Source organism: Crocodylus siamensis, chromosome 7, assembly GCF_052110815.1.
Source record: "Crocodylus siamensis isolate JL-2025a chromosome 7, ASM5211081v1, whole genome shotgun sequence".
NCBI classification, from domain to species: domain Eukaryota; kingdom Metazoa; phylum Chordata; order Crocodylia; family Crocodylidae; genus Crocodylus; species Crocodylus siamensis.
The window spans coordinates 37,304,671-37,376,759 of NC_143401.1; positions in this window are offsets into that span (position 1 = coordinate 37,304,671).

Below are 72,089 nucleotides of genomic sequence, written 5' to 3' on the forward strand. Positions count from 1 at the left end.
CCTCTTCACAGAATGGGACCTTGTAGTAGTAGAGGAGCTTGTGTGTCCCAGTGACCCTTAGAGCTATGTCTTACGCTCCTGGCAGGGTCACCCAGGACAAACAGGCAAAAACATCATAAGATGACAATGATTTTTGCAACATGGAACATTTGCATCTTGATGGATAACCAAGGTGATGAATGACCTGACATTCATCACCTTGATGAAAGAACTGCTATGGCCTCAAGGGAACTAACGAGATACAACACAGGCATTGCAGCTCTGAGTGAGATAAGATGACTAGATGAGGATCAGATGAGGGGAAAGGGTGGAGGCTGCACCTTCTTCTGGAAAGGGAAACTGGTCCAGAACACATGCAATCCCTAAAAAATCATCTCATAATTCAACTTAAAGAGCTTCTTTTGGCATTAACAAGTATCTTATGGTCTTTCATCTTATGCTTTGGAAGAGCCAATACATATATGCCCCAAAGCTTGATACTGGGGATGATGTCAATGAATAGTTCTACTTCTACCTTGACCTCATTCTGACTAATACTCACAAGGAAGACAAGAACCCTCTTTGTGACTTCAACATCAGTCAGACATGACTTTAGAACTCTGGAGTGGCATCATGGAAAAGGAAGGAGTAGGGAAAGCCAACTCCAGAAACATACTTCTCTTGAGCAAATGCATGGAACACAGTCTTGTCATCATGAAAGCCATCTTCAAACAGTGACAAATACAAAAATACATGGTGACACCCTCACTCTAAGCATTGGCACTTCCTTGACTATGTTATTGTTTGTTAGAGCCCATGATCGAATGGATGTCTGTATTACATGAGCCATGCAAGGAACCAATGACTGCTGGGCAGATCACTATCTTGTCACATCCATTATGGACATCTGGCTTGCTCCAAAACACTGAAAACAGCCAAGAGTAACATGAAGGACTCTCAAAATGAAATCTCTTCAAGACACAAAGGTCTGTAAGAATCTCCAACAGTCTCCACGGAAAGGTCTCTGCCCTGTCCACAAATGAAGGCAACATTGAAGAACTCTGGAAAGGGTTTAAAACCACCATTTATATGGCCTGTGCTGAATCCATTAGCTATACTCCCATTAACAACACAACTGGCTCAATGAGTGTGAAACAAAGATCTAAGCCCTCCTCAACTGGAAGAGAAGGGGTCATTCTGTTTGGCAAGATGACACCTCATCTCAGCAAAAGATGTATTAGATCCTTAAACTGAAACCCAAAAGGAAGATATGAGAAGTCAAAAATCACTGGTGGCAAGATAAAACCAAAAATATCCAGCTCTCTGCTGACAAATATGACATGCATGACTTCACTCCTAACTCATGAATTGGCTGTGGTGGATACCACCATTGAAACTATCATCCAACACCCTGAAAGGCAATCCCTCACAAATGCTCATATCTTAGAAGAATTTGGCATAACATCAAGGAAACCAAGAGCACTGAGGCTGCTAGGCCAATGGCATACCTGCTGAAATCTACAAGGTTGGCAGTGAGGACCTGATACTGAGACCACACAAATTTATTCTTCACATTTGGAACAATGAAGAGACCCGTAGAGATCTGAGGAATGCCAACATAATGACTATCTTCAACAAAGGAAATAAGTCTGTGTGTAGGAACTATTGAAGTATGCCCTCCTTTCCATAGCAGGAGAAATCCTTGCCTGCATACTCCTGAGCTGTCTTACACCTCTCAGTGAGGAAGTCCTGCTGGAATTTCAGTGTGGTTTCAGATCATCCCATGGGGCAACTGACATGATCTTTTTGGCCCTCCAGGTTCAAGAAAAGTGTCAGGAACAACATCAGGACCTGTATGTGGCCTTCACTGAGTTCAATAAGGCCTTTGATTCCATCAGTCAGGAAGCCTTGTGGTAAATACTGGCCAGATATGGATGTCCTGAAAAATACATCAAAGACCTAAAGCTTCTTAATGACCAGATGACTGTGAAAATCCTATGTAACAGATCAGAGAAAGGTCCATTTGTCATCTGAACTGGGATCAAACAAGGTTAAGCAAGATTGCCCCAACTCTGTTCTCCATTTTTTGACACTCATCTTGGTTCTCATTAAGGATGGCCTTTCTTCTCAAACTGATATAGAAGAGCCCTCCATCCATTTAGTATTCTATCTGGGAAGTGGCGATGTGCCCAGGGGTGCACATGCTGGTACACCCCCTCACAGGCTGTGCTCCCCACTTAGGCAATGGGCAGGGGGGGCCAACAGGAGCCCTGGTGCCCCCCTATGAGCAGTGTTTAAAGGGAGTAGGAGTACTGCAGCCACTTCCAGAAGTGCTGTGGCCATTTCCAGAAGCACCATGCCACTTCTAGAAGCCGAAGAGTGAGATTGGCCATGGGGGAGGACTCTCCCCCCTGGTTGGCGAGATCAGCCACGGGGCATCCCCCCACCAGTCACTGACTGGTTCTTGGGGGGACATGTGCCCATGCTGAGTAAGGTGGTGCCCATGTATCTGGGACATTTTCAGTCAAAGACAAAAGTATTCAAAGCAGCCATCTTTGATTTTCAATACACTGACAGTTGTGCCATCCTTGTGCACAATAAGAAAAACCTCCAGACTACACTTGATTTTTTCAGAGAATCCTTCCAAACTTAAGGCCTCTCTCAAAATGGAGAGGATGAAAGTTCTCCATCAGCTTGCTCCAGGCCATGAATGTGACCCCCCCTCCCCTCCTTCCAGAATTACCATTGAGAGAGAGTGTGGAAGTAGTCAAGCACTTTGCCCTACCTCAGTAGCTACCTTTCTCAGAAAGTGAACAGTGATGAGGAGATCCAGCACAGGATCCAGTGCACAAGTGCCTCCTTTGAGAAAATGCTCCAGCATGCCTTTATTCATCCTGATCATTGGAAAGATACCAAGATCCATGTCTATAATTCAGCCATAATTCCCACTCTTGTCTATGGATGTGAAACATGGGTAACTTACCATCATCATCTCAAAAGTTCATGCAGGTATTTCCAACAATGCCTCTGGAATATTTTCCACAAAAATGGGAAGTTGACTACACAAATACCAGCACCCTTGCTGAAGCCAATGTTGCTGGCATTGAGTCGGTGATCCTCAAAGACCTTCTTCACTAGATGGAAAATTGTATGTGGATGCTCATCTCCCAAAATAAGTGTTCTAGTCTCATCTTAGTAATAGCCTGAGATCTCATGGTGGCCAGAGGAAATGCTCTGGGGACACATTGGAGGCATACCTCAAGAAAACAAATGACGGCATCAAGAACTGTGAGGAGCTAGTCTTTGACTCCAATGGTACTGCAACCTCAACCCAGTGGCAGCCTGTTTTGAGGTAAAGCTTCTTGCCCTTGAAGCAGAGAAGAGAGAACAGAGGAAGGAAAAGGAAACAAATACTGTGGCCTACTCTCTCCTATGGAAAGACCTGCAACTTCCATTGATGGGTCTGTGGCTCAAAGATTGGACTCTTAAGTCACCTCAAGACCCATCAATCCTTGATTCAAGGGATTACTGATAATGAAAGCAAAGGTAGAAACTACTGCACTCATCTTTAATAGCATGATGTTCATGCAAAATCTCCCTTGCTGATTTTTTTGAAAGCTGTGCATCTTCTTCTGGCAGAAATAAAGTAGCTTTACCTGGTGTTATTAGATCTAATGTGAGAGGGAAGGCAAATAAGAAATGATGATATGGATTTTCCCAATGTGCTACTATTAGATTCCCAGAGAAACTGACCATCTTAGGCAAAATGGTAGATTTGTTGTTTAAAGGAAGTAGTAAAATGAATGTATATGCTATCATAAGAAAATCAATAGTAATTATATAACACTATTGGCATTGAGTGAAACACTGAGGCTTTGTCTTTCTGGAAAGATGTTTTAAACTTGTGTGATTTCCAATGATGAAATTCCCCCAGACATTACTACAGGAATAGAAAGACCCACTCTCTTTTTCTGGTACCCCTTTTTGTTAAAATCATTCAATACTATGTTAGAGAAAGATCTGTCTCTCTCCTCCTTGGTGCTTAGCAAGAATATCTTGACTAGGTACTGTGGATTTCTCTCCCAGTCTACTTTAATAAAGCTGAGGTGCTGGAAGGGACCAACTTATAACTAAAGAATGAAGTCAGCACTGTGGTGTTATCCTCAGCATTTCAACAGGGTGCTAAGACAGGAAGAACCAAGTAATAACAGATTCACCATCACTTCATGCCCAACTTCCTCTAAAGGATATACTCAAACTGAGTGTGCTCTTTGTGTAATTAAGGGTGTCTACCCTTTTAGAAGCTCTCCCTCCTACATTAGACAAGGATACCTCACTGATGCTACTAAATGGGCACCCTACAAACCTCAATGAAGAAAGAGCAGGATTTTGTTCCTTTAGTGTGAACCTGTCTAAGGTGCTGCTCTTGGTTTTCCAAGTGTGATAAATGACTGTATGAAGAAAGAAGATTGTTATGTTTTCTATTGCTAATAAACTGCAAGTAATTTTCTCTTCATCTGTCAAGGTATATACAGGTAGAAGCCAATATAAATGACTATGTTGATGCATGTTATAATTTATGAAACTAATTAAATGTACTTTTATGGCATGTGTTTAGTGCCATCTTGGTGTTGTAAAATCTGGACACGCATGCAAAAGTAACATCCCTGTCACAGGGCACTAAGGTGTCTGCTCCTTTAAGGGCAGAAACTGCCTAGGGAGAGAGCCCTAGCAGTCAGTCAGGAACCCCTCAGCTGCAAGTTACCATGGCAGCAGGAATGAGGGAATTAGCCCACACCTGCAGTGGTCAGATGACCGGAAGAGGCAGGGTCTGGGGCCTATATAAAGCCCAGGGCTCTCCTAGATGAAACTAAGTGAAGAGGCTTGACTGCCCATCTGGCTTCTGGTAAGGTTAAGGGGCTTCAGGAGCTGACCAGATACCCAGGCCTACAAAGCCTGTAGTGCTGGGGGGAAGGGTGATTCTTTTAAAGGGACAGAGCACATCCTGAGTGGCTTGCATTATGTTATAGCCCAAGGGTTCATATGTTGATTTCTGTCTGTATACTGGAGGATTGGGCTGAGGCTGTTGGGGGAAAAAAGAGGCCTCTTTGGGGGCCCACTGCAGCGTGGGGACACCAGCACCAGTATGGGCACGGTGACAAAGGGGGTGAGCAGACCCCAGTGCCAAGGGCTGCAGAGAGAGAGAGATGGAGCTGTGGAGAGCCCAGCGATGACTGGAGGCCAAGTTAAACTAAGGGCTCAGAGGGACACTGTGTGAATAGCATCTACAAGGCTTGAGGCATAGTAAAGGGGTGGTTTGGAGCCACACATCTAGCCCATAAGGCTGAGGGTATCCCGAGAAACATCCATTTTGGAGTGGAACCCAAAAGGGGTCCAAGAACCCACAGGGTTCAGTGGGGTCCATAAGGACCATACGCAAAAATACGAACTTGAGGACAGCCTCCCTATCTATTACGGTGACAGCAAGATGTGGCAGGTGAGAAAGAGGGTGCCTATTGGGTAGGATTGGCACAGTCAAGGAGCCTTAGGGGTATCATGGCCATCCTTGGGGACCCCATCATGTGGCAACCCCTCATTTTCCTTTTTTAGTCTGTAGCCTTGGTGGTACATGGCTCTAACCCTGTCTTCAGTTGAAGGGAGGTTAGTGGATATGGGTGTGCTGTGGAAGTATGACTGCTTCACTTAAGCCATCTCACCTCCCTCCCCTAAATAATAGAGCAGAAACCATGGGCACCCAGTAAGGTTTAATTATTTACAGATTTAATTTACACTGCAGTGTCAATAAAGCTTATTGAACACATACATAGATATCTAGGAACTATTTAAAGATTTCTATTTACAGAGACAGTGATTCTTATTAAAACATAAACATAAGCAATAACAACTGGGTATGGAAGATGAAGGTTCTTTATCAGCATAGGCCTTGATCCTCAGCAGTCTTCTGGTTAGAGTAGAGCCCCTACCCACAGCAGGTCTTCCAGGCAGTAGGCAAGGGAACATGCAACAGCAAAACACTGGTTAAACAACATGTCAGCAGATGAAACCTGATAGGCATAAACAAATAGTCTGAGCATACATAAATGAGATTACATCAATAAAATTTAACACATAAAGATAACAAACACATGAAAGTAAAATACTGAATAAGAGGATGAGAGCAGACCCTTAAGCAATTGAACCAGTCAAAACAAGGCAGTTCATGGGTGTTTCATTACAGAACATTAAAGTATACAAGTTTAGAGCAAAAGACACAATTTACAGGCTACTCCACAGTATAAGGAATGAGGACAATCTTAAACAGTTATTTAATGAAACACAGTGGTACAGCAATTGTGCCAAAAAGGGAGGGAATACTACAAGGAAACAAAACAGGTTACCATAAAGAAACACCATCACCACAACTAGTCCACCTAACTAGAATGACTCAGTAACCACAAAGCTGAGAACCCTCCTCACCTATGGAAATTCTCATTTCTTCCCCTTCCTGGGACTGCAATATCTCTCTTTCTCTCTCTCGGGGGTTGGCTGCCAGGATTTCCCCCCTCGCTGGAATGGCCACTCTGTCCTGTTGCTGCTTCCTGCAGGAAGGCCCAAACTGTCTCATACAGCTACCTGCCAGGCCCTCTTGGGCCCTGTCTACCACTCTGTGGACCATAGTGGCATTTCTGCCTCTCACAGGGATGGGGACTAGGACTGTGTGAAGCTTCAGTCACTAATTCAATTTGGAGAAGATTCAGCCCAATTCAGTGGCCAAATCTCCAAATCCAAATCAAATCAGGAGACCTATTAATCTCTCTGAATCAAAAGCCTCTGATTCTATTTGGAGAGATCCAATGATTTGGCCATAGACACAGCTTTATATGTTTTTTCTGCATACCTCAAGGTACCAGGTGCGGCTCATGAATGGTGAGATGGCGGGGTGGATGGATTGTCCCATGGGAACATGGGGAGGGGTCCCCTGTGCACTTGGCCGCTGAGCATGCAGCCCCCCACCACCTGCCCTGCACTCCTGTAACATGCTCACCATTTCAGCATTCATGAGCTGCACCTGATACCTCGAGGTATATAGAAAAAACCTATAAAGCTGTGCCTATGACCAAATCACTGATTCTCCAAATCAGAATCGAATCTTCAGATCAAATTAAGACAGTGATCCAAATCACTGAATCAAATCACTGTCCCCCAAATTGAGCTGAATCTAAATCGAATACAGTCTGCTTTGCACACCCCTAATGGGGACCTGCACTGCCTTGTGGAGCCATAGGGTCCCTTCAGCTCCTTCCAGACCCTGTGCACTGCTCCATGCATCACAGGGGCTTCTGCCTTTCACAGGGATGGGAGCCTGCACTGCCTCATGCAGCCATAGGGTCCCCTCAGCTCTTTCCACCAGGCCCTGTGTATCACTCTGTGCACTGTGGGGCTCCTGCTTCTTGCAGAGATGGGGACCCATGCTGTCTCGTGAAGCTGTGGGGTCCCTTCAGCTCCCTCCATGGCGGGTCTGAGATGCAGCCACTCACTGCTTCCTGCTCAGTATAGGAGTACTTAAGGGCACTTCTGGGGCAACTGCTCCACCCAGCTGGTTAGTTCCACCAGCCTTTCTGCAGCCCTTCTTTGTTGTCCCTCATCAAAGTTGCCCATATGCTGGGCATATGAGATTTTATCCCTTCTGGAGGCTCTGCCCCCAGACTGAAAATTGACCAATGGGGAAACATGAGGGGTTAGTTCCCCCTCAGGTCCTCTTCTTCACCTCACCTTTGTGTCCGGGCAGGACAAACCTGCCTTCTGCCTTCTCCTGTTTGATGGGGAAGGGAACCTACCAGTCACCTTGCCACAAGTCTTGTTTCTTTCATTGTAAAGTGGTAATCCTGTGGTGTAATTTTCATGTTCTGGTGTGTTATAAAAGTTAAACACTGTCACTGGTACGTATTGTAGGGCCTGAGTCCCCACTTGACTGGCATCCTACCTCCTTGAGACATCAGTGTAGGATGCTAAGTAGTACCCCCTGCAGGTTCTAGTCACTGTTCCTGCTCACCTGCCATGACTTGATGTTCTTCTTGGGAAACAGTTCCAGCAGGTGGCTTATGAGATCTCACACCTTTGGTTTCTTTGTGGGGCTCCAACCTCCCCTTTACCTCACCCTTACTGCATGCAGTGCCAGAATAGACATTGTTGTCTTGAGGCTCCAATTCCAGTGATCACTTCTCACCTGAATGTCTCACCACTGAGGAATGAAAGACCTCCTGGCCATGGGCTCTTCTTAAGCCATCCTTGGGCTATGGGCTGATGTCACTGTAACTGAGCTTGCCACAGCCTTGCAGTAATAATGTTCTTATAAAGGAAACCCAGGAAAAACCAACAAAATCTAAAAAGCTCAGCTTCCACTGAGATGTATGTGGGATGGTGCTTCCTCACTATTAGCTGTGTTCTGTGGGCTTAACAGCTTCCTGCTGTGCCCTCACAGCTTTAAAGGAGACCCTCTACTGGGTCCCCACCCCTTTGGTCATGGCTCTAGGACTCTGTGCCACCAGTTTTCTGTGGCCCAGCTTGGCCCTAAAACTTCCACCCTTCTGCAGAGGTCTTTCGGCAGTGGGGTTTCCCAGTGTCCCACAGCCTGCCTCTCTCAGCTGCAGGGCTTTGTGTTTTTTTACCACCCGGCTCAGTGGTGCTCCATGGCTCCCTTCCTGTGCTTCCCTGGAGAGTACCTATGCCACCTGATGCAGCCCACTCCAACCATGCTCAGCACTCCACTTTATTTCCCCGCTAGGCTCAGCAGCCCCTCCTGGACTCTTTCCTGGGGTTGTTTTGGTGTGCCTCTGCAGGAGCACACACCCAGCTCCTCCTCATGAGCAAGCCATGAGCAGCTTCCTGGCTTCTCCCCCCGTGGCATCTTCTAGCTGCCCAACGCTCTCTCTCCCCTCTCCTCCCTGGCCGCTTGTTTTTCAACCTGCTTCACTCCCAGGCCCCACCCCTCTCCTCCTCTTCTCTGCAGGCTCAGGCTGCTTTGGAACTGATGCACCTGTGCCTGCCATCCCTGCATTTCCCTGCCTTGTCCTGGGTGATGGGGAAAGCCTCCATTGGCTCTCTCTTCCCCTTTCACAGACAGGAATACTAATTCTGACCTATTTATTGTACTTTATATTTAGTCTTTTAATTTGTTATCATTGTAGTCGGGGGGGGTGGATATTTATTGACAACCTTTTGGATACTAAACATCGAAGGACCAATTTCTCTTCTGATGTCAGATTACATGAAGAGAGCACTTGCTCAATCATTTCAATTTTGCAAACAGGAGTTGGACAGCCAGACTTTAATTATATTGATTTGGTGTTTTGGCTAAGTTAAGTCTCCTGCTTAGATGTTGCAGTGAAAGTGAAAACAAAAAGAATTGTTCTGATCAATCCTTTCCTAGGTAGAAATTCTCAAAAACTATTAAACCCAAAATATTTTGTTTTTGTTTGATACCAACAGGGACAGGGATTTTCTTCATTGATAATTTAGATTTTCCACTAGATGTTTTGAAAGTATTTTGGGTGCAACATCTTTTATGTGTTAGTCTCTTTCCTCATTGCATTATACTGCATTGTGCTGACACAAGTACATTGAATCAAGTGTGCCAGATAATCAGTGTTCCATTAACTTCAATTTGCCCTACTTTAGAATCTGGACCAAGAGAGTTAAGCTGCCTAATGTGTAAAACAGTGGAATATCAGACCCTTAGGTGTTCTACCATTTACTACAAAGGGCCTGAATTTCATCCCTATCTCCATTAGGCATACTTATTTTTTCCCCACTTTTATTATTTTACTTGTTATATTGTATAGATAGAAAAAGATTAATGAGGCAGTGGGGGAGGGAGGCAGGAAGATAACACTTGCATTAAAAATCACTGAGTCTCCCTAATGTATCCAAGTCTACACAGACCTACTGGGGGGGGTCGTTGTTTTTGCAAAGCATGTGTGGCAGTGCACTTGTAGTACCTGCTACTTTAAGGGCTGAGTCAGACAGCCATCAGGTACCTGACTGCAGCAGCCATTTTAAAACACAGGCCAGCTACATAAACACAGCAGTTTGCTGCTGGCAGCCAGGCAGAGACATTGCTTGGCTGAACTGCTGCATGAAACATCTGGCAAGTAAGATCAGGGGGCTCTTGGTCCTGGGAATGACCTAAAACTGCATCCTGCTGGGGTAGGGAGGCCTGGTGGGACTTCCAGTGGTGTGGCAGCCGCACTTAAATACCAGGACCACTCACCTCCCTGGTGAAAGGTGGGTCAGGGTTCTTCAATAACCCCTGGCCCCCAGAACACTGTGGGTATAAGGGGGCCGGGCACAGCTATGGCCACCTGAGCCAAGGGGGTGTAAGACCCCAGGTGGAGCCAGGCATGGCTGCAACTACTTGAGCACACACAGGGGAATGAGACCCAAGAGGCCCCATGGAGGCCCCAGAGAGGCAGTGGCAGTGAGGGCCCTGATGAGGGTTGAGTAGGGCTGGGGGTCAGCCCTACAAAGGTAGCACAAGGGGTTGTGCTGAGTAGGGCTGTGGGACAGCCTGAAGGGCAGCATATGGCCCAACCCCCTGAAGAGCAAGTTGTTGGATATGAGAAGTCCAGTGAGGGGCTAGGGAGGAGTTATCCCTCTGTGTGGTGAATCAGCTGACCACTAACCAGGTGAGGGTTGTGGGAGATGCCCAACAGACTGCACGTCACTACCCAAGTCATGATCTGGATAAAGCCCCAAGGCCTATGGGAATTGCTTCAAGAGGGAGCAGGGCGGAACAAGTTATTGATGCAAGAAAGAGACCCTTTGAGAGGGGGTGCGAGAGGCTCTAATAAGAGGAGGGTGGTGTGAATGTGGGTGTGGAAGGGGCCTGACAAAGTGAGGTAAAAAAAACTCTCTCTCGGTTCGTTTTCTTTGGAGGCTCATTGAATAACAAATCCTTAGGCACACATTGTTGGTGATACAAAAGGGTATATATTTGCAAATAGGGTCAGAGAGAGAAGACAAAAGATCAAAACCCTCTGCCCCCAAGCACAATCATTAGCAGGCTTTTATCCCCTCTCTTCTGGCACGTGTACAGAAACAGGAACTCTTACAACTCATTTCCGGTTCATACAAACATGCATGAGAATACGTCAGATCATGCATCCCATGTGTATTATAATTAACTACTTAAGTATGCGGGGCGGATAGGCTTAATATGTATTAGGTTATTACGCGTGCTCAAAAGGGACTCAAGGTTACTCAAGGTTCAACCTGAAGGCTAAAATGGCAATTACTCTTATCTTAGCCTAAGAACCGTAGGAGCCATGAAAGAAAGTGTGATTTAGTGTAACAAAGAGATAGTAAATTTGCAGAACAAAGAGAGCTCTTGGAGTTTTTCCTTCAGTTTCCAACCCCCCCCTTCCCTCTCTCATTAAGGAGACAAGGAGGGCTGGCAGCCGTGCTTATTCAGAGGACAACACTATTGATGGGAGCTAACAGCTATTGATAATGCATTTTTAATAATATTTCTAACAAAAGGACTAAGTTGGCCCAGCTTTAGGCCAGGAGCATAATGTCATCCTAGATGCCATTTCTGAGGCACGGGCCACCATGTAACAGAGGTTTGGAGCAGTGGATAGCACCCCCTGGCATCGGGGCACGTAATGGGTAGTCTCCCACATTTACCACCAGTTATGGGAACAGCAAAGTCATGGCAGGTGAGACTGGGTGGATTGCCCCGTAGACAGGTGGGCAGGGCGACTCGAGCCTCAGCCCCAAGCTTGTCCCCTGTCACAGCATGTTTTGCCCTTTAGGCTTCCCCTAACTATAATATTCCTTACATAAATGCAACATTAGAGATTGAACAGGAGATGGGTTCTATTGTCTTTGGTGACAATGGCTCTTTAGTTTTTCACACTTCCAGTTACTGATTCGATGTTTCACTGGAAATGGAGAACACTTCCTAGCTTTAAGTGCATCTAATTCAGTGTTACCTAATATTTATAATATTAGCAGTAAGTTTTCACTTTTTTCTACAAAATGTTTAAATGACTGTCTTGAAATGTAATGTTTTGGTCTTAATCCTATTTAGCTTCATATAGAAATCTTTATATTTGTGTGTATGCAAATAATTACTCCTAAAATGCATTGAAGAGGCTTCATTTTAAATAAAATCTGTATTGACTGTTGGGTTGGTTTTATATTTCCTGTCTTTTTGTCTTCTTGTATTGAAGCAGTGTTGCAATGTTGTTGTTTTTTTCTTTCAATGATTTAGAAATTGTATTTGGGATAATTAAAATAATCAAAGATAATTAGTGTGTTTTTTATTCACAACACTAACCTGTACATTTTGAAATAAAATAAGAAGTTCTAAATCCATACAGTTATTCTCTCTTCCCCAGGATATTAGTTTTCTAAAACATAAAATGCCACCTTTAAAGTGAGAGAAAGCACTTTGCTACACAAATAGTCCCATCAGGAATCAATGGGAAAGTAGACTCACAATGGGAGTAAAAATTGTTCAACTGTTCAAGCCCCCAAGGAGTAATTGGATGATCTCTTAAAAGCTATAGCTATGGCAAATGCATCAGCTTCCAAAATAGGGTGTGATCTGAAATGATTACTGAGTATTTTAATTTATTAATCACTAGGCCTCTGTGAAGCTGCTAGTATCCACTTTGGATTCAGATTTGGCCAATTAAGGGGACAGTGATTAGATTTGGTGATTTGAATCACTGTCCCAAATTGATTTGGCCAAATCAAACAGGCCCCACCCAGCCCCAGAATCCTGGCTCTTTTAAGGCCCACACTCACCAGCTGCTGCCAGGTTGGTGGGGGGAGGTGAGCGAACGATTCTCACTGTACCCCACTGTCCTGTGCTGCATGGGGGACCCTGCCATGAGCCCCCAGAAGCCTCAATGGCTGCTGCAGCAGTTGTGGAGTGTGGGGTTTGTTTTCTGGTTTCTTGTCTTTAAAGAGCCAGGATGCTGGGGCCAGGCATGGCAGCCATTGACAGGGCTGAGAGAGTGGGCGGGGGTTGGGAGGCATTCAGGGGGGCTGGCAGAGCAGACAGGAGTTGGGGCCTGGCGGGATGTTCACATCCTGTTCGTATCACTGACCAGCAGATAGTGCTTAGGGATCATTATAGCACAATTAATTCTTAAATGGAAAATGAATTATGAACACAGACAACTCAAGTGTCCTAAAATCAGTCTAACTTTATTAGTACAACAAGTATTATCTTAGCAGTTTCTATTTTCAGAGAAAGAAAAACACTTAATACAATGATCTCACCCAATCCCAGATGTTACTTTGCTTCACAGAAAAGGTGGCCACTCAGTTCCTGAAGCAAAGGTTGTGTAGTTGGCTGGGATGATCCAGACAAGTGTTGAAAGCTGGATCCATGATGAAAATGATGATGATGACAGCGATACTTAATTTGCTTGTTCTTCCCATTTTATGCTTTTCTTTAATTTGACTCCTTGCTTTTCGAGTGTTCTCTCTGCAGTCAGCATATTGCCCATATTTTATCCTGTCAGCATATTCCTTTCTTCAACAGACCCATTACGATCACACCTCTTAACTTGGCCTTTTTCCAGTGTCTTACTTTAAGCATTGTCCATTGGTCTCCTTTATCACCTTTCATTAACATATCCAATCATTTCATCCCTCTGATTCAACTGGTTAGTGCCAAGTTCAGTTAATTTAAGCTAGTAACAAAACTATCACTATATTGTTTTAGAAAAACTTCTCACAGTGATAGAAAAAGGAAACAAACATCATGCGAGCAAACTCAAGGCCATAAGCTGCTTTCAAGAAACAAGGCCAGCTGATATTGCAAACACCAGCAAAATGAAAAGTTCAGATAACAGTAAAGCTATGCAGAACTTTAGGCTGAATATAAAAGAAAACTTTGAACAATACTATAATTCACCAGTCTGTAAACAGGTGCAACTTTAAAGCATAAAATATGACAAGCTACACTAGCAGGGGGTCTCCCCATGGTCCCTCTCCTTCAGCTCCCACTCTGCCCTACTCATCAGCACAGCGGCACAGAGCCTGGATCCAGCTCCCTGCAGCAACAAGTGGGGACTGCCCAAATTTCTGAATCTCTGATTTTTTCAGAGGCTTTGAATAAATTCGGATCTTTTTATTGGTCTCCCGATTCGATTAGGAGACTTGACTGCCGTACCAAGCCAAATCTCCTCCAAATCAAATCAGCACCCAAAGCTTCACACAGCTCTATTAATCATCTTATCTTCTGTTTCTAAGTAACCCACAAACTTAGCAAACTGTAATGTGTTGTGTACTGGTAGACAAAATACACTAGTCAGAACATCACAGCTACCACTCCTACTCTAAGAAAAATGCCTTGGAATTATTATGGGCAGAATTGGTAGCACCATCTGTTAAGTCTGCCTGATAAGTCCCATCATAAGGCCTATTTTCATGTCTTTATGCCTTTAATCACTTGAGCTGAAATTTCCTTGATGGGTGCCTACTTTTTGTGGAAGGGTTCTTGTGTATAGAACATTTCAATCAACTCCTCAAACATTTATAAAAAAAACAAATATAAGGAAAACTACATTCCTTTGCCTATGTTGACACATTGAGATTTTATTATTATTATTATGTTTTGAAAAGCTCTAGTGATTTGTAGCAGCGTCTTGAAATTAGGAGGCAGTAAGTCTTTGAAAACCTGTAGTTTACACAAAGTCAGTGGAACCTACTGCAATTTTAACAGTTAACAGCTCTGCAGATTCCATCTATCATTAACTTTGCCTTATGATTACCTCTCCTAACTATCCTAGGCTAGCTCTCTTAGACCAGGAGGCTGGGTGCTGAAACTAAGAGGGGGGAACCTATCTCCCCTACAATCTCAATGTCCCCATGTGGAGGAGGACATCATCTAATCTGAATGAAGAGAAGCTGAGAAACTAAAAACCAGAGAGAAGTAAATACATTGGGCTAAAGAGTCTCAAGCAATGATAGGAGGAAGAAGGAGAAATTGTGGCTAGATACTGAAGAAGGGGAAACTAGAGAGACATGAGGGCTTTCTAAGAAATGTGGGACCTGATGGAAAGGTTGGCTGGGAAAAGGAGATCAAGAAGCATTGGAGAGGTGAGAGACTGGTATTGAATATATGCCTGAACATGAAGTGATATATAATGTTAAATACTTGAAAAAAATAAAAATATTGTCCTCAGTATCTCAAAGGTGGTGCTCACAGTTAAGTGACTACTTTTTTCTGTTTCAATTACTGATATGTCAAATGGGAGTAAAACCATCCCTTAATCTTGCATAAGTTCTGTAAAGAAAAAAATCTTTAATATTCAAAGCGCTCAAATACGATATAAACACAATAGAAAATTCCATGAGGAAATTAATAAACTTGACTGCATAGCAGGGTTTCATTACTGAACTGTGAAGGGGGGGGGGCTTAAAGCCACATGTTTAAAAATGAGGGTGAAACAAAAAATTCAATAGGTGGTGATTAACTGAACACTGCCCAGTCTATGTACTAAATGAAGCAGGGATCCGAAGAAAAAATAGCATGTGATCATGTAATTAGATTGTAATTAGAACCTCACACTGCATACACAAAAGGAAACCTGGTATTTTAAAATTACAGCATTTCCTAGCTTCTGAGTACTTGATTTTGCAATGCTTATGTTCCTTTAACATATCATGTGTATAACTAATATTTACACTGGCAAGTCCTATATTTTATATCCCATCTAGAAGACAGCAATTTCAGCAGCACTGTGCTGTGGCATTGATTCATTTCTGAGTCAGAGTGCTACCTCCTAAAACAATAAGAGCATTTCCTGTACTACTGAAGTGTTCTGTACTTGAGCTGAACAGAGAAAGCAATTATGCATTATGAGAGATTTTGACATTGAACCCAAACCCTAACGTTTCAACATCCTTTGTGAAGTAAATAATACCCCAGATTCTGGGTTCTCAGTTCTGTCAGCTGCCAAGCAGGCTGCCCAGATGCCTGGAAACCTAAGATACCTAGCAGCCCATCATAAGGGCTGCCAAGGATCCAAGTGAACAAGATGGCAGGAAACCAGGATCCCATGAAAACCTCATCAGAAAAAACCATCTCCATAGAGTGTTTTGATTTTGTTTTAATCAGCAGCTTCCAGAAAATTCAGGGTATTTTTGACTAGCTTTTGTATTTTTCCAATATACCAATTGACTCTGCCCACCATGTGTAAGCTGAGAGACTCACAAGCTTGGGAAATGAAGGTTTAAAGGTTTATGTTTTGTGTGTGTTTGTTTTAGCACAAAGAAGAAAAATGTTTCAGATTTCTTGTAACCAAGATAATGGAAAAATCTGGTCACACCCTCCTCAAAAAAGGAGCACTACACTATGACTATGAATCCAGTGTCAAAGGGTATTCTAGTTAGTACTACTCAGATATAAAGGATTAGTCTTTTATTTTCCAGGAAGAATTTGGACAGCTCTGTACCAATGAAGAAAAATGAGGAAGTGAGTAAAGAGTCTTCAGAAATGTGCTCTGTATCCTTTACCCAAAAGTATAGATAAACAGACCTTAGAACAATGACAGTTTTCACATGGATCTGACAGCATTGGACTAAGAGCTACTTGATATGTGGTATGTGAGGTAAGGTAAATGAAGGAAAATACATTGTGAAGCAGTGCCATATCTTATTATGTTCTCACTTGGATAAGTGAAATTACATATCATCTGCAGTTAGATATAGTTAAGTCAGTGAATATCCGTCATCCACAGATAGACGTGAAGATAAGAGTTGAGCTCACTATGCTCAGAGAAAGGGAAGGAAGATTCAGCAAAGTGACAAAACTCAGTAAGTAGGAGCAATTATATCCAAAACATTTTGAGAAAAAAGGTTCTAAGAAGTTTTCATCACTGGTCAACATGAGGTACTCTTTCATTTCTTCTCTATCACAGTCAAAACTAGTTCTCAAAGCCAAATTCAGCCCTGAAGTAAAAGAAAGATCTGTGTTTGAGAAGTGGGAACTCAAGCTGCTTATGTCATGGCTAAATTTCATCCCCAGTACATTTAATCTAAAGATTCTGTATATCACTGGAACTTTCCAAGGGCATAAAATACCCAGATCTTATAATGGAAATTGGATGCAGGTCTTTCTTTAGGTACCCTTGAAAATATTAGTTTAATTAAGCAGGATGTTAAACACGTGTTATTTATGGGATTCTATCCTGTACTCAGGACTGAAGTTCACAACATGAGGACACAACTTAATCTACACTGCAGTCACTGCAACTGTTGTAGGTGTACCTGAACCAGGTTTATGTTAGCTGACTTGTGTACTGATGGATCTACAACCATGGTAGTACAGAGCTCAGAATAGACAGCACTAACCACCCCTAGCACTAACCACCTGACTACTGATCCAAATTTTTACACAGGCTTTGCAGCTAACAATGCATCTGCAGTACCTAAACTAACTATCTTGGACTGGAGGTGCCTTCCAACCCTATTTCTCTATGATTGATTCTATGATACTGGTAATGTAATGATACTCAGGTATGTCATCCTAAGCCCTGAGGATTTTACAAGCTAGCTAGTCAGAAAATATAGGTTGAAAGAGTTACCTATCAATTCCTCTATAATATTAAGACATGGTTTAAGTATTAATTCATGATGGGATAACAGTATATGCAGTACTGCGGGAGGTCCAGTCACTGAAATCTTCATTAGCTGGACTCAAAAACTACTTAGGCCAGTGTAATTATCTTGGAATCTCACATCCTGGCACAATTTAGTGTACTTGAAAGATAGAAATAAACAGGAAGTGCATGCACAAAGTCTGCTTGCATATTCGGTAATATTAAACATATTAGGCCCTTGTTTTCATTAATCACAAATTTAAATACTTATAAATTATTTGCATCAGCACTTGAACTAGTATTAAAATTTGCATCTCAGCTAGGCTCTTCTTATGGAAGTCAGTGGCTCAGCATGTTTAAATGCACAAGGGGAATGTATTCCATGGGCATGGAAATTACTATGTTTTATCTATATTGTTTCTTCAAATATTCCAGGAGTTTCTAATTCTGACTGAACAGCACACGTGTTACATAAGTGGCCTGTAACAATAGGACAGATAAATTTTCCTCACACTAGGAATTTCAGATATCACTTTGGAGGTTGATGTCATAAGTAGGGTTTGGGAGGGTAGGAACAACACAACCCTGGGGATGGGTTTGGTGGCTGGGCTTTCCCAATCCTGAGGCTGTGCTGTGAATTCATATAAGCATTCATGAAATCTCGTTAACCCGTATAGATTGCGAACTCTTTTTATCCATCTAAAGTTAGTTCACCATATGGTGAAACTTAGGTTGGGCACACTATTTTTTGGGTGTTTTAAACCCATGAATGCCTGCATGACTGGGCAACTAGATTGACTCAACCTTGTTTAGGTCCATCTAAATGTAATCTTTTTACATACCCAGAGGTATCAGATTGGAAATATGAATATACAATTACATTAATTTATCTAATCATTCTTAACATAGCTGTTTCTTGAAGAGTCTCCTTATTATCTGCTACCCATTAAAACTACAGAGCTCAGAATAGAGCCCAAATAATTTAAACCTCAATATTACATTTTAGATTTTACACAAATATCCAGGTCAATTTTAAGCTCTGATAACTAGATACTATGATGATCTTATATGAAATACATAAAATATATCAGTAGGCAATTTGGGCCAGATTCCTACGTGGTATAAATCTGAATATCTCCCTTGAAGGCAAGAGCACCATGTTAAGAATCCGGTTCTGTACATTTTATTCTAGTTATTTCACATTTTTACAGAAAAATATTTTTCATACTATAAACTTAATGTGAAAATTGACATTCATTTACAGAACTAACCAGTAATGAGCATTCTGTAGGTTGCATGATGTGGATCTAAAAATATAATACTTTACAATAAAACCATATTCATTTGAGTCTGTTACTAATTTAGTCTGTAGAACAATAAGCCTTCTGGAAAGCTATCATCATGTGGTCACCCTTCTAAATAGTAGTATCTGTATGTTTTTTGTTTTATTCTTGTCTCTGGTACAGAAATGTTCTATAGCATTTTATGTCCCTGAAATTCTGATTCTAGGGCCCTCTTTACATATTACAGGTAACTGGTTAATTGCATTATTACCTTGACTTTGTCTACACCTGCAAAGTAGTTCCCATGCCATAAAAAGCTTCAACCAGCTGTACAGTTAAATATCAAAAATGTGTACTGATTTTATAGCTGATTGCTATTGAGCTTTAATTTGCATATGTAGCAAAGTCCCCCTTGCAGCCTGGAGACTTATTGGCTGACCGGGCTCCTAGCTGCAGGGCTGCACCATGCCCAGCCAAGGCTATGACTGCTGCAACTGAGATGACTTCCAGCCCCAGCAGCTACTGACTCCATCTCAGCAGCACATGGACTCAGAGTCCCACAGTTACAGACACTGGGTGCCAGGACCCAGCTGGATTCCAGCAGCTGGTGGGGGGGGGTCTGCCCTGGGGGTGCATGAAATTCTCAGGGATGGGTGGGGGTGTCAAAGGTCCAGGGCCGGAGGATCATGGCAGCTGTGTTTCTCCAGTCTTAGGGGTGCATGGAGTGCCCCCACAACTGGAAGCCCCCTCAACGTCTTCTTGCTGGTGCATGGGGAGCCTGGAATTGGCTTCCCCTGCAGTGGCAATAAAGTCTGATGGGCTATAATGCATGATCCCCCAATGGCCTCCTGTCATGCACATGAGACATGGCAGGAGGCACAATTATGTGATCGTGCATTACATTGCATCATGCCTGTCACTGTGCTGGGTGACAAGGCTCCCAGGGATCCCAGAAGCAGAGGGGTTTTCTCCCCAACAAACCCCAACTGAAGGGGGAGAAAAGCTGAGCATAGGCTAAAAGGCCACTTACCTCTCCTGCGGCAGCCCAAGCTGGAGATGCTGAGATGCAATTTGTTTGCATATGCCCCTGCATATGGGACGGCACACTGTCTGTGATGTCATAAAAAGGCAACCAGGGAACTGGACACCAGCACAAGAGCAAAGGAGCCTCCCTGCAGACCTGGCAGAGCTCATAGCAGATGCCAGGGGAGCCTAAACAAACTGGGATGGGAGGAAACCAGGAGCAACTCAACCCTTAAGCACCAGCAGCAAAACCCTTGGAGGCAATTGGTGGGACCCAACCTAGGAATAAGCCCCAAAGCTGGACTTCAGACATGTGAGTCCCAGGCTTTAAGTGTCACTATGCCAGAGGCCAGGGTATATTTTGAGTTTCAGTCTTCTTTTATTTTGGAAATGTCATTGTACATGGAAATAGGATCAACATGCGAAGGAGTACCGCAGCACGACCCAAAGAAACCCAGCAAGAAAAGCCAGTAGTAACAAACCTTCCTCTTAAAGGGGGCCACTTACCCTGGATGTTGACTAAGGGAGGAGGGAGAGTTAATCCAAGCCCTATAAGGGTGCAACAGACCAAACTGAAACCATGTGGGGCACATCCAGACAAGCTTGCATGTGCCTCTTGCCCTGTCTCAAACCCCTTTGAGATGAGACAAGAAGCACGGGCGAGAACAAAAAAATGTTCTCCCCATTGCAAGTTTGCAGTGTGAGGAGAAAATTAGACCCCTGTATATCCAGGGGTCTAAAAAAACAGAGTTTAAAAAACTGGGGCAGGGCACATTCTGGGACTGTACCCTTAGGCAACCAGGACCTGGATCCTCCACGGAGATGCTCTGGCTGCCAGAGCATCTCCGTGGTTGGCCCCTCACCCTGGTGCCATAAGTAAGGGGCCAGGGGGGCTGGAGGAGGAGGCAGGGGACTATGGGGGAGCAGCTTTTTTGAACTTCTGGAGCCAAGACAGGGCAGCTTTTTATACTGCTGGGAACAGCACAGGTACTGGGCCCGGGCTCTAGCTCCCCTGCCTGCAGATCTGGGAGGAGCCAGGCAGGGTTATTTTGCCCCAAGTGGCACAATTTGCTCCACAACAAACACCAAGGCAAAAAGGCCCGGCTCAAATTTGCACCACTTCTATTTGAGCTGCTGCAAGCACACATGCCTGTGGTGTCCAATTTTTGGTCTATGCTGTGGCTTTTTCTCAGTTGGCATGTGGATGAGATGTAGGGGAGGTGGAGCCCCAAGTCACTCGCTATCTAACCTAGCTAGCCTGAGAGTGGAAGGACATTCTATCTCTTGAGGAACCTCCCATTCTTTTCTTAAAAATGTCAAGTTGTGACAGGTTAGTAAGGACATCCTAAGGCATTGAGGCTACAAGTGCCCAGTAGACCTTACCCGGGCACAGTGCCTTTACCTGCATGTTTACAGGGGACACTTTTCCCTCTTACTCCTTACTGGGTTCCACCCAGTTTCAGTAAAGCCTGCCTACTGTATATTAGTCTCTGATGCAGAGGTCAGGCTTAGAAGCAAACTGACCTCAAACTCAATACATTTTTTAATACAACAGGATCCATGTGTTCAGAAAGGTTTTCATTCTGGTTCTTATTTCTCAGTAAGAGACATAGAAACATGATAAAATGCTGTTAAACAGCGTGTTGAAACCTTTAACTATTTCATTTAATAAATGACTTGTTGAGAGTTCACACTAATCCCGTTCAGTCTGTAAACCTCAGTTGAATAACATAGGTAACTATTAACCTAATTATTCCTCATTTCATATTTTTAGTGGTGACTGTGGCAGAAAGCCACCTTGGTTTCTCCCCAAAATCTCTGCCCTGCGACAATGTGATCAAGATGGGCCCAGCACAGAGGATTCACACCTCAGCCTGTCTCTTTAGGTAACCTGAGCTGGCTGCATTCCTGAGGGAGGGGGGAAACCTACTCCCTCTGCCTACGTGACTGGCATCAGCCACCTGGGTGAGGGGCATCTACCTGGGGAGCTAGAATCTGCCTGGTAACAGGTGATGTATTTCAAATTAGTTGGCTGACAGCCAACTGGGGCTGACCTTCACTGGACCAGGTGAATGAGGTCACAGGGGCTATATAGGTTAGAGGGGGGAAGGAGGCTGTCTCTCTCTTCAGCCATGAGGTGAAGCAGCAGCAAAGCAGGGGAGACAGAGAAGCCTTACCATCTGAACCTAGCTCTCTTTCTCACCCCAAGACTCCAGAGGGGAAACTCAACCAGCCTCTCGAAGATGCTTGTGAGTAAGCTACTCAGTCGGATTAGATATTTAGCTGGCAGTAACACAGATGCATGATCAAAAGGCTACCTCAGCCACACTGTTTGCTCTTTAGGATTTCTAAGATATTGCTCAATCCTGTACCCTAGTTTACCCTACCCCTTGTAATCAATAAAGTTCTCCTTTTTGACTGGTGTGGAAGACTTATTGAGGGGTGGGTCTAAATTATGCCTAAGAGACCCCTTAGGTCTGCGGACTAAGGGAGACTTTACTTTTTGCCCTCTGACTTGGGGAAGTGCCCCAAGTGCCTGTACCGGGTCAAGTCCCCATCGGACTATTGGGCCTGTGTTTCACCGAGGACACAGGGCCGAGACAGTCCCTTCTCGGGGTGGTGGCTTCGACGTTACTCCCTGGCTAGCAAGTGTGCTCCAGGAAGGGGGTCGGCCGGACGTAAGGCGCCCCTAGGGAGGCATTTGGAGCCTGGAAGGTGGGCGGGCACAGGGAGGTGGGCAGCTCAACACAGGAGCACCCACTACTGGCCCGCCACAGTGACCCCAAGTCCTGCCTGCCACATCTTGTTGGAAAAATATTTAGTTCGGGAGGATGTAATGCAAACACCACCGAGTAATAAAATATCAATGTATTTTATCTAGAGTTTTGTTTGTTTGTTTGTTAGCAACATGGGGATCTTTGCTTATTTATTTATTTATTTATTTAAAATAAAACCAAACTCACAGGGTGTTCTTTAAGCTATGATGCTTTATTATTTATTGTTGTGGATAGGTATTGTAAGGCTTCAGGGACCTCTTCGTGGGTTCCCTGCCTCCCAGCAGTGTCAGGGTGAAACCCTGTTCCAGTGTCCCCTAGATGGTCTGGGCGCTGCACCTGTTTCTTGTCTGCCACATCTTTGCTGTTATAAGTTGGGGACACAGTTCCTGGTTGGGGCCTGGAGGTGTCTTGATCCTGGGGCTATCTTTGTGGAGCTCCAAAACCTCCCCTTTACCCCACCATTACCACACCTTCAGCCTGGGACAAAGCTGCTCCCCGCAGATCTTCCCCACACTGCCCACCTTACCAGGGCCGGGTCTTCAGGGCCATGAACCTTAAGGGGAATTGCCCTTGGGTCTCAAGCTGGTCTCCCCCTCTTCAAGAAAAATAAACTTACCCCAGCTGGAGTTGTTCACAATTCAGCAAAAAAATGCTGGCACCTGCTGGTAGAGCTACCAAGCCCGCCTTTCTCTCTCTCTTCCTCAAGGCTCCTTTCTCTCCCCCTCCTAGGGGCTTGTCCATCTCCTTCCCCTGTAGCAGACAGGGGTGCTGGGACCTACCCTGTGATCCGTCCCTACCAGTTCCTCCAGTATCTCCATCCTGGAGTCCGGCCGACCTGAGGTCCGGTTGTCTTGGTCTCTCTTGCCAGCATCCCTCTGCTCCCCTTTCTCAGGGCTCATGGTTCCCCGGACTCTTCCCCCCTCCAAAGCTTATTGCTGCTCTCCAGCAGGGCACCTCAGCTCCTGCTGACCCGTGAATCTGCCTCCTGCCTCACTGGTCTCCTGGTGGCCAGCTGCCACCTCCTCCTCTGGAGAGCTGGAGCTAGAGCTGGAGCCTTCCAGCTCCTGAGCCAGCATCTCACAGCTGGTGCTCCATCCCTCTCTCCCTCGCTCTGCCCCAGATGTTTCTCTGGCCACCTTTTCAGCAGCCCATGCTTGGAGGTCACACCCCCAGCTCTCCCTAACATGCAGGCTCAGGCAGCTACAAAACTGCCAAGCTTGCATTTGTGTCAGCATCCGTGTTCCAGCCTCCTCCCTGCTGCCATCTGTCTCAACTCCTAAGGTAAGTGCCACAGCAGTTCAGTTAGGGGTCTGGGTCACACTGAAGGGGGGTGGCTCCTGTCTCCCCTCTCACATTTATCTATCTTTTTTTTTTCTAAGCATCTTAGCTGGCTGGGTCAATGAAAACCAAATTGTGCTTATCTATCTATTTATTTATTTATTTGGTGACCACTCAAAGTCTTCTCCAATAAAGGTATTATGTCTCTTATATGATTTTAATATTAAAACGTAAACGTAAACATCTCAAACTACAAATAAGTTTTTTCTTTTCCTTTTATAGGAATATCACAAAGAAAACAGATTGACGTCACCTTTAAATAATTTAAAGCTATCTGGGTGTGCTGTACCTTTCAACTTTCTTCTTTTTATTCATTTATTTATACATTCAAAGATTCCAAAAAACTTTACTTGTTATTATTGTCCTCTGTCGATTCTTCCTGTCTGTTCTGTTGCTCCTCAATGCTAAACAGTACCTGGTGCCACACTCCAGAAAAAAATCCCCCTCTTTTCTTATTCTGCCTCCTCCAGGCAGGCACTGTCTCCAGTACTCCTCAGCACACTCCATGATGCCCTCTCTCTGCCACTGACAGCCCACTCCTCTCCTTGATCAGCTCCCTCCATCCCATGTTCATTCCCTCCAGCATCTGGGTCTTCCCTCCTTTCACTCCGCTTTTGGTAATGTTCCAGCTGCATCAAGCAGCTGCTCTGGAAGCACAGCTTCCTGCCATCTTTTCCCCATCTCTACCGGCTCTCTCATTGTTCCAATCCTGGATCTCTATCTCCATGACATTACTATATTAATATCTCATTGTAGTTCTTATAAATTTTCCCTGCTTAATCTTTTTTTTTCTGTGCTAAATCACTTTAATTTTACATTTAGGCTAGGGACAGAAGTTACACACAAACTTCCTGCTCCAGTGTGGCAGGCACTGCCTCAACCCTATGCTCCTTAGCCTGTGTCCTGCCTATGTCAGTCAGCCCATATGGACAGGGAGGCAGAGAAAGAGACCCCACGCCCCTCTAGCCAAAGTCTACAAAGCACTTGGGGAGAAGGAAAGCCCCTGTGGTAGGGGTTTTTATGACCCTGGCAGGCCTCTCCCCTGTCCCTCCTGCTTCTCAGCAGCAAAACTAATGCAGAGGAATTCCCCTCCATTCCCTGGGCTATCCCTGAGACTCCTAAGACAAGGGGTTCAGGAGGGGAAGAATTGCCTTCAGCTCCCTGGGGCTGCCCCAGGCTGGGGGACTCTGGACTGGGGTGGGGGGACCCCCTTCCTCAAGGTGGGGCCTCCCTAGTGCTCCCATGCTGGGCTGCATGGGCAGGCACCTGGCCCAAAAGCCTCCTCCTCCCTCTTTCCCATGGCAGATGCTGAAGCAATCAGCAGCTGGGAAGGGGGAGGCAGTTCCCTTCAGCTCCTTAACGGTTGCCTGAGCTGGGGAACACAGCTTGGAGGAAACCTAACATGGATGTTCCCCCAAGGAGGGCTAGCATCCAGACAGGGGGCTTCTTAACCCCCTGTGGAGAGACAGCAGAAGTTTGGAGACACTTGGCTGGGCTGGCAATTGCCAGCAGGCTAAGAGAGATGCTGTAATGCCCCCACCTACTGGTCTGGGTCAGTGCAGGCCTCCCCCTGTCTTTCCCAATTGAAAACTGAAGTCAGTTCAGTTGGTTATTGGCTTTAAGATGCCTAGATTGAATTGATTTAGCCTTAGGCTTTTTAATGGTCTATACTTAGCCTTAGGTATCACAGATTCATTAACCTGGTGCTGAAGAAAGCCAAAAACTATACAATGTGGTCTGACTGGGTTCAGGATTGTAAAAATTGTATCAGTTCCAATAGTCTGAAATTGTTTTGTATAGTTTTAGGCTGCTGGCTAATTTATCATTAGATTTTACTGCTGGTGTTTAAGAAAGCATCCTCAGTGTGTAGCTCTGAATTGTATACAATGTTGTTTCTGAAGAGTGACTGCATAAAATTGCATGTGTGAAAACTGTATTATGTAAACCAACAGGAGTGATCTGAAATAGTTAATCCTTAAAAATGCTTCCACAGAAGGACATAGGAGCTTTTGATTTTCAACCTATGCATAATGCAGTGTACTTCAAAGATATGATGATTGTACAAGTGATATCCCTTCCAGATTCTCAGGGAGCAACCTTTCACATAATACATGTAGTGTTAAAATCTATGATCCAAATGTGTCATTTTTAAGACTTAATGAGATGGCAATGATATGCTATGTAAATATGAAATATATTGTAGTGTAGCTATTAGGACAGAAAAAGGAAGTAATAGAAATAAATCTATTATGCCATTATTTAACCTCAAACATTAAGTTGGCATACATTTAATAAACTCCATGCTCTTTTAAATTCCATCAGTACATTCTGATCATACATATTCACTTGCATATATTATTGCATATCTTGTTTAATCAACTAATGTATATGAGCGTGCAAGCACAACGGGTGGGTTTTGAAGATATGGGGAATAGGGACATAACTACACATCTCAAAGTATAACTGGGAGCTGAAGTTCAAAAGAATGCTTCTGCCCTCTTTGTGTTTTAACTTTCCACATACACTTGGGGTTTAAACAAATATACTGGGAAATTTACCTTTTAAGTACACTAGGATTGGTAATTTTTCTGTTTTGTGGTGCTTTTTTTATTTTCCACTCTAGACTTTTATTCAGGGAAAGGGCCAATATTTACAGTTACTACATTCTTTTAATAATATCAGTTAAATGTCCCTTCCCCTGAGAAAAAAAATGGTGTATTTCAAAGAAAATAAATTTCATATAAAATTAAATCTATTCTGCAATATATTGTATAAATATCTATCAGTAAGTAAAATTGTATTTATTATGAATATTAAACTCAATTTACATATCCATGTATGTAAAACATGAAAATAAACTAGTTTTTAAACAACTACAGCTGTGTGGAAAATCAAATTATATATATTTCATATGAAAAAGGCCCAGATTTTTTCCCCAGAAAACAAATGTGAAACAGTGTTTGGGGCAATTCTTAATGCTTTGCTAGACCCACAAAAATAACAGAATCATAGAAAATAGGGTTGGAAGTGACCTCAGGAGGTCATCTAGTCCAGTTCCTTGCTCAAAGAAGGACCATTCCCAACTAGATCATCCCAGCCACAGCTTTGTTTAGCCAGGTCTTAAAAACCTCCAAGGTGGAAATTCCACAAACTATCTGGATAGCTCCAGCACTTTTGTTCCAGAGCTTTACTACCCTCCTTGTGAAAGAGTTTTCCCTAGTATCTAACCTAAACTTCCTTTGCTGCAACTTGAGACCATTGCTACCATTTGCTGGTAGAAAAAAAAAAGCATCAGGAAAAAATGCATCATAGAGCATGTAAAAATAGTATGAACTGGAACAAATGGAGGCTTGGTCCTCCAGTGAGATACTCTGGCTGGCAGACAGAGTGCAGAGTATCCCTACTGCTCCATTTGTGAGCCTGCTACTCTAGCCTGCTGGGAGGAGCTGGGCAAGGGCAATTTGCCCAAAGTAGTACAATACATCCCACAACAAAGCACATGTTCAGGGGCATGTGCTGAGGCAAAAAGTAGCAACACAAATTTGTGCCACTAGTATTCATGCCATTGCAAGCTCACATCCCTGTGTATCTGGACACAGCCTACTTGTTTCATTTGGGAGTTGTTAACCTATTTTTACCATTAGATTTGGGCTAATTTTGAAACAAGGCCATTTAGAAAATATCATAATAGTTCATTTGTGTACTGGTAAAATATTTAATAAGTAAATATGACATATTTTAACACTTGAAAAATGCCATTCTATTTTTTCAGATGCAACTGTTCATCAAAACTGATTCAAGTTCACAACACACATTTATCCCCTCAAATATTTTTTAGCCAACTTATTGACTTGAAATTTTGCCCTGCTCTATTAAAACAACAATCCTTAAGTTACCTTACACTTCCCATTATAAAAGATCCTTGCAGCCTTTTAATGGAATCTCTAACACTTCTAAGCTTTTAGCATTCTATAGAGAGAAAAGCTGTTAGGCTCAGAAGGTACCTTTTTTGGTCTCATGAAACTGATAGTAGAATGGAAATTATTGCACTCATTTTAACATAGCTTTAAAAGACACTATCACATATATTGGAAAGCTTCACTGAAAAGCATTAGCCAAACACCACAGAAAACAGTGAAAATAAATGTATTTTTAATGTTGAGGATTTCCTTCCACATGGTTGACTTCTTACCTGCTAAAATGACAGAACAGAACATTTTCTGCCAGCTAACAACAGGTTTTTGAAGTTTGTTGCTGTTCTCAGTGCAGTACATAAATTGGTCCCTTTCTTTAGCTGTCACTTTTTATTAGCAGTTCCAATTCATTTTTCTTGCACAGGGTCTTTTTTTCCCCCCTTGTAGTTTTGACACAGTTCTGATGCTATTTTAAAATTGCACCAAACTGTGAACCTGTAGTAACCACTAACACTTGAAAGACGAAATGTTAGCTACGAAGTATGTGGTACTGATTTATTACTGCAATGGATTTCAAGTATGAATGTATTTGTGTGCATAACAAGCTTCCCATCTTATGATGTATGGGATTTCGGGAAACGTTCTACAAGCATTAGCTGTAAAAATGCAAATTGCAGCTTGCCTAAAACCAACTAAATAAAAGGGAAGCAAATTCTAAGGACATATGCAAGAAGTATAATGCTGCTACCAGGCAGCAATGGAAAAATCAAACCAGCTTATTTTTTGAGTCAAATAACAGTAACATGCATCTCATACGTGTACATTCCTTTTTCATTGTGCATGTGTAACTCATAAATATTAACATTTGGAAAATAGTATGCATCTGTGTTGGTAAAAGCTTTTAGCCATAATAAGTGACCTATGTTTGGCATATAGAATTAAATTCCAGATGGGAAGGTCAATTAATTAAGCCTAATGCCTTTTATATATGAAATCCAGGATCCTAGTTGCACAGGATTTCATAGCTGTCACTATGCTGCATACTATTACTTCTCAGACTCCACTTTCACATTGGTGACAGAACTCCTGATCACTGGCTCACATTGAATTACAGCCCTCTGTATGCAGGTGACGTGTTCTGAAGGGGGCATCCTGGTATTGTCGTTAAGGAGATTTGACTTCATTTTTCACGTCTGCCACAGTGCCCATGGGAGAGTTACTTTCTAGTGACTTCATTCGCATTCATATTCATTCGCTTATCTTCCTTTTTTTTTCTGCGGAGACTGTAGCACCTTCAGGGCAAAGAGTATCTCTTACTATCTATGTAAACACCTCATACAATGGACTTTTGTTCTTCTCTACAGCAATACAAATCCTATAAAGAATTGTAGTTTCACAGTAGTAACTGATGCATTTTTTTTAGGAATCTTCAGTGACTGCTGCTTCATTTGGACGGCTGCTTCCTTCCAATATTCAGTTCCTACCTAGTCTTCAGTTTTTTTATCAGTGTTATTCACTTAGACAATTGTTATCATAAGTCTTATAGTTCTGAAGCTGTTTTCTTAAAGCTATTCAAGGCATGTTATTAAGTGAGAATCTCAGATTATTGCATAAAAGTCTCATGAGTTTGAAGCCCATCTAATACTTAGGGGGAAACATTGTAATGAATTTCAAACACTAGTAGTAGTAATGCTCTAGTGACTTACTGCTCCCCCTTGAGTCTGACCAAATCTCTACTCCATTTGTTATTACCTTTTGTTATTGATTTCTATCTTTGTTATTGATTTCCACCTTTCCAAAGTATGCCAAAGAACTCCCATCAGTTGAAATGCCTTCCTTGCATCTCTATATCTGATTTCACATCACTTACAATCTATCTTCTGGCCTCATCTCCTTTTCCTGACCATGCCCCTTTCCCATTAGATCTTCAGTTCCAATGGGCACAATAATTGTTTTTTTCCTGAATGTGGCTTTTCCCCCCACTTGTCACTTTACCTCATCCTCTTCCTTGTCTAGCTATGACAGACCCACAGTAGAAGTGAAAAATGGCATCAAGTGAAGAAATGTCAGCTACCTAGTGAAGGAAATGGCCTGGAGAGGTTTAGAAATGGAGCAGAGACAGTATTCTCCAGATACTTCTGTCAGTTCAAGAAGCTGGAGTATTCAGTCCTAATTAGGACCTTTCCATACAGATGGTTGAGAACAGGGTTGGGCAATTATTTCAGCCAGCGGGACACATAGGCAGTTCTGGGGATATGCTGCAGATCAGTCAACAACCCCTCCCCTGCCCTACCTACAATACACCAGAGTCTGTGCATCCTGCAGCTCCTCCCTACCACTGTCAACAGCCCCAGCCTGTCCTGCACCCTCTCTGGACTTGCCCCACCTGGAGTGGGCCAGGCAGAACCTACGCACACAGTCACAATACTGGCACACCTGACAGCCCCTCCAGACTTGCCCGCCCACACTGAAAAGCGGTAGCAGCTGAGCAGAAGCTGCTGCTCAGCCTGGGGGAAAAGCAACACTATCCCTGTTGCTGGGCCCTTTCTGCTGCAACCACCCAGAGCTGCCACCTGGGCTGCTGTGCAGCTCCTCTGCACTGCCACCACTGTCCCGCTGGACAGCCCAAAGATAGCAGTGATGGCAGCAGAGGGGAGCCACAAGGCAGCCCAGATTGAGGTTCTGGGTGGCTGCAGTAAGAAGGATCTAGCAGAAGCTAGGGGGAGCAGCTGCTTTTCCTCCATGCAGCAGCAGCTTTTGCCTGCCACTGCCTGGAGTGGGTTGCAGGGCATACCAGGGTCAGGGCTGTGCATGGAGGTTTCAACTGGTCTCAGCTGCTGGGCCGAGTCCAGAGAAGGCATAGGGCAGGCCAGATTCAGGGCTGTGTGTGCAGGTCTCCACCAGTATCACAGGGATGGGACAGCAGCCAGAAGGAGCTGCCACTGCCTGGGCTGCCTAGAATGGCAGTCCAATCACAGCACCTCTGCGTGCCTAGGGGTCGGCGAAATACCACAGGCCAGATGGTGCCTGGGAAAGGTGGAACTGAGGGACCCACCACAGGCCAGACAAAGATCCTCTGTGGGCTGGATCCAGTCCACAGGCCATATTTTGCTCCCACCTGGTCTAGAAAGAAAAGAACTTGGCACAATAATAATTATATGCACGTTGTATACCGCCCATGGTGTCAGTATAGCATATCTGCTTTCTGAGACTTCTTCCCACTAGCCTTCTCATTCCCCTTGGCTCTTCCCTGTCTGTAATCTCAGCTATGACAACCTGATAGAACCAGTAGATGGGGAAATACCTTACAGGTGAGGACACTCTCAGATGTCAGGCCCGTGTCTGGGCCATGGCCCTTCTGTCCTCAGCCCAATTTTACTCTAGCTGTGTCTAAAGGCTCAAAGCCCACTATTCAGGGCTACAAGCTTTACATGCATTGGGCATGTCACAGGCTTGAGGGTCTGCCATCAAGCATCTTTCAGCCCAGTCCAGCTTCTTGCTGATGGGCCAGAGCTAACCTCCCAGCCTCTGTCCTCCAAGTTGCATTTAAGGTCTGAGGTACCTCACAAGCACCCCTTTTCTATATCTTCCACCTCCCCTACAGCCACAGTCTTAGACCACTGGGATAAGGATCACCCACAATCCTGGGTCAACTTGACTCAAAACAAAAATGATCTGCCTCAGGTTTGTCTCACCCTGGGACAACACTCTCCAAGACAAAACCCATAAAATAAACTAGTTCCAGAACTTACCTGGGTCCCAACATGATGTCACCAGTTTTCTCTGCCTGTCTGCCATCCAGAACCACTTCTCCCCAATTCTGAGTTCAGCTCCTTTGCCTCTCCACAGGGAACTCCTTCCCCTGGGACTCAGATGGCTAGATTGCCTCTCTGGCCTGAGGCTTGAGTTTATAAAGGGAGATGCTGGTCTTCTACATCTGCCCTTGGGTCATCAGGGTCTGACTGCACCTAAACCCAGCAGCTATCTTGTTTCAAAATCCTCAGTCTTCTAGTGGGCTATGGTAGAACCCAGCAAATGTAAGTAGCAATAACCAAATAATGGGGGGGGGGGAGGGGAGAGGGAAGGTGTGAGCAGAGAGACAGTGAGAGCAAGATGGCCAAAAGGGGGGGGAGAACTACACCAAAAACAGCCAGGGTGACATCCCAAAGGAATAGGACAATCTGGTAGGCCCTAGAGGAAGGCAAGGAAGGGACTGAATGGGAAAAAGAGGAGTGGGGGAGCCCAAGCACTCTTGCCCTTCTAGTAACAGGGTAGGGTCCCCTTTAAATGTATATGTAGTTATATTAATGTATATATATAGAAAGAGAGAGACTACTGTAGGTGGAGCTCTATTCCTCAGTCCAATTACTTCCATATGCTTTAGCTTTTTACCCATTGGATAAAATAAACTTTGTTTTCTGAAGGAAAGTTCAATGGGCAGGAATGGGAGAAAAGATGAGAACTAAAACAGAGCTCTAGTGGCAGTTCATTACAAAGTTTTGAAGTTTGGTTTTGATTACATTTCAATGGTGTGGTGAAGTTTTGGTTTTTAAAGATCATTCAGACAATTCAGTAAAGATAAGTAGAAGATAAATGGATGTCCATTTATTTCTTTAACACCCGATTAGCTAAGACCTTTGTTCTTAACCTTTTTAGATTCAATAGATTCAAAGGACCCCTTGGAAAATGCCAGCTTTTAGCTTTCATGTGTTTCCTGACTATGGGAAATTAATAAAGCAATTCTATCACGAAGAACTCAGACAACAGGTTAGAATGTTGAATCACAATATGGACTCCTGTTTGAAACCTCTAGTTTGATACTGTGAATTAAGTAGAGGTGTTTGCACACTTAGTGTTAATTTTGTGCACCTCCCTTGAGAGGATCTCGTGGCACCTTGGATGAGAATCAGTTGGTTAAGGAAATGCTGATTAGGCTATATTTAGGAGGAGTATGGAACCAGTGGTAACCTGATGGCTGGTTACAGCAATTCAGTTTACAAACACGCACACACGAAAACCAAAATCTGTATGTTAGCAAACATAACTCTAGAAAGTATCTGTTGTTTTCCCTTACTTTGGGGATAGAAAGGGAAATTGTAATTAGTGATTTATCAGACTCAAAAGATTTAGCACTTCGGATAAACATTTGATAAACTTGCAAGTCTTGGCTTTTAGACTTTTAGTGACATATTTCTTACTATATATCTGTCCTTCCTCTTCTATTCCCTTCTTCAATTTGAAAGTGGAGAAGCTTCACAAAATGAAAGCAAAAGAGTAAGCAAACCTCTTGTGAACATTTTGGTGATGATAAAGGTAAATACTTGCTTTAGCCAAGTGGATCCTCCTTTTCTGATTAATAGAGTTAGTCACGCTAGTATGTTATATAAGTCTGAACCCTATCCTTTAACTGAGATTTACAATATAGTACATTAGAGTTAAAGAGACAAGTTTTTAAGTCTCAGGAATTCATATTTATTATTATTATTATTATTACTACTATTTCTGTTATGGTAGCACCTTAAGGCCTGCATCAAGACCATCGCCCATTGAATTGGGACTTTTGCAGGAACACAACAAAAAAAAAGACATACTCTCTGTTTCAAAGAAAATAGTTTAAATAAACAAAACAGAAAAGAGTGACACGAGAAACAGGCCTGGGAGAGATTAAAAGATTTGTCAAAGTCACAATGCAGATCAGTAAGAGACCTGGTGTTCCTAGAATCAGTGAAACCTCACTCAGTCTGGTATCTTACAACAGCAGCAGATCACGTTACTTTTCCTCAATTATATTTAAAAAAATGATGATAACCCTTTCCTTCCATGCAAAAGGTAGAGCTGTATCACTGTGGGGAACATGCTCCTAGTCCAGGAAGGGAGACAGTGTCCTATCTTCTCACTGCCATATGAAGACTCTCAAGAAACTAGGTATGTCAAGTTCTCTTTTCTTTCCTCATCAACTGTTTCAATTACTTCGTTAAAAAAATGAAAAAAAGGTTTGTGATCCATAGACATTTATTAATTTACTCTTAAAATGTTCAGTGCAGCATAGCTTTCCAAAGTTTTCTTTTGTTTTCCTCAATTGTCCCTATAAACCGTTATCACATCAGCATTTTCCGATCCATTATTTTTCATTTCCAATGAGTTTTTAAACTTTAAAATGAGTGACAAAAATTTAATGCTACCTACCATTTAGCTTGTCAAACCATACTGACAAGTACTAATTCCATTACTTATTCTATGTAACATGCTTACATTGTTGAGGGATGCATCCTTGTCTTTAGAGGTAGAGTTTTAACCTGGTATTTCATTACAGTGTTTTTGTGGGGGATATATGTGCATGAAACAACCTATCAAAAGTTAAGAACACACTCGAATACAGCAAACGTGCTTGTTCAGAAAACTAATAGTGAGGCTTCTTTCCTTTTTCATGTGAGTCATTGGCATTCTTTCATATTCTTTTGGGCATTTAATATTATTTGCTCATTTTTGTTTAAACTCAGATGTGCTGCAATAAATAAAAATAAAAAGAATTTTTCCCTACTGAAAAATCAGATTCAGGATATAATTAAATATTTTGTTCCTGCTTCAGAACTTTCATAAAATGCAAGGAAGAATTGCAGATGAGAAAAATCATTTTGCTATGAAGACAATGAAAATGTCCGGTGACAATTGCAAATGCACAAAAAATTACATCTGTGCTCAGGGGGTGGAATTTCACAACACTTGCAATAAATATCTGCTTTCACTGAAAAAGGCAAATATTTCACCTGGGATAAATACAGTAAATGCCAGTTCTCTCTCTCCCTCTCTCTCTCTCTCTCAAAAGAAACTGGTATGATATTTTCAGATAGCAATAGTCATATGATGAACTAAAGTTCATCCACATATGGAAAAATTATATGCTGCTCTTTGTCAGGGGAAACAGAAAACTTTTTAGACCACATTATTTTCTGAGTATCTGTACTGTAGATCACGCATCAACTAAAAGTGAATAACATGAATTATCTCCAAGTGTCTTTGAATAGTTCAGTACGTACAATACATAATTCTCATTGTTTCAACTGTGCCTTGGCTAAAAATATATCTTTTACATCTAAAGTTCCATCTGTATAGTTGTTAAACATGTAATTCCATAGCAGAAAGGAAACCCTTCTGTTTCACTAAAAATCTGTACCTTTCTACTGAAAAATTAAAAGGAGTGATAGGATAAGGGCAGGGGGGAACCAGTCTTATCCTATATAATATATTCTGCTGCAATGTTTCAATTTCAAGATTGTCTTCAAACTATGAAAACTAGGAAACTTCAAGCTAGGAAAAAAGTCTTAGGCTAGGGACAGACATTCAAAAAGCCTGAGCCTGAATTGATTCAATCTTTACAGGTTAGTCTAACCTGGCTAGGCTGAACTAGGTTGCAAGTGTGTAGACATTCCCTTTGGACTGAGAAAATGCAGGCACATGCCTACAGTGGCTCAGGACAGAAGCCAAGAGGGGTGTGGCCAGGCTCTGGCAGGATGCTCTGACTGAGGAGGGGTTCCCCCCCTCCTTGCTGCTCCTGACCAGTGAAGGAGCCAGAGGGAAGTTGATAATACAATGTTTAGCACCCCATCAAAAAAAAAAAAGCTTCTCATTAATCACAATTAGGAGAAAAAATAGGGTTAGGCAAATTGGAGGGGTTGACTTTCAACTAATGATGAGAATGCTTGTAGTTTCATTAATTTTGTTAGACCTGGAATTCAGTATATATGTTTGTACCTTAGTGCATTATATGCCCACTACCACAACTATTCCATATATTTTTGAAGAATAAATTGTCTTACATCTAACAAACTACTTCTTAAAGGTTTTTAGAATTCAGAAATATTCTCTCAGAAAAAAAAAAGCACAGGATCAAGAATGTTTGGTTCTTTTGTATATTTTTTTTTTACTCAGAAAATAAATGTATCTGCTCTCTGTCACGGGCACAATCCTTTCTGATACAGTTACATACATGCAGATTCCTACGGGCATGTAGCTAATTAAGATCAACAGTTATAATGCCTTTTTTTAGGATGTTTCCTGTGAAAGAAAAACATTCCTGTAAAGCTATCTGTCACCTCAGAAGGATGTGTAGAGATGTATGATGTAGATTATGTATTATGTAGATTTAAACATAATAATTTATCTTTATTCTTCTTATTTTGTTATGATTTTCCCCTCTAAGAATCACAGGTGTTTCCCCATTTTCCTCTTATATTTCACTTTGTAAATTATATTCTTTTTGAGAGGTTTTTTTGTATAGCCTTTGGATACAGTTATCATTGTACTGCTTTACAAGGTTTTTCTTGCCCAAAATGCCAATACCTAATTATCACTACTACTCTGATCTGCCTCAAGCTGTTTTCAATATACAGCAGGTGAAAAGACATACACAGTGGAACATCTCTATCTGTCTCTGCTTCTTTTAAACAGTAATCATATCACCAAGAAAAACCTATTAATTAAAGGAGTATTTAAGGTCTGCTCCTGCTCCTACTGAAATTATTGTAATTAAACTCAAGTGTATTAAATATGGTTTGTCTGAAAAAAAAGAAAATTGGGCACATATTTAGGCTATTTTTTCTATGACAAAACTTGTGCAGTAGGTATGAGTCTTCCAATTCCCTATGCAACATTTATTAAAGTATAATACTAAAAAGAAACACATCAAGAGTTAAAATTACTACTTTGTAAGTTTAGTTTTATGGAAAGCAGAAAAAATATATATTATTGGGCCTGAGTCTCCTTTCTCATTGAATGTGCATACGAGTGTAATTTCAGTGCATTGTCCCAATTTTTATGAGCATCAATGAGATAGGAACTGAATTCTCTGTCTGACATATGGTTCCAATCTGGATTTAGTAGTTCCAATCAAGATTGGTGCCTCATTGTTCTGTAATCTCTATGTAGGACAGTCCGCGCCCTGAAGATTTTTATAAAATAAGCCCTCACAGCTTAAAAATGGCAGGTGAGAAACTTACTTCTCCCATTTTGTGACTGGGTACTAGAAGCAGATTAAATTTTTTTCTTAAGGTTGCATAGGAAGTCAGTCCCCACCAACATGTTACTCTTAAGGTGTGATTAACAAGTTAATCATGCTCTGTGGTCACCCAGCCACATGTTCAATCAATTAATGGTGTAATAAAAGGAGGAATAAGCCACAAAAGTTATTCCACAAAATATGTGTAATAACTTTGTACCTATTCCTATCACATCATTAATTGATTGGTGTGATCAATTAATCACAACAGGGAACTCTGTGGCTGGGAGCCCTGTCAGCTGATCAGAGTTCCCAGCTGGGGGTACTCATGTGTAAACCCCAAGCCTGTGAGCTCCCAGATGACAGGGATACCATCTGTAAGTAGACATATGCACACCTGTGGCTGGAAGACCACAGTGAATATGAACTTACCTCTGCATCTGGGAAACCACAGTTGGTGTGATCTTCCAGTTGTGGGGTGCAACAGCTGCAGTCTCCCCACCTTGAGGACTCACTGCTGAAGGCACCAGACAGACCCCACCTATCTACTCTCCATGGAGAGCAACCTGGGACTTCTGCAAGGCAGGGGGTGCTTGGCCAGGGAGATGGAATGGGGCCAGGGCCGGGGTGAGATTGCAAAGCAGTGACAGAACAGGGCTGTGGCTGAGAGCAGAGCAGCAATCCACTCCCTGAATGCCCCTGCGACAGGCACAAGTTCCATAGGCAAGGACTTGCAGGGGGCAAATTGTGGCTCTGCCCCAGGCCCCAGCTCCAGCCTCACTGTTACCAGCCCGTGACCCCAGCCCAGGCCTCAGCCCCTGCCTGCCCATCCCACTCCTGGATGCCACACCCTTCCTGCCCATCCCTAGGAGTTCTCACTTGCCATGACTCATTGGTATAGGTTATTATTGGAAGGATGTTTTTAAGTCCTGCTTCCCCTGGTTCCCTGCTTCAGTCTTCCCATCTGGCTTCCCATTTCAGAGCCCCACCTTCCCTACACCTTGCCTTATGCCAACCACCAATGTTAATTCCAGGCTGTGACTAAGGCAATGTCTGCTCATCATGGTAAGGGGTTTTTAGCCCTCTTATGTTCAAAAGTCCAGTTCGGACGGTGTACTGTCCAGCTTCAGGCTGCATGTTAACCAACCTGTAATTTTACCTATCCTTGGTTACTTTACTCCCAGGTACACTCCTTTCTCTCTCCAGTTTGGACTCACAGCAGACTAGGGTTCTTCCTCTCTCTCTCCCCCCAGGCTCATCACTCTCAGCTGGCTCCCAGCTGGCTGTGTCCGGGATCCAGGGCTCCATCCCAGGTAAGCACTTAGGCTCTGCTGAGCTTGTATTGTCTTTGCATGCCTCATCCTGGGACTGCCATCACTTGCCCTTGTCAGGGCTATAGATAGCTCCAGGCTGCTCTGGGCCCTCTGGAGAATCCACTTCCTGTCCTCTCTGATTGCCATCTGGTGGGGTTTTTATTCCCCCTCCAGGGAACCAGCCAGTGAACTGGCATTGGCACGCCACCATCAAGTGGGTCCATGCCAGTGCTAGTGCCTGCCCTGGCTCTCCTGTGGCATTTCCCCTTTTGTTCCCGGCGTGGCATTTTCTTTTGCCACTGCCCCTCTTTCGCCAAACTTCTGGTCTCCGGCGGTGTGCCGCCAGCTCCTCACTTCTCTCAGCTCCCCTCCCCTCAGGTAAGTTTCTACTCGTGGCAATGTCCCTGCCACGACATCACTAAAAAGTGTTCATCTGTGCTAATGTGCAGTACTGCCAATTACAGCATATTAAATGTTACAGGTATTAAAACATAATGTGCCATAATTACAGCATATTAATGAACATGTAGACACACCCAATTCTGGTAATCAGCAGATTACTAATGCAGCAAGTGTCTACGTTTAAAAATCTGGGATTTGCACTTACAATTTGGGCAGTGCAAACCTCCACCTTGAGATGAACAGAAAGAAATTTATACCCTTTGGACTACTTGTTTTGAAGTGCCTGAAAACTCCTTAAGAGATAATCATATTCCATATGCATGCAGGAAAATATTCATGTTTCAAGGTAGAAAATTCCCTACTTACCATGCAAGGAATCCCTTCACAAACACAGAAGAAATGTACTTGGCATTCTGCCTTGAGAAAGAACACCTCAGTAAAATGGGGAAATAGTCTGTTAATCACTGTCAGATGCTCTGTGTGATGAAGTTCCACATAATGACACTTCTGTCCCAAACATCACACATTTCATCTGCATTCTAGTACTGTAAGTGCATGGTTAAGTCCGTGACAGCTGGAGGGATTCTGAATAGACCTAACTGATTGCAACATTGCTCTTCCCCCAGTTCATTATTCTGGCTTATTCTTTTACAACTGTAATGTTGGATGGAGGAATCATTAGCCTATGTTCTGATGGAGAAGAAATGCCTATCATGAATCTATGGAGTGCAGAAGACATTATCTAGCTATATAGAGATATATCTCAAGAAAACCTATGATCAACACTTTTAATCTCTCACTTTTTACAAATCTGTATATCTTCATTCATGTCACACACTGATTATAGTTACAGGGTTAAATCCCATGTTGATGGTTCACAAAGACAAAATAATTGGACATAGATATTATTTTAGTTCAAGAACACAGCATATATAGTAATGGATATGTAGGTAGAATGTTGCCATAGCTCACAAGCTTGCTTTGGCAGACATCTGTTTAATAAAAAAAAGCATTATTTAAATCCTAGTAGTTTGAGAGTAAAAGGCGGAAAAACATTTTCAAAGACTGTATACTGCTATCCACAAATAGTGCTAACACATGTCTCTGAGACAAAAAAGAGGAAAAAAAATCCGCAGCATTTCATTATGTAGCACTGTGCCTGTAATGAAAGAATTTACAACTTTTTATACTAAGCTACATTTTACAGTATACATCCTAGCTGTGAAGTGTCCCAACATGCCAGTATTTAACATTAAAGCATAGTATAGAAATCTCAGAAAAGCAATTAAGCATATGCCTAAGCATGAGCTTCATTCTAAGCACAACAGTAGTGGTGTTCAAGCCTTTATATTTACTAGTGTGGTTAAATTGAATAAATATCTTATAAACAAATTATCCAATACTTCAGCTGCAGACACCCCCAGTAGTGTATTGACAACTTAAAACTGTACCTGTTGGTATGGTTGACTAGAGTTTTCTGTTCTAACTCTGTAATCATTTTGACCAGATAGCAAGTTATGTTTTATGATCCTGGACAATATGTCCCAGTATTTAGGCAAATGTCATCCTCTACAAAAGAGGTTGTTAGCTATATTCATCTGAAGGAGATACAAGCCAGATCAGTGTAACACGTGAAAGACTAAGCCATTCTTGGCATGAACTTTCATATGTGCTTCCAAAAGCTCATTTCTTTCAGAAAAAGTTAGGCTTTAAGGTGCCACCCTTTTTCTACAAAACATGTAACTTCAAAAAGAAAAACAAAACACTAACAAAAAAATTCTCTCTATATGGTTAACTATTTAAAAATCTAATTTTTTTTTAATACATGACTATATTTTTTCTTACAGCTCTTGTGTTATATCAGAAATTTGATTTTTAATGTGACTGTAAGGAGCATATATGTCTAAGTATTCCATATTAAAAATAAGCTTCAGGGAATATAAACATTAGCATCAATGATGTAGATGTATTCCTTTTGTAGAAATTAATTTATTTACAAGGTATCTTTTGAACTGAAGGGTTTTTTTAGTCATTCAATATTTTAATAGATTATGTAAAAGTAAATAAATAAAAAGTGAGATAACAATAGTTGAAGCACAGTTTGAAGTCCTTTCTACATTTATTCTTTGGGAATTAATTCAAATGGATTTTGTTGTTTTAGGGGGTTTTTTTAATGGCATTTCTGTATTTTCAATGTTTTTTATAGAATTTCTTCACAGCTTTTAGATTTTGGAACAAGAATGGTAGGGGAGGTTAACAGGCTTAATATTCAAAATATTTGGTCAGGTTTATGTAAGTTTAGAGAGCTCAATTTGATTTGCATGTGCTACAAGTAATGGTCTGATGTAGGTGTCCAGTCAATTAGACCTAGCAAGCTGTATGTACTGGTACACAGTGGGTGTCCTCATAAGATAGTACCCTGTAACCAGCATTCTAATTGCAATGTTTGTCACACAGTTAATGTTCCCCCAAAGGTCAGTGGGGCAGAGGGAGCTGACACAGCTGAGCCAGATCCAGAGGGGAAGCCCCCCTGGATCTCTTTTAGTTGAGCCAGTAGGGAGCCACACCGCGTGAACAGAGTACCCAAACAGGCACTTTCTGTAAGAGCGCACTGGCAGGCAGGCAGGAAGGGCCAGGAGGGAGGCTCCTGCGAAGGTAGAGCAAAGGCACCACACTAAAATATAAGCAGATAGCAACTCATACAATGGTGTTGATGTGGAGTGCTGCTAGGGCCTCTGCCCGGGGGGTACCACCTACCCAAGGCCTCCACCCAGACAGAGCCCACAAGGGAGGCTGGTGTCCCTCTGCCCCCCAGCCTGCAGGGAATGGCCAGCAGGGCTGGGAGGCAGGGATTGGGGGCTCCCACACCTGTTCTGCAGGTGCCCGTCTTAGGGCCTTGGAGGCACAGGTGAGAGAGCTCCAGGTAGAGGTTAGCAGGCTGAGGGGAATCAGGGAGGTGGAAGATTAAATTGATGGTTATTTCCTTTCCCTGCAGGGCCATGCACCCAAGGAAGAAGCACCTTGGGAGGTGCCCTCCGCTGCAGAGTGGCAGACGGTCACTTCCAGAACCAGGGCTGCTCGCAGCAAAGCAGTACCAGTTCCTCCAATCCAGCTGGAGAAGGCCCTGGCAACACTGCAGAAGGAAGGAGAGGAGGAAACCTCCAGAGAGGAGGCACCTCCACACTCTGAACAGGCCGAAGGAGATGAGCAGACCCAGAGGAGGAAATTTCGAGTGATCGTCATAGGTGCAGAAGGTCCCATCTGTGGCCAAGACCCCTTGACACGCAAAGTCTACTGCCAGCCCAGAGCAAAGATTCAGGATGTGACGGCGATGATCGTCCTGCACGCCGAGCGGGGGGGTCCCGGGGCTGGTCTGCGCGTGGGGCCCGGAGGCCCGGACGCGCGGCTTGCACGCGCACGCACGCACGGCCGCCGGAGGCGGGGATGGGGGGGCACGGCCCTCCGCCCCGCGCCTGCCGAGCCGGCACCGCGCGCGGTGACCCCGGTAATGATCCTTCCGCAGGTTCACCTACGGAAGCCTTGTTACGACTTTTACTTCCTCTAGATAGTCAAGTTCGACCGTCTTCTCGGCGCTCCACCAGGGCTGTGACCGACCCCGGTGGGGCCGATCCGAGGACCTCACTAAACCATCCAATCAGTAGTAGTGATGGGCGGGTACCACTGATGCGGCCAGGAGAACACTTGATCACCTGATAGTGGACTACCACACTCTGGGGGGCCTGCTGAGGGAGATAGGGGCACAGGTGATATTCTCCTCTGTCCTACTATTGAGCAGATGTGAAAGAAAACATGAGAGCTGCATCAGGGAGACCAACTGGCAGCTTCAGGAATGGTGTCTTCAGGTAGGCTTTGGCTTCTTAGACAATGACCCACACATCAGGATGAGAGACATGCTTGGGTGGGATGGGATTTACCTTTCTCCCAAAGGTAAGCGTGTGTTCTCTTCTAAGTTGGCAGATCTCCTCTAGTGGGCTTTAAACTAGGCTTATCGAGGGAAGGGGAAGACAAAGGCAGAGGAAGCCTTGGACCACTAATCCAAGCATCACCCACAAGAACAGCCCAGCCTAGATCGACAACAAGCAGTACAGATACCCAGGTAAGCAACAGGGGCTACAGCAGTACTGTGAGCCCCAATATGTCTCAGCAGTACTGAGAGTAGGGGGCCAGTGCACACATCTTCAGGAGGCCTCACATGCCTCTACACCAGTGCTCGTAGTATGAGAACAAGCAGGAGGAACTTACCCTCCTGCTAGCTGACACCAACCCAGGACTTCCATCTAACCCAGGAGGCTCACAGGAGGTACAGCCCCATCAGGGGAGACACCTTGTTGGACCTGGTGCTGGTCCCGGGCAACGACCTGGTGAGGAGGCTACGGGTGTGAAGCCACGTGGGCAACAGCGATCATCACCTGCTGGAATTCACCATCCAGTGCAAGGTGGCAAAAGCCTGCAGCAAGGCAGCAGCCCTGCACTTCAGGAGGGCAGACTTCAATGAGATAAGGAGAACAGTTGGGGAGGCAGAGGTCCCAGAGGGGAGAGGAGTTAGGGGTCCAAGAAGAGTGGTTGTTCCTTAAGGAGACAATCCTCCAACCCCAAAGGGAGGTAATCCCAACGTGGATCAAAGGGGACAAGAAGGTGCAAAAGCCCACATGGCTCACCAAAAGCACACGGGAATGTCTCCTGGCTAAAAGAGAGGCGTACACCCAATGAAAAGGTGGGGCCATCACCAGGGAGGACTATACTGTGATTGCTCAGTGATGCAAGGGGGCAATCAGGAAGGCCAAGGTGGAGATGGAACTGGGACTAGCAACCCGGACCAAGGACAACAAGAGGTCCTTTTTTAAATACATAGGGGGTAAAAAGAAGGTACTGGGTAATGTGGGGCCTCTGCAAGATGCGCTAGGAAATCTGGTCATAACACCAGATGACAAAGCTAACCCATTTAACAATTTCTTTACCTCCATGAGCTGACCAGGTCATCCCCTCCCACTGGGACTCCCTCAGGCCCCAGGGGAGGTGCACCCAGGCCAAGGGTCAGTGAGGATCTAGTCAGCGAACTTCTGGAGGGACTGGACATATTTAAATCAGCTGGTCCTGATGATCTCCACCCCAGAGTGCTGAGGGAATTAGCAGAGGTCATTGTGGGACCCCTGACATGGCTTTACAAGCACTCGTGGTACACTGGTGTCATGCCAGAGGACTACAAAAGGGCCAATGTGGTTCCCATTTTCAAAAAAGGGAAGAAGGAGGACCCAGGAAACTATAGGCCAGTTAGTCTTACCTCGATCCTGGGTAAGCTTTTTGAGAGAATTAACATAACACATGTCCATGAGGGGCCAGCAGGGGAGATTATGCTTAGGGGCAACCAACTTGGGTTCATTAGAGGCAGTTTCATAGATTTCATAGACATTAGGGCTGGAAGGGACCTCGGGAGATCATCGAGTCCAGCCCCAACCTGTTGGTCTTCTATGACCAGGTCACAAAATCCTTAGACGCAGGGGTAGCAGCGGACACAGTCTTTATGGACTTTACGAAGGCCTTCAACACTGTCTCTCACCCCGTTCTCATTAAAAAAATAGGGGACTGTGGTGTCAACACCTACACAATCAAATGGGTCACTAACTGGTTGGAGGGCCGCACCCAGAGGGTGGTGGTGGATGGGTCATTTTTGACCTGGAGGGAGGTGGGTAATGGGGATCTGCAGGGCTTGGGGTTATCTGTATTATTTTGAAATCACAATCATTTGACCCCAGTACTCTTTCCTGCCATGGCAGGTGGTCAGACTTGATGATCTGCTCAGGTCCCTTCCGACAAACTATGAAACTATGAAAGAATAGAAGTGTAAAGTGCTTTTCCCCAAACAGTCCCAGAATGCCTTTCTGCACCCAAGTTTCTTGTTCTTTCACCCACCCCAACTCCTACCTTTTCCTTAATATTCATTACTTAAGGACCATTTGAAGACCCAAACTGTTTTTCCTCATAAATTCAAATGTTTTACGAGAAGAAGGAAGAACTGCAATCATGAAGTCTAACTTTTTATATAACACACATCACAATATCTCATCAGCTACATTGTGCTTTAAAGTTAATCTGTTCTCTTTTATAGTGTTTTCATACATGCTTATCTAATTTCATTACTGTGATTGTTTTCTGTTGACTTGCCCTGTATTCCAGCTTACTCCATGTCAGAAAATATATTTTTATATATTTTATAAATATAATTTCTGAATGGGCTCAGCATTATTAAAAAGAGACCATTCAAGGCATCCAAAATCAGGCATTAGTCACCTTTGAGTTAGGGTACAATCCATGATGAGTAATGCGTCAGAAACTGTCATATAGGACAGGTCTGGTTTTTATGCTTTTCATATATTTAACAAACTTGGAAATTTCATAGAATCAATAGAAGTCACTGGTCATTGTTCTCAATTAAAACTTCTGAATATAAATAACTACTTTCTGATCCCATACTATGTGTCCCATAAAATTATTGCTGAGGATTGCTCCTGTTATTTAGAATAACTTGGACTATTCATGTGTTGTATTATTTTGAAATCACAAAGAAGGCCCAGTAGCAAAGGCAAACATTTGTTTCTTAGCTCACTTTCAAAGGTGGCTTCCAGGCCAAAAATCTTATTCTAATGAGTAAATATGACAGTATAAGAGGGATATGTTTAATGTAATGATGATTTGCCTTATTTTAATGACTTTTTATGAACAAAATGACTTTCAATTAAAAAACACTTTGATTCAATAAATACCATCACAGCACATAGTGGAGAAGGAAATATGATGGCAGTCACAGAAACATGCTGTATATGTGAGGGAACATGTTCTGCAGTGTGCATAGGGCTAGACTGTGATTTGGACCTGCACAAGCAAGTGGGAGGAAGACTCTCTTGACTCTTTACACCACTGTGTATTTCCCTAGGCACAGCTCTTAATGGTAATTTCTGCCACTCTACTTCTTACTCCCTCCTTGGCTCAGCTGGGTATATGAAGGGAAAAAAATTAAGAACTGTTCATGTCTGCAGTAGATAGTGAAGATTAACAGTCACAGCTTTCAGCTAAGAGGTAAGATTTTTACATATGCAGACATGTACTCTTAACAGTAGGCTATTCAAAAATCTCTTGGTTCACAATTTTTGTTGAGAAACTATAGGTAGTCTTAGGTAGGTTGTAGCCGTGTTGGTCTAAGGACATAGGCAGACAAGGTTCTTCGGGTGAATAAAGATATCATATTCGCTCAGAGATCCTTGTCTGCCTATAGGTAGTCTTGGCCTGTTTAAAATGAATGGGAGTTTTGCTATTGACTTAAATTTTACCTTGCATTTCTGTCAGGCTTTCAAATTTATTTTCCACTTTCTACTTTTGAATTTTATGAATGAAAATAAAATTTATAATCAAAATTACAAGAAAAGTGTAGTCATTTCCACATTTGCATAATGTAACTGATTTAACTCAAATATTTCTGCAAAGTTCATTTTTGGTGAATTTTGATATTACAAATATTTATCACAAAAGGAATATAACTTGTAAGAAAGTTGTATTTGAATGGAAAGAGATTCCTAAGATGAAAAGCATTTTAATATTAGCCATATCTTTATCTTGTGTGTGGATGCATGTAAAACATGAAAGAACATTTTAGGTATTTTCCATATTTTCTTTTATAAATACTATACATACATCAATTTACCTGCTTGATATTGCTTTTAATTAAATCAAGAGGTAAGAAGCGTAAATATAGCTTACGTAACTGACACTCACAGGGTACATCTACATATGCACTTTATTATGGCGTTGATTAATTAGCTCCACAGTAAAGCATACACTATTAGGGCTCAGTAATTTAGATGATCTGTCAGGGACAGTATTAGAAATACTACTGTTAGGGACAGGACTATCTTATGGCAGAGTACTTACATGCACTGAAATGGATATGTAGACAGTGATGGACTGGTTGAGGCATGAGGCTGCTAAAGTGTGGGAGCTGCCTTCTTCCTAGCCCTGCACTTTAGCACCCTTGTGCCCCAGCCAGACATGCTGCCACCCAGGGCTGACCTTCCAGGTCCGATCAGCCTGGGGCTGCTCTGCCCCAGCAAAAAGTGTTGCAGTCCTTGCTGCATATGTAGATACTACACCTAGGACCAGTTGACTCTGGCTCAAACTGTGCCTGAATTTATTGCTCCATCTTAACTGCATGTGTAGTTGCACCCACAGTATTGTATGGCTAAGTACAGACAGTCAAAAAGCCTAAAGCTGAATTGAATCAGCTTTTGCATGTTAGTCTAAACTGCAAAGATTAAATTGAGAAACATTTTGACACACATTTACCTTTGATTCAGGAAATGCAACCACATGACTACAGTGGCTCAGGCCACAAGTCAGAGAGGGCTAGAGCACAATTCCCTGGCACTTCCTCTTCCTGCTGTCCCAGAGGATTCTGGGATTTGCAGTCCAGAATCACATAAGCAGGACTCTACAGGGTTGCTTATCACTGATCAGTCATCTCATTACTTTGTCTTCCTGCTTCTAGGTGCCTTTGGGATTTGTAGTGCACAGTTAAAGCCAGCAGTAACTTTCAGTAAGTTTAGCAGGGCAGGGTAGCTCTGTAGTTAGGGCTAATGGAGGGAAGAGAGGTTTAACCCACTCCCTGGCCTCATCCCCCAGCCAGGGTTTGCCAGGAGAAGGGAACAGTCCCTTCCTCTCTTTCCTTCCACCCAGCCCTTCTCTGCTGGAGCAGACAGCCCAGCCCAGCCTAAGGCTGGAAAGCATGCTGGGGGACTCTGATTTAACTTGAACCAGAAAGGAGTCTGGGTCAGAAGTTTCATAAACTGGTTGGACCCAAATTAGTTAAGTCTGATACCACATTCAACCCAGTTTATCTTAAACTAGTTTCAGCCATTTTGAAACTGGTTTATGTGCTTCTGTTCTGTTACAGGTTTAAACCAGTTTCTGATCACTTAAACCAATTCATGTGTAACTTCTGTCCCTAGCCTATATGTATATAGGCAGGTAAATACAGGCTACTGATGTGTCTATGTTATTAAATTCACAAAAATCAGAAAACATGAAAGTTTAATGTTTACATCGTTTGTTGCCTAATCCAAAGCTTTAGTTTCACAATCATGCCACATGAATAGCTGCTAATTTCAATAGAACATCTAACAAGAATTCCTCCCCCTATTACTCAACTCACCCCAGCTAAGACTTGAACTCAGATCTCTCACATAGACAAAAACTCTACCACACAGCCACCATTGCTGAAGAGGCATAACAGCCCCTTTCCACAGCAACAAGAGGTACAGAGGGTCCCATCTGTCACTAGGACCCCTTGACATGCAAGGTCTACTGTCTGCCCAGAGCAAAAATCCAGGATTTTATGGGGATGATCCCAGCCATTATCCACCCCACTGTTTACTATCCCATGGTCCTAATCCATGTGGGCACCAATGATGCGGCCAGGAGAAGCCCCGGTCACCTGATGATGGACTACCATGCTCTGTGGGGCATGCTGAAAGAGATAGGGGCACTCTTCTGTCCTACCAGTGAGCAGATGTTGAAGACAACATGAGACCTGCATCACAGAGGTCAAATTGAGGCTTTGAGAATGGTGTCTCGAGGTGGGCTTCGGTTCCTTAGACAACAACCCACACAATAGGATGAGAGACATGCTCGGATGGGATGGGCTTCACCTTTCCCCCAAAGGTAAGTGTGTGTTCTCTTCTAGGTTAGCAGATCTCCTCTGGTGGCTTTAAACTAGGCTCATCAGGGGAAGGAGAAAATGAGGGCTGAGGAAGCCTTGGAACATCACAGTATGGAGAACAAGCAGGAGGAATCTACCCTCCTGCTAGCTAACACCAACCCAGGCACAGTGGGGCTCACTGAAACATGGTGGAACCCAATGCATGACTGGGCAGTAAACATCAAGGGCTATAGGCTGTACAGGAGATATAGGACAGGGAGGAAAGGTAGGGGTGTGGCACTCTATGTCAAGGAGCGATACACATCCTCAATGCACTGGGTCAGAGAAGGGGCAGACTGAAGAGCTCTGGGTTAGAAATATAAGGAGGTCAGGGAGAAAGGGACTTAATGGTGGGAGTCTACTACAGACCACCCAACCAAGGAGAAGAGCTAGACTGCGAATTCTTAAGTCAGCTCATGGAGGCAGTTAGGTCAAAGGATGTGGTATCATGGGTGACCTAAACTTTCCAGACAACTGCTGGGAGGAGCAGTCAGCTAGGTCTGACTGCTCATGTAGGTTTCTAGCTGAGATACAGGACCTCCACCTAACCCAGGAGGTGCACAGCCCCATGAGGGGAGACGCCTTATTAGATCTGGTCTTGGCCATGGGCCTGGTGGGGGGACTGCAGGTGCTCAACCACCTAGGTGACAGTGATCATCACCTGCTGGAATTCACCATCCAGCACAAGGTGGTGAAGGCCTGCAGCAAGGCAGCAACCCTGGACTTCAGGAGGGCAGATTTCAATGATTTAAGGAGATTAGTGAGGGAGACACTGAGGTCCCGGAGGAGGGGGAGAGTTGGGTGTCCAAGAAGTGTGGTCGTTCCTTAAGGAGATGATCCTCCAAGCCCAAAGGGAAGTAATCACAACGCGGATCAAGGGGGCAAGAGGGTGCAAAGGCCCCCATGGCTCAGCAAAAGCATCCAGAAATGTCACCAGAGAGGACTATACCTCTGTTGCTTGGGACTGTAGGGGGACAGTCAGGAAGGCCAAGGCAGAGATAGAACTGAGACTAGCTACCCAGATCAAGGACAACAAGAAGTCCTTTTTTAAATATAGAGGGAGTAAAAAGAAGGTAACAGGTAACATGGGGCCTCTGCATGACACACTAGGAAATCTAGTCATTTCACCAGACAGCAAAGCTAACCTATTTAACAATTTCTTTGCTTCCATTTTTCTGAGTAGGGACCTGGTCATTCCCACAATTGGGACCCCCTTAAGCCCTGCGGGAGGCACACCCAGGCCTAGGATCAGCAAAGCCCTAGTAAGTGAACTTTTGGAGGGACTGGATGTATTTAAATCAGCAGGTTCTGACAATCTCCATCCCAGAGGGCTGAAGGAACTAGCAAAGGTTATTGTGAGACCTCTGGCATGGCTTTATGAGCATTCACGGTGCTCTGGCAATGTGCCAGAGGACTGGAAAAGGGCCAACGTGGGTCCCATTTTCAAAAAAGGGAGGAAGGAGGACCCAGGAAACTATAGGCCTATTAGTCTTCCCTTCATCCTGGGGAAGCTTTTTGAGAAAATTATCCTGGCACATGTCCAAGAGGGAGACTATGCTTAGGGGCAACTAACATGGGTTCATTAGAGGCAGGTGGCCTTCTATGACCAGGTCACAAAATCCTTAGATGCATGGGTAGTAGTGGACATAGTCTTTATGGACTTTAGGAAGGCCTTCAACACTTTCTCTTACCCCATTCTCATTAAAAAAAATAGGGGATTGTGGCATCGACATCTACACAGTCAAATGGGTCACTAACTGGCTGGAGGGCCACACCCAGAGAGTGGTAGTGGATGGGTCATTTTCGACCTGGAGAGATGTGGGCAGTGGGGTTCCACAGGGCTTAGTCCTTGGGACCGCATTGTTCCACATCTTTATCAGTGACTTGGACAAAGGGGTAAAATGCACCCTGTTCAAATTTACAGATGACACTAAGATGTGGGGAGAAGTATGCACACTAGAAGGAAGGAATAGGCTGATATTGGTTCTGGACAGGCTACAGGGGTGGGTGGAAGAGAACAGGATGGGTTTCAACACTGACAAGTGCAAGGTACTGCACCTGGGGAGGAAGAACCAGCAGCAGACCTACATGCTGGGGAACTCCATTCTCATCAGTGCAGATGCAGAGAAGGATCTTGGAGTCATTATTGAGGCCAATATGAACATGGGCCGACAGTATGATGATGCAGTCAGGAAGGCCAATCATACCTTGTCATGCATCTACAGATGCATCTCAAGCAGGTTCAAGGAGGTGATCTACCCCCTATGTGCGACATTGTTTATGCCGCAGTTGGGGTACTGCATCAGTTCAGGAGGGATGTGGACAACATGGGAGAGGGTCCAGAGGAGGGCCAACCGCATGATCAAGGGCGAACAAGGCAGGGCTTACGAGGAGAGGCTAAGGGACCTGAACCTGAACCTGTTCAGCCTCCACAACAGAAGGCTGAGGGGGGATCTAGTGGCCATTTACAAACTAGTCAGGGTGGGCTAGCAGGCATTGGGAGAGTCCCTGTTCCCCCAAGCACTCCTAGGAGTGACAAGAAATAACGGTCACAAGCTAGCAGAGGGTAGATTCAGGATAGATATCAGGAGGCGCTACTTCACTGTCAGGGCAGCAGGGATCTGGAACCAAATTCCAAGAGAAGTGGCTCCTACCCTGAGAGGTTTTAAAAAAAGGCTGGATGAACTCCTGGCCAGGGTCATGTGACACAGTACTCTTTCCTGGGGTTAGACTTCATGATCTGCTTACATCCCTTCTGACCCCAGCAACTATGAAACATGGATTCTTTATTTAGGTGTGTAAGTAGTATTTAAGTATCTGGTGTTTGACTCCCATTTAGAATACACTTCAACCTCAAGTTTTAGCAGCAATAGCAAGCATTCTGCATTGTACATGATATCTTTTGTGCGTTAAATAACACATCAATAACATAATGTAGATACCCGGGGTGGACTGTGGGGACACAAAATAGGTAATGAAGAAATGACAATGGAATCTCAATTATTTAAAAGTCTTTGGGGACACTCTGATGTAGCAAAATCCCCAGTTTGTTTTTTTATTTATTGTATTCCCTCCCCTCCCCCAACCATTTCTGACTTTTTTTTCCCCTTTCTATTCCCTATAGATAAGTATAAGTGAGCTCAAACTTAGGATAAGCTTTAAACATTTTATTTTGGTAGCAAGTTTTTCGTTTTGGATATCCACTGTTTTATAGATTTCATAGATTTCATAGACATTAGGGCTGGAAGGGACCTCGGGAGATCATCAAGTCCAGCCCCCTGCCCAAAGGGCAGGAAGTCAGCTGGGGTCATAGGATCCCAGCAAGATAAGCATCCAATTTGCTCTTAAAGGTGTTCAGAGTAGGTGCTTGAACCACCTCCGATGGCAGACTGTTCCAGACCTTGGGGGCTCGGACAGTAAAGAAATTCTTCCTTATGTCCAGCCTGAAACGGTCTTGCAGGAGTTTGTGACCGTTCGACCTCGTCATCCCTTGGGGCGCTCTGGTGAACAGACGTTCCCCCAGATCCTGGTGGTCACCCCTGATAAACTTATAGGTGCCCATCAGATCACCCCTGAGCCTACGCTTTTCCAGGCTAAAGAGTCCCATGGCTCTCAGCCTGTCGTCGTAAGGTCTGTTTTCCTGACCTCTGATCATGCACGTGGCTCTCCTCTGCACTCTCTCAAGCTTCTCCACATCCTTTTTGAATTGTGGAGCCCAAAACTGGACGCAGTACTCCAGCTGCGGCCTCACCAAGGCCGAGTACAAGGGGAGAATGACGTCCCGGGATTTGCTCGAGAAGCATCTATGGATGCATGCCAGCATTTTGGTCGCTTTACTAGCCGCAGCATCGCATTGAAGGCTCATGTTCATCTTGTGGTCAATGATGACCCCCAAGTCTCTTTCTTCTGTAGTGCTAACCAACATAGCACTGCCGAGCCTATAAGGGTGCTGCAGGTTTTTCCTCCCAAGGTGGAAAACCTTGCATTTTTCGGTGTTAAACACCATGAGGTTCTCGTCTGCCCATTTGCCGAGTTTGTCCAGGTCAGCCTGGATCACCTGCCTATCTTCTGGCGTGGATGCTTTGCCCCAAAGTTTGGTGTCATCGGCGAACTTGGCCAGTCCACTCCTAACTCCAATGTCCACATCGTTAATGAAGATGTTGAACAGGATGGGTCCCAGGACAGAGCCTTGAGGGACCCCACTGGTCACAGGGCACCATGATGAGTGACTGCCATCAATCACAACCCTCTGGGTCTGACCACGAAGCCAATTTCCCAGCCAGCGGATCGTGGTGGAGCCAAGGCCACAACTGGGCAGTTTGGCCAAGAGGTGATCATGGGATACCAGATCAAAAGCTTTTTTGAAGTCGAGATATATGACATCAATCTCTTCTCCCTTGTCCAGGTGATAGGTCACCTGGTCATAGAAGGAAATGAGATTGGTCAAATAAGACCTACCCACAACAAACTCGTGCTGGCTGTCCCTTAGAATGTTAGCCTGGGCCAGTCCCTCAAGGATGGGCTCCTTAATAAACTTTTCTAAGATCTTCCCCAGGATAGAAGTCAGGCTAATGGGCCTGTAGTTAGCCGATCCACTCTCCTCCCTTTCTTTTTCTTTTTAAGATCGGCACCACATTGGCCTTCTTCCAGTCTTCGGGCACTACACCAGAGCGCCAGGAGTTTTCAAAGATCCATGCCAGGGGCTGGGCTATGATGCTGGCCAGCTCCTTGAGTACCCTGGGGTGCAGATTGTCAGGGCCAGCTGACTTGAAGGTATCCAGCTTCTCAAGGTATTCCTTCATGAAGTCATCATTGATGGAGGGTAGGAGATCCCCCTCACCCAGATTTCCCTGTCCCATAGCAGGCATGGGCATCCCGTGTGACTGATGAAAGACTGACGCAAAGTACCTATTTAATAGGTTGGCTTTTTCCTGGGCGTCAGTTGTCAGTTGCCCCATCTGGTTTAGCAGGGGTCCAACATTGCCCTTGCTTTTCCTCTGGCTCCCCACATATCTGAAAAAGGACTTTTTGTTGTCCTTGATGCCTGAAGCTAGTTGGAGTTCAGTTGCAGCCTTGGCTTTCCTGGTTTGGTCCCTGCAGGACCGGACCAGCGCGGAGTAATCCTCCTTGGAGGTGAATCCCATCCTCCATCCTTTGTAGGCTTTCCTTTTTAGCCACAGTAGGTCTGCTAGGTCTCTGGAGAGCCAGGGGGGCTGCTGTGCCTTCTTGGTGCCTTTTCGCTGTGTTGGAATATATATTGTATTATATTGTATTATTATTAGGTTTGTATTGATTTTTATTCTTTCATATGGATATTGTATGGTTTAGGCCTGTGTTTGTAAGTGAACCAAAGTCATGTCAAGTTTCCATTTTATATGTCAAGTCTCCATCTTCTGTCCTCTGCCTGGGCATCATGTGTTGAAAAATATGATTCATTGTACCCATGTAAATTGGTTCCCCAGTGAATGAGAATGATTGGGCATGACTGAAATACAATGGTAGCAGGCCTCTACTGAATGGCCTGTAATGATTGGGCCATCACCTTGCATTGATTCATCCAGGAACCATGGACCACACCCAGGGACAGAGACAAGACTAGCATTTGAAAAACAAAAGACCCTGCAGAACCAGCAGCTCTCACCATTAGAGACACCCAAAACTGCACATCCCTGCATGGAGCACACATGCTCAGTATGCCAGGGACTGACCCTTGCCTGGGCATGCCTCCTGTCACTAGGGTCACACAAGGACTGCCCATATAAAAAGAGGCAGTGAAGACAGACCCAGTGGGATGCCCTGTTCATCTGGACCAGCACCATGCCACACCACCTATCCACCCAGAGGCCCTGCCAGTGACCCCCCCCCACACACACACACACACCTCTGGACAACATCTACTGCTGTCTCTCTCTCTCTCTGAAGTGGACTTCAGCCCCTGCACCAAGCCTCTCTAACCTCTGCTGCTACTGTGTTTGTGGGGGGGGGCGGTGCAAGGGAACCAATTTGGCATTGTGTCACCATCTTCCCTGTTCAATAAAACCACTGTCATTTGCAACCCCGACTTGGGTCATGTTTTACTGAATCCCAGTCCCTTCCCTATCTTAAATTCCAGCCTCATTCTCTCTCTCAGCTCCAGTTCTCACCCTCTCTGCTAGTTTCCCGTTCTCCTCCGAATTCCATCTCTCCTTTACTGCCACCTCTCAGCCTCTCCTTGCTTTCCTGCTGTCCTGCTGCCTGCTGCTTTTCCTGTGATTTTCTGCTGCCCATCTGTGAGTTTTCAGGCTTCCCACCCCCCTGCATCTTCTGTAATTCCCACCCCCCTGCAGCTTCCCAGCTCCTATTAGCTGTCTTGCAGTTCTCTCCAGCCTCCAGCACCTAGTGCCGCTCTCTACAACTTCTGTAGCTGCCCTGGAGCCATCCTCTGGCTCCCCATGCCTACCCAGAGCCCCTCTTTAACACCTACACTTTCCCTTAGTCCCATTTTTCCCTCTCCCTTCCTACCTTTTCAGCTCCCCCATAGCTGTGCTGGCATGCTTCCCTGTTCTGCAGGCTTTGGACATTGTCTTTTAATCAATCAAGATCAATTAACCTAAAGTTACCCTGAGCTTCAGTTCTTCAGCCCAGGCCCCTGTAGTCTACCAGTTCTAATCCCAGTCCTGGTAACTTTAACCCCCCACACTTCTACTTTGTTACTTTAACCTTTCCCCAGGTATCCCAAGTACACCAAGTACATACATACATGCATACATATCACAATACCCAACTTAGGAACTTACTTGTGTGTATGTATAGGTGGGTGGTATGTGTGTAAACTAGTGAATACACACATATATATATACATATATAGATATCATTGTGTGTGTGTGTGGTATATGAATTAGCATTCCACATATGTTTATTGAATATGCAGGTGATGGTAACTGGTAACTGATTCTGTCTAAATTTGGTGTGTGTTGTGTGCATGAACCTAGACTAATTATTTTGAATGTGCATGTATCTGAGTTGCTAGTGTGTGTGTGTGGCACTGTGTGCATGATATATGAATTAGTGATCTGTGTCTAACTTTTGGGGTGTATAGTGTATGTTCCTGAACTGGTAATGTGAGTGTGTATGCCTAATAGGAGTGTATGCACCTAGTGTGTGCTTAATTGATTTTTATGTGTGCATGTGCAGTTATACACCATGCCATCCTGTCTAACAGCTCAATATTGAGATCCTGAGCATTGGCCTGACCTCTCAGGACAACACTGACTCTTCAACTGAACTGAGCTCTGGGTGATTGAAGAGTGTGGTCTTCTCATTTGAATACAGATTTCAAAACTGCTGAACCAGCTTCTTTGATTATGAACAGCTTGACATGAGAGTTTCCCCTTTAAAAATAGGTTTTGTTTTCCAAGTGGAATGAAGAATAGATGGTTGGTTTTGGGGGAAGAGAAAGAGGGAGGGGAAATAGAACTGCTTTTAAAGGGAAATCTCTACTTACCAAAAGCAAGAAATTATGGTGTTGTAGGCATACTAAGGCATCCTAATGTGAAGTCAGAACAGGGATGATTGCAATGAAGCCTCAGCAGAGATACAGAACTCACCACCTGACCTATGTTAGGGTAAATTTGATGGACTTGCTAATGAAAATCTGCCATAATATATCCCTGTTAACACACAGTTTCCTGTACAACCTGCCTTCACCTTCACTGATGTACGATGGATGGCCAGGACTCCCTAACAACTCTTTTATCCTAGGTACCAGAATAGCCCTTTGGACTATGAGCTACTAGTGTAAGTTTGGATTAGCATTAAGAATGTAATTATATTAAGTGTTTCTGTTTTGTTTATTATTAGTGTTAGTATTTTTACTGTTTTGGAAAGGGGGTGGTGAGGTTATATCCATTTAAAACTGATTTCAACTTAGATTTAGCACAGCAAATGATGGGTTGGCATTTTATCTGATATCTAGTGCTACCCAGTGAATCAGCATAAAATTTAGCTCAGTTTATATCACAGCTATAATGTGATCTTCACAGTATGCTATATCATAATTAGATCCAGGAATATTTCAGGCTATCAGTCTGACTGTACATTACAGAGGAAATCCATTGACTGGGGAAGACTATCCAATACATATGTCAGTGCCCCTGGGAGAAAAATATTTTAAATGTTTTTTCTTTTGCATTAGGACTTGTACCATATCAATGCTATATATTTTTCTACACTATATGATACAGATATATATACAGAGACTAGTAGCTATTTACAGTAGAAAATTATTGTAGTAGTGATTTACAGAAGAGAATTATTATCCCATAAGGTGAAAAAAATTACCCATGGAGGCATTCAATGCCATGAGCATGTGGATCTTTGCTATCAGCACAGTTTGCAATATAGTATTCAAATGACATCTTTACCCAGTGTGGCTAACATGAAAAACTATGGGTATTCTATATCCTTACTTTCTTTTTCTTGCCTTGTGCTACAGTTGAATAGCAAATAGCTTATGGACATATATATATACATATATATTCATTGCTGTTTTTAAATCCTGATCTGAGGATTCTATATTTTTCTTGGAAGTGTAAATAAAGATACATTTCTGTCTATATTCTTTCCTAAATTAAAACGTATGTATCATTCAGTAGGAGAAAAGGAAGGATATGATATGGGTACTGGACTGGGATTCATGGGACTTGAGTTCAGATCCAGCTCTTTAACTTTTGTTGAGTGTTTTAACCTGTTTGTTCTTTAGTCCTCCATCTGAGAAACTGAGACAGTATTATTTCCTTTCTCCCATCCTTTGTCTAACTTGTCTGTTTTGACTAGCAGTTCTTCAGGACAAATGCTGTCTCTTGTATGTATGTGTCTATATAGTGATTAACACAAGTATCTATAAGAGTCAAAACTGTTAGACCAAAAATAACTTCATAATTAAATATTTGTTGTACAACACCCTATGAGTCAATGCAGCTTTGTCTAGTACCATAGGTATCTTAGTGGATAATTTAAGAAGAAAATGCATGATGCAGTAATAAGCAGACAAGCTCCTTTGGGTAAATCTGATAACTCAAATATTCAAATTGGTCTAATAAAAGATATCAGATTTACCCAAAAAACCTTGTCTTCCTGTGTTCTTAGACCAACATGGCTACAACCTATACCCCTAATGCAGTAATAAGGTGTTTTGCTGAAGAATGATTTTGTGATCTTGGCTAAAAATAAATTATTCTGTTTTAAAGTGTAAATGTAGTTAAATTTTGTTTTTATCTCCTCATTGGGTTGGTTACTTGAGAATTAACATGGTACTTTACTAGAGCTTTTCCATTCACTTTTTTATCCCCTTAGAGATATTCTGTAATAAAGGTGTGCAAGGTGTGTACTGTTTACTGAATGTTAATACTCTGCCATTAAGCACTAGGAATAACTGTGAAGTTACCAGCATGCTGAGTGACTTGAATTGATGCAGCAATACAAACATAGTCAAAGAAAGTCTTCCATAGTCATGAAAGACAATCATCCTCAACTGTGAGGAATTGCCGAAGAAGAGTCAAAGAAACCTTATACAGTACCCTGGAAGATCTCTTTTAGATTCCTGATTAAGATTTTAGAATAATCCATCTTTAGTTTTACACTGAAACCAGTAAATGCTCGAACTGCAACTTTAAAAAAATGGAGGCGAGATGCATATTAGAGCTTACAGATTTTTAATTGAATACTGATTTTAAAATTCCAAGTAATCTAGGAATTACTAGAATGCCTCTACCTCAAGGAACATTTCCACAACCAAACTGAACCCACTCCCAAAAACAACTCATCCTCTGACAACATTCAGGAAAAGATCAATGCCAACCCCCCCAAAAAACATCAGACTGGACACACCTCACAGTGGATGAAACCCTAACCTTGACTGTTATACTGACTGCTTCAGGGAAAAAAATGAACAATGAAATAATCAGCAATGCACACCACCGTAACAACCTCTCCCTACCACAGAAAAAGGCCATAGACTCTCTAAGATCTAATCACCAAATAGTAATAAAACCAGCAGATAAAGGAGGAGCCATAGTCATTCTAAACTGTGAAGACTACACAAAGGAAGCCAACAGACAGCTCTCTGATACCACCTACTACAAAGAACTACAAGAAGATCCTACTCCCCTTTTCACTAAGACACTCAACAATATTATCAAATCATTTCCATCAAGACTACAAGAAAAATTGCAGATCGTGATCCCCCCCACTACCTAAACCAGGGACTTTTTAGATGCTCCCCAAAATCTACAAACAAGGGAACCCTGGCAGACCTATCATACCCAACCATGGGACCCTAACTGAGGAAATATCAGGTTTCGTTGAATCAATCCTAAAACCGCTTGTCACCCACAGAGCAAGTTTTGTACAAGACACTACAGACTTTTTACAGGAACTTAAAAACATAGACCACCTTCCCAGCAACACCCTCCTAGCCCCCATGGACGTTACCAGCCTATATACCAACATCCCACACCAAGATGGCATCCAAGCCTGCCTTACATATCTACACGAACAAGATGACAACTCAGAATACAGACCCAAAGTTATTACTGACCTTATACACTTCATCCTCATACACAACAGGGACCAGCAAAAGCCCCACCCTTGCCTCGCCTCATCTCGGGGAGGAGCCGCTGCCTGCCCTATGTGAGGACTGAGAAGCTTACCTTCAGTAAGTGTCCCACACCGGCCCCGGTGCCTCCTTTAGTTATTGAATTGCACTTTAGAAAGCTTTGTACATTGTATATCATTTATCAGTGTATATCATTTATAGTTGATTAAATAGTTGATTTAAATATCTATAAAAAGTTGAGCATCGGGCCCTTGGTCAGGAATGTAACTCCCTATTATAGCATTGTTTCTATGGGAAAATGAGATTTGACTTGCATCATTTCAACTTACAGTGCCTTTTCCAGGAATGTAACCCTTTGTAAGTGTGAGGATGGCCTGTATTCATTATTTGCATAGCAAAATCAACCAGGTATCTCCTAATTAAGAGCCAACCTCTTGTTCTCCTATTGAAGTATTTTCATCAGATACTTCCTTCTCAACATTGATTCATTCACTGTTTTGTTTCCAGAACAGCTTCTTCTGATGCAACTCTGCAGTAGAATACTATCATGCAGGTAAACTGAGGTATACAACATTCATTAAATACAAAACAAAACCTCATTTTCCATAGTTCCTTTCTTCTGTTTTCCATAGCCAGTTCAGTTCACTTTCTATTAGATTAAGTCCATCAAAGGGAAGTAGCATGCCAATCAATCCTTTACAGAAAAACTAGGCAGACTATTCACGTGTATTAGAATTTCCTCCAAAAGTACCTTTTCTGTATGCTCAAGAGGCACCAAGAGGTGAAGTGGCCAGAGAATTTGAATGATGTTAAGGAGGTCTGAAAGCTTTAAAGATGAAAGTTCTAGCTTTTTTCCCCGATTAGGCCTTGTGAGTGATCAGATCCTATGAGTGGTTTCCACTTCAAAGGGTCATTCTAACCTAACTTTCAGAAGAGACGGCATGAAACTATTTTTATGAGGTTTGCTAGGATAACTTCCCTTGGTCTATAAGAAAGGCTAAATACATCCTTGATTCATATCATTCCATGTGGTGATGGGGGTTTTTTTGGTCCTTTTAGAGATGTTTCTCGGAGTATGGACACAGGATATTATGTTTCAGAAGGTTAGCAGCTGGCACAAACACACTGTTATGTATGAACAAGCTGAGAAAAATTCAAACGTAGCAAATTTCACACTCCTTCATCCAGGTTTGGAGTGGTTTTGCTACATTTGAATCATTTGTGACTCATTCAGACATAAAAATTAGAACTACTAGCTTCTGCCATCTTGAAAAATTCCCATTTTGAAAGGCTCCAAATGTTCTTGTGGCAACACCCAAGAAGGGTAAAAACATCTGCCTATTTTGCCTTAGACTGAAAACAGAGATATAATTTCTCTCTAAATAATCCTTCTGATATCTGTTTTTACTTTATGAATTTAACTTCTGGGTGATCTATCAACTAAACCACACACCAAGTGGTATTCTGACACACTTTGACTTTGTGTAGCACTTTATTTCCTAAGCTGTATCATTCAAATCAATGAGATAGTTAGTTAGGTAAGTAGATTCCCCTTTCTTTCAGTTATATTACTTCAGCATTAAGGTGTTACTCAACGTGCATAACTCCATGTTAGTATCTGGCACATAATAAACCAAGTTCTGCCCCCAAGTATGTGGAGCAACTTCAGTCAAATACAGTGAGCTCGCCTTTCACAACAGAGAAAATGTGAGTCAACATCTTCAGTGTTGCTACCTTGAAGGAATTCTAGGTTAAAAATGCAACATTTACAAACTCAGTGTTGTAAATAGATTTGGCTGGCAGTAGATGATTCTGACATTTTGTTTAAAGTGCTTTCTAATATACACATCCTCAGATTTAAAAAAATGCTGGGTTTAGATATGAATCAGACCTGGGCCTTGCAATATCTAGTAGTAGGCAAGGAAGTATGATTTTGTACAGGAAAATTGAAGCAAAAGATAGTTTTCCAGGCCTAACTAGCCTGATTGCTCAAAAGCTTTTGGCTTCTATGCTGTAGTCCACTCAGACATACTGATAAAACAACATTATTGGATAAATGGTAAGAAAAAAATCATTACCATTTAGCATTTCTCCAGGAGTCTATGCAAAATAAACTGATTCTATCAGGCCTGTTCTTATTGGATTACTATCTGCACAACAAAAATCAGCAATGTAACCTGGTGTGAACAGGGATTTTTGCAGTTATTCTCAGCATAGGGGCCAAGTCCTTCTCCCCTCCCCCCCCCAAAAAATAGAAATGTAATTGGTGGAGATTAAATTATTTACACTCTGGTGCTGTCAACTTGGAATTGCTGAGGAATGTTCTCAAAAACATTAAACGTATTTAAAGTTCTATCCTTGATTATCCATCTCTATTTCCTTCATCTTCATTATTTAGCTTTTTCCCCTTTTGAAAAGAGACCTCTTTTATTCTAATCTCTTTGAAAACTTGTAAGAATACAGCTTTTCTACCACTGAGCACAGGGGCAGGCAAAATATGGCCCGTGAGCCAGATCGGCACTTTCATCCAGCCCGTGGTACCCCCATAATGAATTGCACCCCACCCAGCCCTTTCACCCATGAGGGTGGGAGCAAGGTGCCCATGTGTACACACAGCCCCAAACATACTCTAATGCACCTCGCTCCCACCCTTGTGGGCAGAAGGGCACAGCCCAGCTAGCCCACCTGCTCTGCTTCCCCAGTCTCCTGCTGGCTGTGGACAGCAGGTAGGAAAGCAGTGGCAGGGGGACTGCAGCTGGGTGAGAGCATGGGGCTGGGGATGGAGGCATTGCATCCTGAGAGCCCCACCTGCTGCCCATGGGGAAGTGAAGGGGTCCCTACAGCCCCTCCCCTCCTTCACACCACAAAAATGCCACACACCCTGCCTCCACAACCCCCACATATATACAACCCCCAACATACCCTATGTCTCCCCACACTCACAGCCACACCCCGTCACAACCAACCCCCATACACCCACTCCACAGTATACAAGATTAAGAATTTATTTTTGAGTTATTATGTAATTGCAACTATATACACTATGCAAACACAAAACATGGCAAAAATATTTTATATGTTATAGTAGATGTTTGACTTTCAGTGTATGATTTTTTTTTTGGTTCTAAGATGGCAATCCCCCACCCCAACAAGTATTTCTGGGGGCAAGGGGAGAGACTTCCAGTGGCAAAGGTAACGGTTTAGGGGTTGGGATCCCCTTGTTACCATCTTGGGACCAGAAGTGGGGCAACCATCACAGGGCAGGGCTACCCATGAGGCCCTCAACAGTTCACCAAAACTCATGAAATGGCCCTCCACCCAAAATAATTGCCCACCCCTGACTTAGCGGAAAGCACCCTCCACCTCCCTTTACTTTCATCTCTCTTCATTTTAATGCAAGAATGTGTTGTTCTTCCTGAGACTGTAACCAAATCCGATGTAAATTGCCACATAAATGTGGTACCGTGTGAAAACTGAAGATAAGTGTTTCAGTATTTGAAAAAAAAATTAAAATCTAATTTTAGAGAAGGTATCCAATTCTATACCCTCGCCCTGCAGGACAGTGCAAAATCTTCAGGAGGTGCACAGCAAGCCCTGCATTTATATTGTATACTTATGTCTGTGTTATCTGAAAACCTTTGTATCCTGAACCTCTCTCTCCTTGTCAGCACAGTTAGGACTTGATATAACACACACTGCAGTCAAAGAAAAGAATTGTCTACCTACTGGCTAATTTTCTGGAGGAACTGAATCTGGAAAGTCTACTGACAGTGAATGCTTTTTTCCTTGAGGACTCTTGAATTTCTCATTGCCATAGGGTTCTCCTGACATCTCTGAAATAGAACTGTTAGTATGGAGAAGAGACCTAACCTCACCAGAATAAAGAAAACTCTCATAATGGTCTAAAGGTCATCAGGTTTGGAAAAGTTACCAAATCACACATCTAAGGTACAATTTTAGATTTTACTTAATTGTTTGAGACCCCGCTCCTAATTTATCTAACATAATGGCATCTCTTTGAAAATTTCTGCAAATCTTTAATTTCTTTGGTCCCACCAAAGAGACAGAGACGAAGATACCAAAGTTGCATGTAAAGTATTTTGTCAAATTTTCTAGCAGTTCTACAAGTCATTTTACTAATGTACCATTTTTTAGTGTCATGCAAAGAGATCGCATAAAACACAGTGTTCTTTTTCCATGAGACCACTCCACACTCTAAATTGCTAAAGTAGCCTATAGGTATATGGGCAAAGAAAGGTGCCACACATTTTGGCAAATTCTGCTAAGATTTTTGCCCAGACCCAGTGAAAATCTTCAGAATATGTACTTTGCAGGACCAGCTTTTAAGGATAACTCTACTGCTAATACTTATTTTGATGAATTATGTAACTTACACATAAGAACACGTAGAAAACACTTCAGATTTTTAAGCCAGCTATTCTTAAGCTAAGTATTTATGCAACAATTAAACAGGTGAAATAACATGCAGTAGAACTGGAGAAATTAAAACTTACCATCAGATTTCCCCACTCCAGAACTGTAACCATCGAGGCATTGCCAAGGTATATCAAGCCTTTCACACTACAGTATTCTGTGCCAAATAATGTGTACAGCTGTGTGTAGCAGCAATAGACAGGAGGCACTTAATACATACTTATCACTTAATACTGCATGAGACAGTAATGTCTGGTTAATTCACCACTCCAAGAGGAATGCAAGTAATGGTAAATAAATTAGTAGTAACTAACTATTACAAATTAATAAATGGAAGGGTAGAAGGGGAAAGCCACAGCTGTGGCAGGGAATCAGAACAAATATAAATTAAAGCATATGGGTAAATTATGCCATAGGAAAATGAACCAGAATTTACTATACCTCATAACAGAGTATAATAGAGTCTAGGAAAGGAAAGGGTAGATGCCAACAAACCACAATTTCCTTTCATCTTGGAAGTTGGGGAAGAAAACCTTGTTATGGGAAATAGGAATAGAACAATATAGGCTTCCTGGAAAAACAAAGTGATTCATAATGCTGAATAATTTAAAATTTCTCACTTGATAATGAGTAGTTATGCCACAGGATTCCTAATTTAGAACCATTATCAAAAGGTTCCAATGTCTAGAAAAAAGGAATTTTTGCCCTAACCACAGGAGTAGCAGCAGGAGTAACTTTTTCTTAAGCACCAATAGCAAGAATCCCCTGCTCCCTTCCCCTCTGTGCTCAATATCAGTATGGTCCCTCTCCCCTTTTTTCCTGCCTACTCCCACCCATTGCTGCCACGAGGGTTGACAGAGCACCAGAAGCAAAGATGCAGGGAGCTCCAGAGCTGCTCCTGAATGCTGCCACCAGGTTCTGTGTTGAGCTGGGCTAAGCCAGGGACAGCAGCACCAGGTAGGCAGGTCCCTCCTCCCTGACCAGTCTCTCCCACATTTCCTGCCAGCCGCCCAACCTTTGTAACCCTTTCTTTGTTGCCTGTAATCTCCTGTCCTTCTGGAAAACAGGCGAGCTAAAACTTTTATCTGTGGAATGCAAGGGCACCGCTTGGAGAGAGAAGGGAGGAGGGAAAGGGGAGGAAGAGGGGGGCCAATTAGTGGAAAACCACTGCAGAAAATTGACCAGGGTATAAAAATACACTGTTGCAGGGCTAGGCGCGCAGGATTTGAGACTATACAGTCTCCCTGTGCCTTTTACTTGAGCTCAAATAAACTCTGTCTGCTTCTCCCCCCCAGTGTGGTTATTGGCGCGATGCACACCGGGCAACGAACCCGAACTGTTCCCTCCCTCGGGCACCTTGTAGTGGGAGCTCTGATTTTTCCATAATAAAAAAACCAAATTGCTCTCCCCGAAGTACGATACCTGGGATTTCACATAAGATAGGGGGAGCGCCAGCATTCAAGTGAGCAAAAGGAGGCTATATGCCAGGTCCCCACCCCAAGCAACTGTAAGCGGCTCAGGGTGTTTCTCGGTATGGCAGGTTTTTGCAGAATATGGATCCCTGAATTTGGACTATGGGCAAAACCACTATATGACTGTGTAAAAGGGCAGACCATGACCCCTTTTATTGGACTCCAGAAGCCAACAAGGCATTTAAAATACTAAAAAGGAAACTAATGGAAGCCCCCGCCCTGGGTTTACCGGACCTTTCTAAACCTTTCCAATTGTATGTGCATGAACGAAAAGGGATGGCTCTGGGAGTGCTTACTCAATTGTTGGGTGCGTGGAAACGTCCCGTTGCTTATTTCTCCAAACAGCTTGATCCAGTTGCCAAGGGATGGCCAGCGTGTTTACGAACAGTTGCGGCAACTGCCCTAGTACTTGAGGAAGCTGAAAAGTTAACGCTGGGAGGAGTCGTGCAGGTGTATACCCCTCATATGGTCCAGGCTCTGCTAAACGCGAAGCGGGGTCTCTGGCTCACCCAGGCTCGGGTGACTCGGTACCAAGATAAGATGTTGAAGAACCCTGAAGTGACTCTGCAAACCTGCCCCTCCCTCAACCCAGCTACTCTCTTACCTGAAACGGAAGAACAAGAGCATGATTGTTTAGACATCATAGATGCACAGTACTCCAGCCGTCCAGACCTACAGGATCAGCCACTTCTGAATGCTGATTGTGAGTGGTACACTGATGGCAGTAGCATTGTTGTAGAAGGGCAAAGGAGGGCAGGTTATGCTGTTGTGACCCTCTATGATGTTGTTGAGGCCTGCCAGAACATCTGCTCAACTTGCTGAACTGGGAGCCCTGACTCGGGCGCTAGAACTGTCAAAAGGGACATGGGTCAACATCTATACCGACTCTAGGTATGTTTCTGGAGTACTGCATGCCCATGCTGGCCTATGGAAACAAAGGGGACTGCTGACAGCCCAAGGCTCCCCAGTGAAGTATGGACCCCAAATTCTCCGACTCCTGGAAGCTGTTCAACTTCCCTCGGCAGTGGCAGTATTGCACTGTAAGGCACACCAGAAAGAGGATCAAGACGTAGCTAGGAGTAACGCCCGGACGGACAGAGAAGCTAAAAATGCTGCCACCCTGAGGACGCCGAGACCTGCTGACACCCATATGCATGCCCTCATTCCATCAGTGGGGGAGCTCCCAGATCCCCAGTACTTGTATGTGCCGAGAAGGGTCCAGGCAGCTGGCTGAGCCAAGCTCATGGTCTCCTCGGTCATGATGGGTTGGCCGGGTGGGGGCAAATTGGATGAGAACAGGTTGGGATTAGCGGTGGTTGAGTCGGGGTGGCACAAAAGTTTGATGGTTGTAAACAAGATGATTTTATTTGACTTACGCTTTAGGCATAAGCAGCGATGTCTTCAGGTACAGTTACAACAATAGTGAACAACGAAGGGGTCTGTTGGCCCACGAGGTTCAGTCTGATACCTAGTCCCAGGGCTGGTCAACAGCTCATTAATGGGGAACACAAACAACGAAACGAAACTGTAACACGATGTATACGGTAAGTTGCGTGATGCCAGTCCTGTGGGACAACGATGAGAAGCGATGATGTCAGAAGCCGAGGTCAAAACCAGGTGAGTCGAGCCGAGGTTGCAAACAAAGTCCAATGGATGATCCAGAATTGCAGTCGGTAGTCAGTGCCAAGGTAAGTCGGAAGCCAGGTGAGCGGAGTCAAAACTGTAACACAGCAAGTAATACGAAATACCAAAAAACGGAGGCAAAGGAGGAGATTGATAGGCCCTAAAGCCTGACTGAGAGACAGTCCCTGCAGCAGCAGCCTCTGTCCTCAGCTAACGCGATCTCCCCCCTCAGGGAGGGGTTCAACAACTTTTAAAGCAGTCCTGTGGCCAATCAGGCTGCTTGACTGAGTGAATTTTCCAGAAGGGTGACCTCATTCCAGTTAGTCTCTGAGCATGCCCAGCTGCAAGCTCTGTGAGGCAACTGAGTCTGCGCCAGAAAAAAACTAGGTCAGGCCTGAGTGACAGGCCGACAGGTCATGAAAAGGGCACCTGCAAGGCCCATCGCCATGGCGCATGCCTGGTAGTTTCTGTCTTGGCAGCACAGACAGAGCAAATTTCTCTGACAGTATGAAGAAAAAGAACTAACCAATAAGCTTGGTCTCCAAGGAAAGGGGTGATGGCTCTGCTCCACTGACAGAAAGATCCTCCTACCAAAGAGCCTGACCCGGCTGGTGCTGCAATGGCTACATCAAACTACTCACATCAGAAGAGAAACTCTCACTCAGTTAATGAACAAATATTTTCTAACCTCTGGACTTCGACCTCTGGCCTCCCAGATACAGGACAGCTGTTTGATTTGTCAAAAGAATAACCCTCGACCCAGTCTCTCAGTACCTCCAGCCACTTTGGAACCTACCCCAGGCCCTGGACTAGTTTGGCAAATAGATTTTACTGAGTCCCCTCGAACTCAAGGATTCAAGTATCTCCTCGTTATAGTAGATCGATTCAACGGATGGCCTGAAGACTTTCCGTGTCGCAATTGTACAGCCAAAACTGTAGCTCTAAAATTCATCCGGGAGATTATTCCCGGCTTCGGACTTCCCCAGTGGATGGAATCTGACAGTGGAACACATTTCACTTCAAAGATCATCCAAAACATCTCAGATGCCTTACAGATCCCCTGGAAACTCCATACTCCATGGCAACCACAGGCTAGTGGTGTGGTAGAACATACAAATCAGACCCTCAAGCGTCATCTATCAAAGATCTGCCAGGAGGCCTCTCTGCGATGGCTCGATGCTTTGCCCCTTGCTCTGCTTCGTATCCGTGCCCTCCCCAAGGGAAGATTAGGGCTTAGCCCCTTTGAGATTATGTTTGGAAGGGCATGGCCTATGAACGGGATGCTGGTTCTAGTAGGGGAATGGGAAATAGGATGTAATATTTTGTCACGGTATATGTGCTCTCTGTCTGCTGTTCTTTCTTCTCTCCATAGGTACACTAAAGACTTGCAGCCTCTTCTGCTGGATGTTCCAGTCCACTCGTTACAGCCGGGGGATTCTGTGCTCGTTCGTACCAGGAAGGATGAGCCCCTCCAAGAGAAGTGAAAAGGACCTCACCCTGTCCTACTAATTTCCCACACAGCGGCAAAGGTCGACGGACACAAGAACTGGATTCATCACTCTTGTCTGAAACAGGTGCCTACTCCACCCGTGGAACTGTGGACCATCTAGCCCACCGACGACCTTGGACTAAAGTTGCTGTTTAAAAGGGGAAAAGTTTAGAATTAACAGTATGAATTCTAGTTTAAGTTTCAAAACTACTGTAACATTTTTCTTTTTTACTGTAGGCTTTCTTTTCCTGTTACCTTTTACTACATTCTCCTTACATGCAGGTTGGGGAGGGGACCCAGCAAACCTCGTTACAAACACCTATGAAGCATTGAAGGTTACTTTTGCCCGTGAGTTTAACCTATCTAACTGTTGGATATGTTCCCAAATCCCTTATCACGCTGCAGGACTCCCATGGTGAGCCATTCCTAGTAACTGGTCAGATATCTGTCAGGAAGAAATAGCTATTAATACTATGAAATATCATGACTCTATCTTTAACCCCTCAGCATACCCCTGCATGGAAGATCCCAGTTCCCAAACAATCACCTTTTATCTTCAGAATATGAGAAAACTCAGCCAAAACTTTGTTGAGTATTCTCAAAGGGGGGAATTGTTGGTGTCACTGGGCATAACCCTGGGTAACTCAGAGGGATGGAAGACCACAAGTGTCAATGAAGCCCCTCTGCTCTAGGCCCAGGTGAGCCAGGGCCCCCCCCCTTCCCCAACCTTTGTAATCCTTTCTTTGACTTTTGTAATCTCCTGTAATACTGGAAAACAGGATAAGTATCAAGCTAAAAATGTTATCTGTGGACTGCAAAGGCACTGCTCAGAGAGAGAAGGGAGGAGGGAAGGGGGGGGGGCAGCTAGTGGAAAACTACTGCAGAAAATGACCAGGGTATAAATATACACTGTTGCAGGGCTAGGGGTGTGGGATTTGAGACCATACAGTCTCCCTGCGCCTTTCACTTGAACTCAAATAAACTCTGTCTACTTCTCCCCCCAGTGTGTTTATTTGGTGTGACACACACCGGGCAACGAACCCAATTGTTGCCTCCCTCGGGCACCTTGTACTGGCAACAGGAGGGAGCAGTGTACCACTATGGCCACCAAGGTGAGATATTTCCTGCCCACCTGGTAGCAACAAGTGGGATCATCTTTGCACTGCCACTACCTCTGGGAGCCCCATTACACCTCTCCATGGTGAGGCACTGCAGTAGCAGCAGTGTGGAGTTGTGTCCTTCTGCTGCTGTGAGGCAGGCAGGGGGCATCTCACCTTAGTGGTCATGGTGGTTTGGCACTCCCAGCAGCAGAACCAATGGCCACAACACTGAGTCTTCCCCCTCCATTCCACCCTCCCATGAAGGGTCCTGCCTGCTGGGCCATGGATGTGGCTCCTGCCCAGTGCTGGTCTGGCCAGGTTGCAGCGCTGTGCCCTAGGCTCTGCTGTAAGTGAAGAAATCTGCAGGGGCATTTGTCCCCCATACCCTCCCATGCATCATGTATGACACCTCCCACCTGTTACCTATGCCCCCCCTGCCCTCCCACATGTCACCCATGCCCCCCATAGACTTACCTGCAGGGAGCTGCAGGAATTGTTATCTTCACCATGCTGCCTGGCTGCACTGCTGGCCATGTGCATGTGTGCACACATGCATGTGGCCAATCCGGGTTTTCCATTTTCCAAGGAAAAATGGAGTAAAAAGTGGATTTTACCTTTTTCCAGAGGCAAACATGGATTTCTCATTTTACAAGAGAAACCCACAAATTTTGCCATTTTACAATGAACTCCCTTCAGGCTGGCAGAGTTCCAGCCTGCAGGGAGCTGGGTGGAAGCTGGAGGAAGGTGGAGAGACAGGGGGCACCATGTGCATGGACATGCACATGGCCCCAGGTAGCCTGTGGAGAAGCTCCAGTAGGTGAGTGGGGGGTAGAGGGAGCTGGGCAGAGCTGAAGCTGCTGCCCAGCTGGGTGGAGCTTGGGGCTACAATGTGTGGTTGCAGGGCCTCAGCGGGGAGCAGGAAGGAACCATGAATGGCTTGTCTGGGGGAGGGCCAGCTCCCCCCTGCTATGCACACTTCCGGGGGGGCAGAGGGGACTCAGGTCTCCCAGATCTGTACCCAAGGCAGACAGAAGCCGCAGGCTTAGGCTTGGGTTCCCACCCTGCTTCCCTCCCCTGGGACCTCCACAGCCCAGCAGGCAAGACCTGGCTTGCCTGGGACAGCAGGGCTGTGCAGGGATCTCCTTGCCACTTCTCCCCCATCCCCCACCCGCTGCCCTAGAGATGCAGCTCAAGCAGGGCTGGGGAGCAGGGGATGTGCATGGGGAGCAAGGGGCACCAGCAAGGCTGTGGGGGCTATGGGTGGGGAGTGAGGGGCACCAGCAGGGCTGGGGTGGGGGCTGTGAGAGCCTTAAATTTTAATAATGAATTTTGAGGTTTTTAGTAGAGAATTTGTGATTTTTTTAGCAAAGAATTTGGTGCTTTTTATCAAGGAAAAACAGGCTCCCTGCTGATCACTCATCTCCTGCTCTCCCCAGCACCAAGCAGCCCCTTGCAGGCTGGAACTACACTAGCCAGCAAGGGGAAACTCACAGTTTTCTGGGTTTTTCTCCTTTAAAAGGAGAAAAATCCCTGTTTTTTGCGGGAAATGGAAAACTTGGATCCTTGATGATATAAGAATAGGAGTTATGATTTAAGGAACAAGAAAGAAATTGGGTTTATCCTGAGGCTGATTGTCTTGGCTTTGAATCGCATCAAAACAGGAGCAGGACAATCATTAACACACACAGCTTGAATGGCAATTAACTTGAATTAGCCCCATTGTTGCAGGAGAAAAAGTATTCTCTCAAATACCTCTCCTGTGCTTAAAGTAAGACAATGGGCTTGTATGTTTATTGTATCCCAGGGAGATTTGTCTCAGTAATGAAATCAAAAGGCTTTTTGACACTGACTTAAATGTTGCAGGACTAGCTGCTAAGTAAAACCTTAATCAGGGCTTCAGGACAAAGTCCACAGTGAATACTTTTAACTATATCCTTGAAGTATATTACAATCATTGGACCAACTCAAACTAAAATGCATTTACTCATGGGCAGGTCTAGGATTTGATAAAGGGGGTATGGGAGTAGTGATCTGTGCTGCAAAGGTAGCTGCGCTTTGACACCTACCACCCTGCATATGCTAGGGTGGCCAGACCATGTCACAGGAACAGCAGGGAAATTTCTTTTAAGACCTTCAAGAAGGTAAAAATTGTCTCTCTTCCCTCACTTCTCCTCTGTACTCAGCAGCATATTCCCTTACCTCCCCTTCTCTCCCTATGTGCTGCTGGTGCTGTCCCTGGCTGATGTGGGGCAAGGAGTGGGGCTCCAAAGCCTCTTCTGTCCTGGGCCAGATAGGCTATGCATGGAGCCAGGCTGAGTTAGAGATAGCAGTGGCAGAGAGTGGGTTCCCTTTGTTACCGGCACAAGGTGCCCAGGGATGCAACAGTTTGGGTTCGTTGCCCGGTGTGCATCGCGCCAATAACCACACTGGGGGGGAAAAACAGACAGAGTTTATTTGAGCTCAAGTAAAAGGCACAGGGAAACTATATAGTCTCAAATCCTGTGCGCCTAGCCCTGCAACAGTGTATTTTTATACCCTGGTCAATTTTCTGCAGTGGTTTTCCACTAGTTGGCCCCCCTCTTCCTCGCCTTTCCTTCCTCCCTTCTCTCTCCAAGCGGTGCCCTTGCATTCCACAGATAACAGTTTTAGCTCGCCTGTTTTCCAGAAGGACAGGAGATTACAGGCACCAAAGAAAGGGTTACAAAGGTTGGGCAGGGGGGAGTCCTAGCTCGCCTGGGCCCAGAGCAGAGGGGCTTCATCGACACTCGTGGTCTTCCATCCCTCTGAGTTACCTAGGGTTATGCCCAGTGACGCCAACAACTCCCCCCTTTAAGAATACTCAACAAAGTTTTGGCTGAGTTTTCTCATATTCTGAAGATAAAAAAACATTGTGTTTGAGAACTGAGATCTTCAATGCAGGGGTATAGTGAAGCGCTCGGGGAGGGGGATACACAGACTTATGG